Source organism: Camellia sinensis, chromosome 2 (assembly GCF_055761805.1).
Source record: "Camellia sinensis isolate YWXY chromosome 2, ASM5576180v1, whole genome shotgun sequence".
In the NCBI taxonomy this organism is placed as follows: Eukaryota; Viridiplantae; Streptophyta; class Magnoliopsida; order Ericales; family Theaceae; genus Camellia; species Camellia sinensis.
The window spans coordinates 24,129,479-24,201,567 of NC_138962.1; the positions used below are offsets into that span (position 1 = coordinate 24,129,479).

General features: G+C 37.0%; 1 protein-coding gene and 1 pseudogene across 1 annotated transcript in view; one reads left to right on the forward strand and one right to left on the reverse strand.

Annotated features, from left to right (window-relative positions):
• The window catches only part of LOC114265634 (chaperone protein dnaJ 10), a 15,246-nt gene extending 1,940 nt beyond the window's left edge, over positions 1 to 13,306 (reverse strand). The window contains exons 1-9 of the mRNA XM_028206452.2: positions 12,900 to 13,306; positions 6,270 to 6,370; positions 5,892 to 5,951; positions 5,413 to 5,495; positions 5,105 to 5,273; positions 4,713 to 4,842; positions 3,866 to 4,024; positions 3,564 to 3,736; positions 3,232 to 3,312 (exon numbers count right to left, since the gene is read on the reverse strand). Of these exons, the coding sequence (XP_028062253.1) occupies positions 3,232 to 3,312; positions 3,564 to 3,736; positions 3,866 to 4,024; positions 4,713 to 4,842; positions 5,105 to 5,273; positions 5,413 to 5,495; positions 5,892 to 5,951; positions 6,270 to 6,356 (942 nt within the window). The 5' untranslated portion in view covers positions 6,357 to 6,370; positions 12,900 to 13,306. The remainder of the gene's footprint in view (positions 1 to 3,231; positions 3,313 to 3,563; positions 3,737 to 3,865; positions 4,025 to 4,712; positions 4,843 to 5,104; positions 5,274 to 5,412; positions 5,496 to 5,891; positions 5,952 to 6,269; positions 6,371 to 12,899) is intronic.
• Positions 13,307 to 22,439: 9,133 nt separating this feature from the next.
• Positions 22,440 to 35,246, forward strand: LOC145812241 (uncharacterized; annotated as a pseudogene).
• Positions 35,247 to 72,089: the final 36,843 nt, after the last annotated feature.

The following is a 72,089-nucleotide window of genomic DNA, read 5'->3' on the forward strand; positions in this document are numbered from 1 at the left end:
GAACTCAAAACCATCATCAAGCTCCTCAGAACATACAAACGCTTCTTTTTCTTTTATTATTAAAAATTTAGTTGGTGAGCCCCTTTTCCCACTACCCACGTACCCACCACATTTTTTTTTTAATATTTCTCTCTCTCATTTTTCCACACTCAAGCCCACGGTTTTGCTCCCAACCACCATATAGTTTTCCAACCCACTCCCTCTCTCTCTGGTCTGTTTTTTAATCCACCCACTTCATCACACATCTCCCGCCCCTATCCCCCACTTTCTTTATACCCATCTTTTCTTTTCTTTTATTATATATATATATATATTAAAATACTCAATCCTACCATCACACCCCTCTGCTGGTTCCACCCATGTGGGCTTGTCCCCTCTTATTATTATTATTTCTTATTATTATTATTAAAAAAAAAAAAAAAAAAAAAAACTTGGCAGACGACGAACTTGCCCAATACACTCATTTTATTCATATCAGGATCAACTCCGATCACCATTTTACATAAAAAAAAAAAAAAAAAAAAACAACCTCATCCACAGGCGGAATTTTTCTCCTCTACTCTACTGCAGGTCTCTTCTTTTTGCCTCCGTCCTGGGCAGTCCTTGCCGGTGTTGCCTCCGTGTTTCCCACTCCACTAGGCATGATCACTCCCCCATACTCCTCCACTGCCGCATATGGCGGCCCTCCAAATCGGAACATCACGGTGGCCTTCCGCTTCAGCTCCTTGTTTTCTGCCCTTAGCACGCTTATCTCTGCTCGCGCATCCTTATACATGCGTTGGAGCAGAGCCAGCTGGGAGTTTACATGCTGCACCTCATTTGTCCTACTCTGCAGCCGGTTCGACAAATTTGTGACCGCCGTCATGCTTTCCACACATGCCTTCAGAGTATACTGATTGGCCTCCACATCTGACAGCACCGCCATTTTTTGCTCCACCGACCGCATCGGAAAGTTCAACGGCGTAAACTCCGGGGCACTTGGTTGAGGTTCCAGTGCCACCGCACCAGTTGTCTCTCTTGTTGACTCGTTGAGGTCGGGAAAGAGAGTGAGCAGCCTCCGGGAAGATGAAGCCATTTTTTGGGCCACAGAGTATTACAGAGTATCTCTCTCAGAAATCTCTCTCAGCCAACAGAGTGTTACAGACTATCTCTCTCAGCACTCTCTCTCAGAATATCTCTCGCAAGTTTTTTGCCTCAGCCTCAGCCTCCGTCTTATAGCCGAGGCAGCCATGCGTATCGCGCGCCACTTGACGCCAGACGACAAACGGGCACGCCAACCAAGACACTCACGTGCCTCGCCATCATGTCCGACACACCTTTTGATGGCACGCCTTTTTATGGATTGGGCACGCCTTTTGATGGCACGCCTTTTGAAAAATTGGGCGCACCTTTTGAGGGTGCGATTTTTTAAAGGGTCCGACAAGACTCTGTAAACTGTCCCGACATAGATTCCGGTTAGTTTCTACAAGGGTCCGACAAGACTCTGTAAACTGTCCCGACATTGATTCCGGTTAGTTTCTACAAGGGTCCGACAAGACTCTGTAAACTGTCCCGACATTGATTCCGGTTAGCTCCTTTATGGGTCCGACAAGACTCTGTAAACTGTCCCGACATTGATTCCGGTTAGCTCCTTTATGGGTCCGACAAGACTCTGTAAACTGTCCCGACATAGATTCCGGTTAGTTTCTACAAGGGTCCGACAAGACTCTGTAAACTGTCCCGACATTGATTCCGGTTAGTTTCTACAAGGGTCCAGCAAGACTCCGTAAACTGTCACAATATTGTCTTCTACAACGGTCCGACATGACCCCATAAACTGTCTTCTACAACGGTCCGACATGACCCCATAAACTGTCTTCTACATCGGTCTGACACCACCATACAGTGTCCTCTACAACGTTATGACACCCCATACAGTGTCTTCACCAACGGTCTGACACGACCATACAGTGTCTCCTATCCTTTTTTATTTTTATGTATTTTCTTGTTTTGTTACTCTCTCCAAACTCAAGTTGGTTAGTTTCTCTCCTCCTTGAGTTTGCGGGGGGCTGTTAGAATTTCCCATCTTTACCTTCACCTACTCCACTACACACTCCACTTCACCTACCTCCACTTCACCACACACTCCACTTCACCTAACCCACTATCACCTCCACTACACCTACTACCACATTTTCTTCTATATATAGATTGTATAGGAATTGTAATTAATCAATCTTGTAATACATCAATCATAAACTCATCAATCAATAATACATAAATTCTTACAGTACATATTTTTGTTTCTTTAAATTGATTGCCCCGTGGGCATTCCTTTTCATCTTCTTCACCTTCTCTTCCAAAATTGTACTCTAAAATTCAACTTCATGTTCATAGAAAAGTGTCCAAGAGTTTGAACTGTTTGGTTTCATATTTTGTGTTTTTGGAAATAAAAATAAATGGAACTTTGAAAACAAGGTCCGTTTGGTTTAGTTTTAAAATTATGATTTGAGTGTGGAGTTGTGTTTTGAGTTTTGAGTTTGAGTTTTTGAATCATGATTTGGAAAGAGAAAATTTGTTTGGTTATAAGATTTGAAAATAGTTTTGGAATGATTTGTAATTTTTTTTTTTTTTTTTTTTTTTTTGATTGATTGATATATAGAATGTGAGAAGAGAGAGGAGAGATGAGAGAGAAAGAGTGATTGATTGATTGAATAATAATATACAAAATAAAAAAAATAAAAAAGAGAAGAGAGAAGAGAGGAGTTTTGAAAGTAATTTTGAGTTGTATTTTAAAATTATGTTTGGTTAACATGTTTCATTCAAATCATGATTTAAAAACAGAGTTGAGTTTTGAAAAGTAAACCAAATGCTAACTTTCTTGCCTACCGCTTTCTTTTTCTTTTTCTTATTCTTTTTCCTTTTTTTTATTATGGAAAACAAGTTTTCAAATTTTGAAAAAAAAAATTAAAATTAAAACTTCTTCCTAAAGATGAGCTGTCACAGAAAATTTTCCTAAAAATAGTAGTAGGAAACTGTATCAGTAGCTTTAATTAAGTTTTCCTACAAATTTCCTAATCAAGCTTTTTGTATCAGTTTACATTTTTCTATTTTAGAGAACAGAAAACAGTTTTGAAAATGAAACCGACGCAAGGCAGTGTGTCGTTTAAAGACATGATGAAGTTTTAATGCAAGACTGTTCCAATTGCACTGCTAATTGTATGAAAAGAGGCCAAGCAAACCAGCACTTACTTGGAAAATGGTCCCAAGCTTTTTCATCCCTTTGGCCCGTAGCTTGAGAACATCCTTTGAAACACTAGGGTCTTTAAGCACCTGAAATGGAAGAGAAATCAACATCACTTCCACGAAACATAAATATTACTCATTCTTATTTTTCATGTTTAACTTTTTGAAGGAATATATTCTTTGCAGACGGAATTTAAATTAAATGGCAGATAACTGCATTAACTGATCATCAAGAGATGGTATGAATCTCCAAATATAATTATATGCTGTCATAAAAATCTGCATAACTCACTACTTCTTTGGCTTAAGCACAACGTAAATTCAAAGTTGGAACTTACTGCTTGACACACACGTGATAAAGTCGACTCAATATCAACCACATTGATTTGCCAAAGCGAATTAAGCATTATGTCTTTCTTATCTTCCATGGCTTTCATTAAGTTTTCTTCTTTGTTTTCTCCTTGGTTCACCTTCTTCAGCTCCTCCTGTATTTGAATTAAAGACACAGCACCTATGCATAGCGAAACATTTAATATAGTTGGGTTGATATGAAGAACAATAATGAAACTTCTTTTTTTTCTTTCTTTTTTTCTTTTTTTTTTTTTTCTTTTTTTTTTTTTTGTGGCAAAAATATTGTTACCTGAAGCTGCCATAACTTGCGATTTTATCTGGTGTCCTTTGTCTCGGACCCATTCTGCTAAAAATGGCACCTTCATATACCGTTTGTCCTTCCCAAGTTCTCTTGAAGCTTGCCTTGTGTAAATGTAACCAATAGTATGTAGCATAGCTTCACCAAATGCTGAATTTATATCAAATACAAGTTAATAGGAAGTGAAAAAGTAACATGGCATTCAAAATAACATCCCCCCCCTTCCTTTCATTAAAGCAATGACTTTGTTATTTCTGGAATTTTTTCATTTATTTGATATATCTTTGCAGATGCAATGACAAGGAATACACCCGTATATTAAAATTAAAGTCACTAAAATTAGAATTAGGTTGAAGAATATGTTGGTTACTCACCACCAGTGGGCCAGGTTATTCAACTAGTTTTAATTTTAAAACATTGACCCAAATATTATAACGTCATATACAGACTCTGTTAAGAATTTCACGACCATTGCTTGGACATGTACAAATATAAAACATTGACCCAAATATTATAACGTCATATACAGACTCTGTTAAGAATTTCCCAACCATTGCTTGGACATGTACAAATGCTTGTAGCAAATTTAAGAAGTTACCTAGATGTAGAAAATTGTCAATTAAAGGGGAACTCCTATCTTAAATTAGTTCAAACATCTTTCTTCCAATAATGAAAAAGAAAAACATTCAAAGGTCATGAAGTCTCTGAAGCAATAAAAGAACAGGACTAAACAAATTTAAGAACAAAAATTAGTTTGCAGAAAGTACCAACTGGAAGTCTCCAATGTTCTCAAGTTGCAATAGGATGAGATATACAAGGGAAAAGAGGAACAGCTTACCAGCTTGTGAAAGCTGATGAGCTTCTGATTTTGCCCAATCCACGAACTCCTTGGTTTGACCTTCAACAAATGGTTCAAGTCGATTTTTCAGAAATGTAATTAGCTTTTCTTCCCTTTCCTTCTGCAATGCCTGTACATTGAAAGCAGACAGAGGTTTTAACACAAGTGTATTGATTAATTTATAGATTAGGTAGTGTTTGGTTCACCAGAATGAAGGTGGATTGGAATGGAATGATCATTTCTTAGTCTTCTTATAGAATGACCATTCCCTGATGAATGACGACTCCATTTGTAACACATTTTTCAAAAAAAATTATTGAACCAAATTTAAAAAATTATCATTCCATTCCAACTTATTCCAATGAACCAAATGTAGCACAACAGAAATATACCTTCAACTTCTCCTGAACTTTTTGCTTCCGGACTTCAGGAGGAACCTGCGAGTCTTCCTCAATCTCAACAGTTGCCATGGAAGCTAGTGCAAGTTGCCCAACATAATCCTCAAAGAATTCACTCCCAAAAAGCATTCCAAATACAGCCGAAGGATCCACCATTGAGTCCCTAAAACATGGAAATAAAACAGTAAAATAAGCTATTCTTGCACAATACAAAAGCAAATGATCAAAAGAACGCCGTTTTTTCTATGTCTATCCACAAGCCCTGCGAAGCTCTATATCTTTTGTCTGTCATAAATACTTACTGTGGTATTCCATCCTTTCCATATTTGTCATATGCTTCACGCTTCCCGGGATCACCTAGAACTTGATAAGCCTCCCCAAGGACCTGAATACATGAAAGCATAACCAAAAAAATAATTGCAAATAAGGTACAAGTTTGCTACTAGAGAAGATTTTTCTTTTTCTCCTTCCATTTTATTTATTTACTTTCATGGTACCCCGCTGTAAAGCTAGATAAACATAAAGTAACTTAAAGGTTAGGAAGTTTAGTTGCAATGCATATGATTAACAACCAGCAGGAAATTAAATCAATACTTATTTTAAACTAGAGATGTGAGCAAGCCAAATAATTTTCAGGATTCCAGATTTAAATAGACAAATTAATTGATACTATGGTAAGAAGTAAAGAATTATACATTATAATATCTTAATTATCAAATTCATTATCACATAAGAAAAAGAAATTAAAAATGCTGAAGAAAATCAAGCCCAGATGCATTACCTGAAAATTGTGGGCAGCTTTTGGATCACCAGGATTTTTATCTGGATGAACTGACCTTGCCTAAAACAGGAGACACGAAATTATGTCATGCATGAAATGTAGTAGTGAATGTCATTAATATTATTCTCAAATTATTAAAATCAACAACAAAAAATATCCTCACAAGGAAACAAAAGAAATACTTGAAGGTTCAATACACTTCAAATTACAAAAATTGAATTCTAAAATCTTGTTCAAATATCTTTCTGAATTGAACCCGTCTTAGCTAGCAATCACAATTGAACTCAACCATCCAAACATAGCAAGGGTCGTCTCAAAATTTATGAAAACAAATTCATATCCAACCAACCATTCTAGATAATGAGGTACAGGGCTTACCTTGAGGTAGTAAGCCTTCTTAATCTCAGCTGGAGTTGCGTTCACAGTGACTCCTAATATGTCGTAATACTCAGTCTCCTTCACCATAGCTTTACAGGCAACTAGAGTGTGAAACAAAATTAAACCCTCAATCACTTAAATGAAAAGAGAGAGAGAGAGAGAATAATGATGTAACATATCAGACAATTCATAGAATAAAGGAAGAAAATCACATCACAAAATCAAACCATCAATTCATATGTTAATATATATGTAGATTTCTCTCGTCTCTCATCTTTGTCACCTCCAAATGCGATTGGACCGCAAATGTAGGAAGTGTCAGACACTAGTCCCATATTTTCTCCCTAAACCAACCAAGCAGCTTGGTCTACATAATTTAGAAATCATCCACTCAATGCCAATTGATTTTGAATTTGAATTGAATGTCTCCAATAATTCTAAAATGATATTGGAGATGGTTTAGGTTTAGGGTGATCTCTAGTGAACCAAGTCTGCGCCTGGGTCCATTTCTCTCCTACCCCCCTAAGCCGCCCAAGCATGGTTATTGATTTTGGGTTGGATGCCTCAAAACAATTCTAATACCATATCTATTGTATTATATAAAAGCATGTACCCCATTTGTTGTGAATACTGTCAAGGGTTTTTTTATTTTTTATTTTTTAAATGCCCTTCACATCTAATAACAGCTAAACTATTTTTTCTCATTCATCGAATCACCCAACCGAAATTTTAAATATAAAATTGCAAACGCATCGTATTTGTATCCACCGCATACACTACCAAATCCTTTTAAAAGGAATTTGTTGCCTTCCAGCTCATTTTTGCATGTGGGAGAGAAAGTGGAGCACTGAAAGGAAGAATGAGATGGCCATGTGCCAGGCCAGCTCCTCCCTATGTGTGTGTTGAATTTCTTCCACTGAAAGGAGAAATGAAATGATGTTGTCTCTCTCTCTCTCTTTCTCTCTCTCTTCAACCCCTCTGTGTATATAAAGGGGAGGGATATGAGAGGGTAGAGCAGAGAGTGGTGTGTGAGCACAAACATAGAGTGTATAATTTGTGTAAGAGAGTGAGTTCTATAGAGGGTTGTGAGCTGTGAGTCGTAATCTCCCCCCGGAAAATTCTATAGTGAGAAATCTCTCTCCGTGGACGTGTGCCTTTTTTTCAGAACCTGTCAAATTTCGAAGTTGTCGAAATCAAGTTTTGAGCACACCAGGAGGATCGCCTTGACAAGAGGAGTCCACAACTGCAAACCAGAGCACCAGAATCCACCACACACGCCACCTAAAATCGGCGAGTGAAGCCCAGTTGCAACCATGCGCTTCACGTGCTGGCTGGAGGAAAAAAGCGTGTCAACTATGTGTGCGAGTGATGTCAGGCTGACGTCAGCCGCGCCGAGTCGAGCTGCACCACCGCTAGTAACTTGCTACCACGTGTCTCCGCCACATCAGCAGCCAGCTGTCTGCCATATGTCACCAAGTCAACGCTATGTGTCAGTGCCAAGCAACTGCCACGTCAGCAACATAGGTCAACTGGGTTGACCAAACCCGACCATGATCCGACCTGACCCAGAAGGCAGAGGAGTTATCTATTGCTACGCGGCTAAGTTACAGGTATTGATCTTTCGCTAGATCTGAGCAATTTGAAGTCCGATTTTGGCGATCCAATAGTTGTTTCCAACTATTTGGAGTATTCTAGACACATTCGCACGGTCAAATTTTTGATTCAGAGTTTCTGTAAAAAGAAAAAAGATGATGGAGGAATCCACATCAACTCCAGGGTCCATGATCAGGTTGAATGCTTCCAATTATGCAATCTGGAAGCCGCAGATGGAAGACATCCTATACTGTAGAGACCTGTTGACCCTATTACTCTAAGAGGGAATAAATCAGAAGTAGAAAAGGATGTAGACTGGATAAAGATCAACTGAAAGACTGTCGGTCAGATCAAACAATGGATAGACCATAGTGTGTTCTACCATGTCGCCCAGGAGACAGATGCCTATGTCCTTTGGACAATGTTAGAAGACATGTACCAGTCAAAGACCTCTCGAAACAAAGTCTTGATAATGAGAATGCTTGTAAATCTAAAGTTGAAAAATGGTGTGTATGTCGCCGAACACACCAGTGAATTCAAAAGTTTGGTGAATCAGCTTGCAACCGTTAAGATGCACTTGGATGATGAAATGCAAGCCGCACTATTGCTTAGCTTCTTACCAGACAACTGGGAGACATTGGTGGTTTCTCTCAACAACTCTGCACCAGAAAGGAAGCTAAGCATGAGCATGGTCACGGTCACAGAAGCCCTATACAATGAAAAGACAAGAAAAAAAGACATGGAAGGTAATCAGATCCATGCTCTTGTCACATAAGGCAGAGGCAGAGACAGAGACAAAGGTAGAGGAAACAACAGAGGCAGAAGCAAGAGCAGAGGCAAATGGAACAATAGTAGTAAATCCAGCGACAACAAAAGCAAAGGTCAAGGAAACTCCAGCTTCACTTGCTTTCACTGTGGTCAGGAGGATCACATAAAGAGGAACTGCCCAAGCTGGAAAGATAAAGGCCAAAGCAATAAATCAAAGGGAGATGAGAACACGACAGCCACAACAACTGATGAAATACTTCTTGCAGTTAATGAAGAGGATGATTGCCTTCACGTGGCTGACCACAGCTACACAAAGTGGGTGATACACACAGTTGCATCCTATCACGCTACTTCCCACAGAGAACTCTTCAGCTCGTACAACGCTAGAGATTTTGGCAATATTCGAATGGGAAATTCTAGCTATTCGAAGATTATGGGTATTGGAGACATTAGCATTCGAACTAATGTTAGATACAAGCTGGTTCTCAAAGATATGAGGCATGTTTCAAATTTACACCTCAATCTTATCTCTGGAAGTGCCCTGGACTGACAGGGCTATACAAGTACGTTCAGTAATGGCCATTGGACGCTAACAGGAGGAGCTTTGACAATTACCAGAGGAGAAGTGTCTTCCATACTGTACAAGACTCAAACGAAGATCTGTCCAAAGAGTCTTAATGTAGTAGAAGACAAGGAGTCACCAGATTTATGGCACAAAAATCTAGCTCACATGAGTGAGAAGGGATTGCATCTGTTGGCGAAGTAATCCAAGATACCCTTGTCTAAGGGTAATGCCCATAAACCGTGTGATCATTGCCTATATGGTAAGCAACATTGAGTAGCCTTCAGTTCAACGAGCAAGAGGAAATCAGAAGTGCTCAGCATTGTCTACTCAGATGTTTGTGGCCCCATAGAAGTGGAGTCACTTCGCGGCCGCAAGTATTTTCTGACTTTCATTGATGATGCATCAAGGAAGTTATGGGTGTATTTCTTGAAGACAAAGGATGAGGTATTCTAATACTTTCAAGAGTTCCATGCTATGGTGGAAAGAGAGACCGGGAAGAAATTGAAGTGTCTTTGCACAAACAATGGTGGCGAGTATGCTTCCAATATTTTTGAAGCATACTGTGCCAGTAAAGCTATCCAGCACGAGACAACAGTTCCTGACACCCCACAACACAATGGTGTGGCAAAGAGGATGAACCGCACTATTGTAAAAAAAGTTAAATGCATACTCAAAATGGCAAAGTTGCCAAAGTCATTATGGGCTGAAGTCGCCCGTACAGCCTGTTATCTCATCAACAGGTCACCTTCAATCCCATTGAACTTCGAGATACCTGAGAAAGTCTGGTCTAGAAGAAAGGTATCATATTCTCACTTGAAAATTTTCGGGTGTAAGGCATTTGCACACATCTCAAAGGAAAATAGATAGGAGCTTTATGACAAGTCCACTCCATGTATATTTGTGGGCTATTAAGATGCAGCGTTTGGGTACAAGTTGTGAGACCCAATGAACAAGAAAATATTCAGGAGCAGAGATGTTGTGTTCAATGAAGACCAAACTATAGCAGATTTTAAAAAGTCTGCAAAGTCTAGAGTTGTCATCACTCCGGACTTGTTTCCATCTCCCGAACCATCACAACATGCTAGATCTGATGGGGTGCAACCAGAAGTGCTAGAGTTGTAGGATCTTACACCAAAAGATGAGGATTAGGAGGGAAAGAGATGAAAACCCAAATGAAGAGGGTGTTGAGCAGGGGGAGCAACCCCCTCCACCGAAAGCAACAGGACCTCAGTTGCAGAGATCAGAAAGAGCTGCCATGCCATCAACCAAATATCCTACTTCTCAGTATATTCTGATTACTGATGAGGAGGAGCCAGAGAGTTTTCAAAAGTAAAGAGTTATGCAGAGAAAGACTACTAGATGCAAGCCATGAAGGAGGAGATGAGTTCTTTGCAGCAGAACCACACTTATGAGTTTGTTCCACTTCTAAGAAGCAGGACAGCTTTGAAGAATAAATAGATGTACAAATTAAAGAAAGATGGCAGTGGAAAACTGCTTCAGCATAAAGCTCGCTTGGTGGTCAAAGGTTTTGAGCAAAAAAAGATAATTGATTTTGATGAGATCTTCTCCCCAATTGTGAAGATGACTTCTATTCGAGTAGCTTTGGGATTAGCAGCTCGCTTAAATCTGGAGCTAGAACAGATGGATGTCAAAATTGCCTTTCTCTATGGTGATTTAGAGGAAGAGATCTACATGGAGCAATCAAAAGGTTTTGAAGTTAAAGGAAAAGAGAACCTAATCTACAAATTGAAGAAGAGTCTCCATGGCCTGAAGCAAGCGCCAAGACAATGGTACAAAAAGTTTAATTCATTCATGATTGATCACGAGTACCACGAACAGTAGCAAACCAGTGTGTATACTTTCAAAGGTTTTCACATGGAAACTTCATCATCCTACTGTTATATATCAATGATATGCTGATCATCAGATAGGATATTGCTATGATCAACAAGCCGAAAAAGGACTTGTCGTAGTATTTTGACATGAAAATTTTAGGCTCAGTAAAGCAAATTTTGGGCATGAAGATTATTCGTGACTGGAAAGCCAAGAAGATATGGTTGTTACAGGAGAAATATGTTGAACATGTGATTGAAAAGTTCAATATAAAGGATGCCAAGCCAGTCAGCACACCACTAACCAACCATTTCAACGTGACAAAGCGTTCATATCCCACAACCAGCTCTGAAAGGAAATAAATGGAGGCAATCCCCTATTCCTTCGCAGTAGGAAGTTTGATGTATGCAATGATGTGTAACTGGCCAGATATAGCTCACGCAGTTGGCGTTGTGAGCAGATTCCTCACCAATCCAAGAAAGGAGCATTGGGAGGCGGTCAAATGGATTCTTTGATACTTGAAGGGAACTTCAAAGATGTGCCTATGTTTTGGGAAAGGTAAACCAATTTTGGAGGTTTTTACAGATGCCGATATGGCAGGTGATCTCGATGGTAGAAAATCTATATCAGGATTTCTGTTCACTTTTGCAGGGGGAACTGTTTCATGGCAGTCCAAACTGCAAAAGTATGTTGTTTTATCTACAACAGAGGCAGAGTACATTGCTGTTGCAGATGCCAAAAAGGAAATGTTATGGTTGAAGGGGTTTCTCCAAGAATTGGGTCTACAACATGAAGAGTACAAGGTACATTGTTCTAGTCAGGGTGCAATTGATCTGAGCAAGAATTCCATGTACCATTTTCGTACAAAGCACATTGGTGTCCAGTATCGTTGGATACGAGAAGTGATAGAAAAGCAATGAAGCTGGTGAAGATTCACACAAACAAGAATCTTTCAGACATGATGACCAAGGTTGTCACTAAAGACAAATTGGAAGTTTGCTAGAATTTGACCGGGATGGACTTCAAGTAAAAAGTTGGCCATGCAGATGAGCGTGGAGGAGGAGAATTGTTGACTTCTAGCTCATTTCTGCATGTGGGAGAGAAAGTGGAGCACTGAAAGGAAGAATAAGCTGGCCATGTGCTACGCCAGCTCATCCAGATGTGTGTGTTGAATTTCTTCCACCAAAAGGAGAAAACGAAATGATGTTGTCTCTCTCTTGTTCTTCCTTTCTCTTCAACTCCTCTGTGTATATAAAGGGGAGAGATAGGAGAGGGTAGAGCAGAGAGTGGTGTGTGAGGAACAAACACAGAGTGCATAATCTGTGTTTAAGAGAGTGAGTTATAGAGGGTTGTGAGGTGTGAGTTGTAATCTCCCACTGGGAAATTCTATAGTGAAAAATCTCTGTCCGTGAACGTAGCATATTACTGAACCACGTAAATCTCTTGTGTGATTGCTTGTTGGTGTGCCAAACCGGTTTCAGAACCTAACAGAATTAGGTTCTCAATCACTTAAAAGGGAAAAAGAAAGATCAATGAAGCAACATAACATATCAGATAAATTCATAGATTAAAAAGAAAACTCAAAATTAAACTACCTGTTCCCATATCTGTACATATAGACACAAATGCATAATACCCATTTTCATATATATAGAGATAGATAGGTGCCAAATTTCAGAACATGAAAGATAAAGAAATCAATGTGAAGACAAATTCAAGAATCTTACAAACGTTTCAGCTACTTAAAATAGTGAAAAAGAAACGACAATCATGAGAATTGTACAGTTGAACAACTACAGAACAATAACAAGAAGAAGAGCTAATAACCCATCAATTTTACAATGTTATATACCCAAATCTGTATGAAATACCTAGAAAATTGAGGTGATTGAAGCTGACGAAAGCGAGAGAACGAGAGCTATAGATAGATAGAGAGAGAGAGAGAGAGAGTCACTGGATTGCGAAGAGAGTCAGATGAATCAGAGATTCCCAAAAATCACAGAGCAAATCGAAAGACACTGGATTGCGAAGAGAGCCAGATCAATCAGATATTCCAAAATCGAATTTGAAATAGAAATGTAAATGAACTATTATTATTAATAATATATATATATATATAATGCGCGAGACACGTAGGATTGTTGAGCTACAGAAATTAGACACGTGTGGGTCCGAAACTTCATTGCTCCAAAACTTCACGGTTCACGTAGCTTAGCCGCGTGGATGAGGGAAAATTACGCGGTGATCTTAGGGCAAAATCTATTCGGTTTCCCAATATTTCCCTGGAGGGGCTTTTGTGTCAGTTTATCGAAAATAAAAATGTTATAATTATTATATTAATTTAATTTTTGCTATGAATAATATATACAATAAAAAAATTTATTCGAATTATTAAAATAGGATCTATAGTATTTCATGAACCTCTCAAGTTCTTAAACGAAATGAAAATAAACCCAACCCTTTTGGAAAAAATTATAAAATAAAAATTAAATATCTTAATTATTATTTTATATAATAATAAAATTACTATAATTATTAATTAAAACATATTTATCATTAATACTATTGTATTAAGTAAGGTCTAAATGGAATAATAATAATAAATAAAATTCCTACATCTATACACACATTCTTCACGGCAGTTTAACTGTCATAGCAATTTCAAATTTTCAAAATCAAATTTGTAGGTTTATTTTCATATTTGAATAATAATATGTTACACACGTGCATGCACCTTTCTAATAATTATTAATTAAAACATATTTATCATATTATTAAAAATTATTAATTGACTTAATTATTTATTAATAAAAAATTATTTATTATGTAATTAAAAATTAAAAAATATATATAATATAATTTTCATAATCACATAAAATATTTAATATTTTAAGAAAATCACAGTATCTGGAAGTTATTTAAAAAGATATTTACATAGAGACCCTACACTAGTGAAAGATACGGCGAGTCGGCGCTCATTATTGGGTTGAACAAATTACATAACGCTCGTAGGTAATATTGGGCTTACCCATCTTGGCCCAATAAAGATGGGTTCTAGGCGATTGTAGGAGCCCAAACTTTTCTTAAGCTTCAAAAGCAAAACAAGCAGTCCAACCCAAGTACAAATTGCACCCAAATGCCACAGCTACAGAACCCACTAACATTAAAAGGCATTTGGGGTATTTGTTTCAGCTTTTTAAAGCTAACTTATAGCTTTTAGCTTTAAAAAAGTTATTTTAGACTGTTTGGTTAAACTTATTTCAAACAGCTTCTGATTCTAACAACTTATTTTAACTCAAAAAAGCTGATTCTGAGAAGCTGCTCACCCCTTACTTCTGATTATCAGCTTCTGCTGTGGGCATGTTAATATATGATTATACTCTTAGATTTTTTTATTTTTTATTTTTTTAAAAATAGAAAAAGACTCAAATGAACTATAGATTATTATTATTGTTGTTTATGAGAAATGTAGACAAGTAGTAAATAATAAAAAATAAAAATTAATTGAAAAAACTATTTCCCAGTTTATTTAACAAACACTACTCAGTAACTTAAATCTATAATCCAACAGCTACACCAAACAGATTAACAACTTCTTATTAAAGTCATAATCTATAATCTGTTAAGTTATAATCTATAAGTTATTTTAACAGCTACATCAAACGAGACCATTGTGTGGCATATGTTGGGCTTGGAACTTTGGTTCAGAATCTGATAGGGGTGAGCTGAGCATTTTCCTGTATATGAATTTTAAGGGAAAAATTGGGGGAAAATCCAATAGTAATATTATTATTATTTTTTTTTTGGTTGGAGAGAGATTTACACTTTGTAAAATAATTTGGTAAAAAGTCCTAAAAATATATTTTGTTTTCAAATTTACTCATTAACTCTTTTTTTATCTGTTTGACTTTTCGTTGACCATTTGTTCAAATTTTTTTATCTATCTGTTTATTTTTCTGTGTAAATTTTCTATCTATTCAAATTTTTCTTTGCAAATTTTCTATTTTTCCAAATGTTACCTATCTAATTTTTTATCTATTCAATATTTTTATATGTACAAATTTTCTATCCAAATTTTATCTTTACAAATTTTCATCTGTACAATTTTTGATTTGCACAAATTTTGCAGAGCCATCAAACATCTTTTTTAGCTGTTGAATTTGTTTACCTATTTGTTCAATTTTTATATCTAATCTGCTAAATGTACTTTCTCTCTATGTGTGAAATCAAACATACGAATCTGTTGAACCTAACTATCTATTGAGCCTATATATTTGCAATCTGTTTCATCAGTATCAACATCAACACAACAACAATCAATAACTACAAACAAACCAAAAAAAAACAACAAATGTATCCAGACATGGATTCAACAATTTCAAATACAAAGCACCAAAATAAATAAATAAATAAACAAATCAAATCAAATGTATATCTATACAATATTATATATATATATATATATATATGAACTTCTTATTCTATAATGAAGAAATAGACTAATTAGAATAGTAAGGCCTCATTTGGGAACAGACTATTTTAGTAATTTTTTGAATTTTTTGTTAAAATATGAAGTAAAAAAAATTAGTATGTTTAGGGTAACTTTTTGACTTTTTATGAAAAGATGTGCAAAAAGTAGAGAGAAAATGAAATTTTTGACTTTTTTGTATAAGTTATAGACTTTTTGAAATTTTTAATAACTTTTTGACTTTTTAACTAAAATGTTAACTTGCCAAACGAGTCCTAAGTTATACTGTTACTTTTGTATTCTTGTATATAAATGAACCTAAGCCTCATATACCTCTACTGTAGACCCCTGTCTTAATAATGAACCAAATATATGCATATATATATATATATATATGAACTTCCTATTTTACAATGAAGAAGAGAGACTAATTAGAATAGTAAGCTCTAATGTTGTTTTTTTGTTTTTATATATAAATGGACCCAAGCCTCATCTACCTCTACTATAACTGTGACACTTGTTTTAACAGCGACCATCACCCCGTCTTTATCAAATGCTAATCACTATCTTTCACTGAAACTTACCAACTCAATCAACAACAACAACAATAGATCTGAGATTGAAAATGGAGGCAGCGACCAAATCGTAAATCTATTTCAGATTTGAGATTGTCGGCGGTTGAGACAACCATGGTGGTGTTGGGGGAAAGGACGGTGGTGGTAGTGTCGGAGATGAAAAGAAAGAGAAAAGAGAGCGGCGTTTAAGACAGTGATGGTGGTGTCGGGGTTGGTGTCGAAGACGGTGGCTTTAAGATAGTGGTAGTGATGTTGGAGATAAAGAGAGAAAGAAGAGTGAGAGTGAGAGAGAGAGAGAGTGAGAGAAAAAGAGGCTATGATTTTCTGAAGAAAGAGAAGAGCGAGAAGTAAGATTTGATTTTCTTTTTCCACTGTATAACCTAAATATATATACATGGGTAATTTGGTCATTTTATAAGAAATTGTCCTTATAGGCAAAGTATTTTAGTGTTTGAACCTTTAGGTAAAGAAAATTCAGAATTGGATTTATGAACCAAATGCCCAATTTTGAGTAATAATATACAAAATTTTCATACAAAATAATATGGCACCCTTTGATCTCATTTACAATGAAAACACTCACCATTATTGTCCTAATTTCACAAATGTTACTGTCATATCATTCTTATTATAAATTATGTAGAAAATTTCATTAAGTATATATCATTTTTGCTTTTGGATTATGTAAAGATTTTTGAAGAAAAAGGAAAAAGAGAAGGGCTTTCTGAATGAAATATAATGTAATTAAAAAAAAAAAGTGTAATTTTAAGATGATTGAAAAAATTACTAAAAATGCCAATTTTATAAAATAAAATAAAATAATTATAATTGTATTTAGTGAAATTTTTTCTTAAAAAAACCAAAACAAAATTTTAAAATTTTGTATGAAGGCCTAAAAAATAGCATAGACAAATTGGATTACCTTCACCCTCTTAGCAATCACTACCTTGTAACTGATAGAGGAACCACGACCCATCATACTACTGACCAATATATATGACACGGGTAGGCCCATAAAGGACATAGCCCACCGTTTAGGGCCCAATACATAACTCAAATATTAAAGCCCAACGTCGCTGGAGCTCAACATGGCATTAAGAACCAATAACATCTAAACACGTGGCAAGAGAAGGACAAGTCACATAAGCAGACAAAGATCCTGCAAAGTTATTGCACTGCACATCAGCCATTAATGAAGGCCCTTACAACATTTATTGGGATAAGCCCTCCCCGTTGAGACAGAACGGCCTCACCATGAACAAGGCAAGTTAGAGCATAGACTTTCGACCACGGCGATAGGTCGAAAAGGACAACGAAATGATTACCAGAGGATATAAGTAGACGTCAAAGACAAGAAGAATGTTAAGCTTTCTATCTCTAGTCTATCTCTATACTCCACCTCTCTTTCTAACTTTCTTGTCGAAGGGTTCACCGGGGGACTCTTCGTTCCCTGTTGAACTCTTATACAGGTTCCTCTGCGGGCTTGGCCGTTCAGATACTGGTTTGGAAAGCGTGGATCAGTCCGACCCGTTTCATTTGGAACACGTTGTATCATTAGTTGGCGCCGTCTGTGGGAAACCTCTTACTCCGCGTGCCAGTTGTGCTCATTGTCACCGGAGGCCCCTTCCCAATAACCCATTCCTACCACCTGCGAAGGTGGATGGTCACAACTAGATCCATGGCTTCCCACCACAATGTTGCCGGCTACGAAGCCGACCCTCCCAATCCAAATAACCCACCACGGTATTTCACCGAGCTCACCAACAGCATTAACCGTCTGGCCGAGCAAAACCAAGCCTTGATTAACGCTCTACTCCGAAGAAACCTTCTTATGCCTCCTTCACCACCTCCAGATATCCCACCTAACCAAGAACGAGCCTCGAGCCATACTATCCAACAGCCTAATCCACCCAACTTGGAAAGCTTGCGACCCCCTCCTCCAGATATAAACCCGCCACCCCGGGTCCCGCATCTATCAGTCCCGCCACCAACCCCCGAAGAAGAAGCCAGTAGCGTCCAGCCCTCGCTGCCTTCCGGTGATGACAACATACCTCTCTAGGATGCAGAACTCCGAGCCATGAAGCTCCAACTCCAAGGAGTCATGTAGAACATACAGCATAAACCATCTACCACAGCCAACTCCCCTTTCGTTGCCTCCATCAGGGACAAACCTCTATCTCCTAAGTTTAAAATGCGCTCGATTGATTCTTTCGATGGTACAATGGACCCAGTCGATCACTTAGAGACCTAAAGGACCCTCATGATCCTCCATACATTCCCTGATGAAATCATGTGTCGAGCTTTCCCTGTAACACTTAAATGGTCGGCCCGACTGTGGTTTAGTCAACTCCCGACGGACTCTATCTCTACCTTTCAGCACCTGAGTGACTCCTTCCTCAGCCATTTCATTGGTGCCCAGCACCAACGGCGTCTGGCAACTCAACTCTTCAACATCCGTCAGATGGAGGGAGAGTCATTGCGTAGCTTCGTCACTCGCTTCAACACTGAGGCCTTGCATGTGGCAGAAAATGATGACAAGGTCATCCTCACGGCTTTTATGGCCGGTCTACGATCATCCGATTTCCTTTTTTCCTTCTCCAAAAACCCCTCGACTTCTACGGCAACCTTACTTTCTAAAACCCAAAAATACATGGACGCCAAAGATTTCCTAGCCACCTGACAAGATCCTATAGCCAAAAACACGACCCCTAGAGAGAAGAGGAAGGACTCAGAAACAAAAAATACCCAGTACACTCACCAAACACCTCAGTATACAGACCGACCACCTTGAGCCGACCGGTTGGCGTCAACCCGACCGCCCAGCCTGTTCGAACGATACACCCTCCTCAACTCCCCTATGGAACACGTCTTGAACCAGATTCAACGAGATTATCCCCTAAAATGGCCCCAACCATCGCGGTCTCCTTCCAACCGGAGAGACCAGTCCAAATACTACCGTTTTCACCAGGACCACAGTCATTATACCGAGGAGTGTGTCAACCTCAAAGACCAGGTCGAGGGCTTGATACGTCAGGGACGTCTCAGTCGCTTCACGGAAACCGGCCCTCAGCAAAGGCAAAAGACTGAACCCATCAGAAATAACCGTCGGCGCACCCCTCCCCGACAACCAGCACAACCTAACCACAGTCATGATCGCCCTCCAGAGTAACCCTGAGCACAAGGTAACCCCGCCCCGCCTGTTGGAGATATCAGAGTTATTGCTGGCAGGCTTGCTTATAGAGAACCATACCGCTCGGCTCAGCGGGCAGAACTCAGAAAAATAAGGTAGGGCTCAGACAAAGAAGTTGCCACATTGGACTGACCCTCTAAACAGCCCAAGCAATGGACAGAGCCTATCACCTTTACGGACGCCGACTGCAGAGGCATCCGTTACCCCCATGACGACCCTCTCGTCATCTCTGCCCTCCTCTCCAATTACAAAGTCAGACGGGTTCTGGTCGACAACGGCAGTTAATTAAGGCCGAAATGTACATCATTGAGGCCGTTAATTAGAATCTCTTAACTTCACTTGCTGGTCAAACTGTACACTTTATGTGTGTTGAATGTCAATAAGGTTGTACATCGTCGGAGCATAAAATGGGCAAAAAGACAGAATTTGGACAGAGTTGACTTTTCCGCACGTGCGTTGACTTTTTCTGGGAAAGTCAAACCGACGTTTTAAACCTGTTTGGACGAGATTGGAAGTATAAAAAGGCAAGGAAAAGGCTTTTCTAGGGTTCTGAACTTGTTTTGACCTAAAGAAGGAGGCTAGGGTTTGGAAGAGGAGGAAAACAAAAAGCTTCAAGGATGTCTCCCATGGTGGTTCCTTCTCCATCTTCCTCCTTCCACTCCTCCATGAGTGGCTAGTCGTCTTTTCTAGGGTTTTGATGAAACCCTAGCCATGTAATTATTTTGTTTTCATTTTGATCTTTAATTATGTAAAGGTTTGAACATTTGTATGGTGATTTAGAAGTTTCTTTATTATATTTTTCATTATCTCTTCGAATAGTTGACTTTCTGTGATTGTTGAATATTATCCATACATGAGTTTTCTATTCCTTCACATTCCAGGTATGAGACGAACCATGCTACGAGGAACGAGCTGTATCACTACCTTAGTTTAGAGTGAACGATTCGTATTACTTGAGATGGTTCATGCTCGTACATTGAATGTGAAGATCTTCTTGTTAAATGCTTTGAGCTTGTAGTTGCGAAGCATTAATCCGTTCAAACCATAGCATAATTGATTTCAATTGGAAACCATAATTATGTGGTTAGTGGTGAATTCTCTACCCTAGGATTTTTCCCCCAATTCAGTAAACCCAATTTCATATATTATTGATAATTTAATTCCTTAGTTTAATTTATTCGTTATTAAATTAGGTTATAAACAACCAATCTTTTTATCAAAATTAATTTAGGAATTTGACAATTAAATTAGTTTAATTTCACAATAGTCCCTGTGGATCGATACCTGGACTTGCCATTATTCTAATAGAATTTGGTGTAGTTTAGTATTTAATTTTGGTGTGTTCAACGACCCATCAAATTTTGGCGCCGTTGCCGGGGACTTCTGGCGAAATTAGTTAATTTAAAGTTACATTCTTATTTTAATTTTTAGTTTAAGATTTTATGCTTTTGGTGTTGCTATGTGTGCAGAGCGTTTGAAATTGGAGCTATCATTGAAGTGCAAGCAGAGCGTAGCCAAGCTTAAAAAAAAAACCGCAGTACTAAAGTGAGTAAACAGAAGCAAACACTCACAAGCAAAGAACCAAAGTGCTAAAACGAAAGTCAAAGCTCAATTGGGGGTTGGAGACAACGTCTACACGCCAAGCACCCGCAAGACAAGTAAAGCGTTTTCGTTAAACCGCTGTGAGTATTTCCCTTTTAGCATTCCGCTTTCATAACTTAGTGCACCGAGTCGAACTTTTTGTGTATGTGTGGGTAGTGTATGCACAGGCGTCGTTCTTGTCGCCTTGAATTGTGGAGTTTGGACCTTGAACTAGAAAGGATCCTTAGGAGACTTAGGGCATCTGCCCGTGTTCCTAGGCTTGAATATTCATATTCATACAGTGAGCCATTAGAGATGGCTAATCCTGATGTCCCAAATGTGCCTAACCGGACCCTTGAGGATTATTTTATACCCACTGCATATACATCACCATCATGCATCCAATTACCCAACACCACTGCTGCTCATTATAAGATTAAATCCAGCACCATACAAATGCTTCCATCATTCCATGGATTAACTCATGATGATCCTTATAAGCATTTGAATGAATTTTTGGAAATTTTCTCGACAGTGAGGATTCAGAATTTTACAAATGAGGCTTTAATGTTGTGATTGTTTCCATTCTCATTAAAGGATAATGCCAAACACTGGCTAAATTCTTTACCTGCTAATTCAATCACAACTTGGGATCAATTACAGCAACGGTTTTTGGAGAAGTACTTTCCCATAGGTAAAACTAACCAACTTAGGCGAGCCATCACAAACTTTGCTCAAATAGAAGGTGAGCAATTTCATGAGACGTGGGAAAGACTTCGAGACCTTCTCCAACAGTGTCCCCACCACCAAGTGCCAATTGGTAACTTGTTCAAGCATTCTATTATGGCTTAACTGAGCCGCACCGCCAAATGGTGGATTCGTCCTGTGGTGGGACATTCATGTCTAAAAATGATGCCGAGGCATGGCAATTGTTTGAGAACTTAAGTGATAATTCCCTTCACCATGCCTCCGCAGCCCGGCAAGTCCGGCAAGCAGTAGTTTGAGCCCCGAAAAGACGGGGCATTTATGAGGTCGGCTAAAACCTAGAGTTAGCCCAACAAGTAGAGGCCCTGTCCCGCAAGATGGACCAATTATTAGCTACGGACATGCCCTTACCCAGCAAGATCAACCTCAATTTCACGAGGCATATGTTATTTTTGCGAGCCCTGCTCATGACTTGAGTGACTGCCCTTCGGCATCACAATTTCCTGAGTTAGTCCAAGAGCATGTGAATGCGACTCAAGGATTCTCCAACCCGGGTAATGATCCATACTCCAACACATACAATCTGGGATAGAGAAATCACCCTAATTTCTCATGGAGACCCCCTTCACAAGGCACTTCTTACAATCCTCCACCACCAAGACAGAATTTCAATAATTTTGCCAACCAATCATCCTACCGACCACCGCAACCTTATCGACCCCCACAACCATACCGGCAACCACAACCCCCGCCTGTTCCTTAGGGAAACTCTGCCTTTGAGACTCAGGTTTTGGAAGTTCTCTCAAAACTTAAGGGGTTAGCACCGGTAGTTCACTCCCACACTCACTCTATTGCCAAGCTAGGGGCCCAATTGGGTCAAATAGCTAACAACATGAATCGAAGAGATGAGGGAAAATTACCAAGTCAAACTGTGGCCAACCCTAAAGGACAATACGGGGCAAAGAGTTCGGGTGGGAATGGGAAGCAACATGAGCAATTGCAAGCGGTGGTTGCTTTGAGAAGTGGTAGGGGGTTAGAGCCTCAATCAGTTGCGTCTGATGCAACTAGAGTTAAGAAGGGTGACCACGATGGTTCACCTAATAAGAGCAAGGGTGAGAGGGAAACTCTTAAGAGGGATGACTTAGTCCCTAGCACTTCACTTGAGCCCAAGGCACCATATGTGCCTAAGGCACCCTTTCCCCAATGCCTTGATACACCGTCCCCTTTTAATAAGAAGGCGGCAATGATGGAGGTCTTTAAACAGGTAAAAATCAACCTCCCCCTGTTGGAGGCGATTAAGCAAGTACCATCATATGTCAAATTTCTGAAGGACCTATCTACGCAAAAGCGTAAATCTAGGACACATATGTCCCAAAAGGTCCTACTCACGGAGCAAGTAAGCTCCATCTTGTTGAATGACACACCTCCTAAGCTTAAGGACCCGAGTGCCCCAACCATTGCATGCATTATAGGGGACCATTTCATTGATAGGGCCTTATTAGATTTAGGGGTTAGTGTTAATTTGTTGTCGTACTCTGTGTACGAGGAATTTGGGCTTGGCAAGTAGAAGCCCACTACTGTTACTCTTCAGTTGGCTGACCGATCCCTCAAAGTGCCACATGTCATGATTGAGGATGTGCTAGTTAAGGTTGATAGGTTCTACTTCCCTGTTGACTTTTTGGTATTAGATATGGAACCAGTAGGCAGTTCTAGGAAACAAATCCCGGTGATCTTAGGTCGACCTTTCTTGGCTACGGCCAATGCATGCATTAATTGTCGGACTGGGGTTATGGAAGTTTCATTTGGTAACATGCAAGTGAAACTTAATGTTTTCCAAACATCCCAAGAACCTCATGAGAGAGAGGAGTACTTATTAGTGGATGTTGTGGATGAGATTGTGGAGGAAACTTTGCCATCCATTCTTGTAGAGGACCCTTTAGAGGCTTGTCTAGCTCATTTTGGGTTTGAAAATTTTGATATTGATGGGTCGGTTGAGGAGGTGAATGTCTTGCTTAATTCTTCTTCTACACCAGATTTTCCTCCATGGAAAGCCCGGTTTGAGTCACTTCCTCCTCTGTCGAGAGAGCCTGCCATGCCATCTTTGGTCACACCACCTACACTTGAGTTGAAGCCACTCCCGGCCACACTCAAGTATGCATTTTTAGGGCCCCAAGATATTTTACCGGTCATCATTGCATCTGACTTGACTGCAGCACAGGAGAGTCAGTTAATGAGTGTTCTCGTGGCACATCGGAGTGCTATAGGATGGTCAGTGGCTGATTTGAAAGGGATAGATCCCTCCGTGTGCATGCATTATATACACCTAGAGGAGGACTCCAAACCTTCTCGTGAAATACAACGGAGACTGAATCCTAATATGAAAGAGGTGGTGAAGAAGAAGGTTTTGAAATTGTTGGATGCGGGTATCATATACCCGGTCTCAGATAGCAAGTGGGTGAGTCCCACATAAGTGGTGCCCAAGAAATCGGGCATCACCGTTGTTGAGAATGAGGGGGGAGAGTTAGTCCCCACACGAACCACTACTGGGTGGCGAGTGTGCATTGATTATAAGAGACTAAATTCCTTGACTATGAAGGACCATTTTCCCCTACCTTTCATTGACTAAATTCTAGAGCGGTTAGCGGGGCTGGGTTTCTATTGTTTTCTTGATGGCTACTCGAGGTATAATCAAGTCTCGGTGTACCCCGCTGACCAGGAAAAGACCACATTCGCATGCCCTTTTGGCACTTTTGCTTACAAGCGCATGCCCTTCGAGCTATGTAATGCACCAGCAACCTTTCAACGGTGTATGATGGCCATTTTCTCCGATATGGTGGAGAAATTCTTAGAGGTCTTTATGGATGACTTTTTGATGTTTGGACCATCTTTTAAGGAATGCCTTAGGAACTTGACTAGAGTGTTAAAACGATGTATTGAGGCAAACCTAATCTTGAGTTGGGAAAAGAGCCATTTTATGGTTCGTGAGGGTATAGTGTTGGGACACATTGTGTCCCCTCGAGGTATAGAGGTTGACAAGGCTAAGGTTGACCTCATTGCAGGCCTTTCTCCACCCAATTCCATGCGTCAAATTAGGTCTTTCTTAGGGCATACAGGTTTTTACCTTAGGTTCATCAAAGACTTTAGTAAGATATCACGTCCTTTGTGTAGTTTACTGGTTAAGGACGCGCCTTTTGTCTTTGATGAGGCATGCTTAAAGGTATTTGAAACACTGAGAATGGCCTTGACCACTGCCCCAATCATGAAATCACCAGATTGGTCACTTCCCTTTGAAATCATATGTGATGCCTCCGATTATGCTGTCGGGGCTGTGTTGGGCCAAAGGGTCAATAAGGCACCATTTGCCATATATTATGCTAGTCGCACTCTCTCGGATGCTCAATTGAACTACACTACTACCAAGAAAGAGTTACTAGCTGTAGTTTTTGCCTTAGACAAATTCTGGTCTTATCTCCTAGGTTCCAAGGTCATAGTCTTTACTGATCATGCTGCTTTGCGGTATTTACTATCTAAGAAAGAGACCAAACCTAGGTTGATTAGATGGATTTTGTTGCTTCAGGAATTTGATTTAGAGATTCGTGATAAGAAAGGATCTGAGAATGTGGTGGCGGATCATCTCTCCCGAATCCTGGTTAAGTATAATAGTGACCCTCTTATTTTGCATGATTCGTTTCCGGATGAACAACTTTTCGAGCTGTCACAAGCGAGCCCCCCGTGGTTTGCACATATTGTGAATTACTTGGCCATTGGGCAAATTTCGCAGAATTGGTCTAAGCAAGACAAAAACCGATTCTTTTCACATGTCAGGTATTACTTTTGGAAGGATCCAGAGTTGTTTAAATATTGCTCCGACCAAGTGATCTGACGGTGTGTGCCGGAGAGTGGGGTGCATAGCATTCTTATACTTTGTCATTCTTCTGCATGTGGCGGTCACTTTAGTAGGCATAAAACGGCCGCCAAGATTTCACAAAGCGGGTTTTATTGGCCCACAATTTTTAAAGATGCCCATCAATTTTGTAGAACTTGTTTGCGCTGTCAGCAAATGGGTTCGATGTCTCGGCGTGACATGATGCCAATGTCCCCTATTCTTGTGGTAGAAATATTTGATGTTTGGGGGATTGATTTTATGGGCCCTTTCCCGTCGTCATTCGAGTTTGAGTACATTCTCTTGGCAGTAGATTATGTGTCTAAGTGGGTGAAGGCAATAGCTACCCGAACAAACGATCATAGAGTGGTAATCAAATTTTTGCATGAAAATATCTTTAATCGTTTTGGGTTTCCTAGAGCCATAATAAATGATCAGGGTACACATTTTTGTAACCGGTTCTTTGAGTCGGTAGTTAAGAAATACTCTATCACCCATAAAGTTGGCACTCCATACCATCCTCAAACTAGTGGCCAAGTGGAAGTCTCAAATAGGGAGGTAAAGCACATAATTGAGAAAACGGTGAGACCGGATAGGAAAGATTGGTCACAACGGTTAATTAATGCATTATGGGCTTACCGCACTACTTTTAAGACACCCATTGGAATGTCACCATATAGGGCGGTGTTTGGCAAAGCTTGTCATCTCCCGGTTGAACTTGAGCATCGAGCATTGTAGGCCATAAAGAAGTTTAACTTCGATATGGTCGCGGCTGAGCTCAACTGGAACTTGCAACTCAATGAGCTGGAGGAAATCCGGAATGATACATATGAGAGTTCGAGAGTTTTTAAAGCTCGGACTAAAGAATTCCATGACAAGCACATTAATAGAAAATCCTTTGAACCCGACCAAAAAGTGTGGCTTTTTAATTCAAAATTGAGACTCTTTCCGAGTAAGCTAAGATCAAGATGGGATGGCCCCTTTGAGGTTGTTGAGGCATTTAGTCATGGCGCTGTTGAGGTGCGAGATCCAAAAACTGGCCACACTTTCAAAGTGAATGGCCAAAGATTGAAACCATATATAGAGGGGATTGGGAATGGGGATATAATTGAGTCCATTGCTTTGATGGACCCATTTTACTATGATTGATAAATTGATTTCTTGCTCTCTTTTCTTTCCCTTCTATGCTATTATGTTTTTCTTTGTTCTCGTTATGCTTTACTTGCGTCTAGGAGACTTTAAATCCTCTAAAGGTGTAATTCCTTTGGTGTTTGCCGTGCCCGAACGGCATCTGATGGTCTGGTATAGCCACCTAACCGTGTTTGTAGTGAGTTCCTAGGAGACCAACTGAGAAGGTGGAAACAAGAGTTCGAATGGCATAGCCTAGAACACAAAGGTTTGGGATTTCCGATACTAGAGTCTGGTTTAAATACCCAGGGGTGTAGAGATTGCTTCAAAACTACCTCGACTTGAACTCTGTGTGGCAGCCCCATAGGTTGAGGTAGCTTTATGCACCTCAACTCTGGATACCGAATCAACCTAGTCTATCACCCTGTTGGAGAATAGGAAAAGTTACAAACACAGTTAGGGAGAAAAGTAGTACCCGTGATTTTTGCGTGAAGATTATACCTTTAGTGGGCATTTCGTTATGTTCTTATGTACTATATTTATTTCGGACGTCAATTGAAGGTAGAAATGGTTAAGTATATTTGGGTTGTACTAGCCCGAAGGCTATAAACTACGCTGGGTTTTATTACCTGGGGGATTCTAAAGTGGCAACTTTATGCCATAACACTGGTGCCTTTTGTTAGGTGCTGAGAGTTAGTTAAAAATAAAAAATAAAAAAAAATAAAAAAAACATACTTTCATGTTTATTTTCTGTGTTTTAAAAAAAATAGTTGTTATACTTGTTCAATTTAAAAATAAAAAAATTATTTTATTTTATTTTATTTTTTTTGTTATACATGTTCAATTGTAAACCAATACAAATTTTTTTTTTTTTAAAAAAAAATTCTTGCATGTGCGGCACTGTGCATGCACATGGGACAAAAAAAAATCTCACAAAACAAGTTGGCCCTGCTTAATAAGCAGGTGCGGTGGGAAGAATGTTGACCCAAGCCGCACTCTGCACGTGCGGGACGAAGATTAATTTATAAAAAAAATAAAAAATAAAAAATTCGCGCCATATTGTGAAATCGCGACAGGTGCGTGTTGGTGCATGAGTTGGTGCGGTTGTTTTGCTTTATTTTATTATTATTATTATTTTACTTTCATTTTTAATTTATTTAAGTAAATAAATTTTTACTAAATACATAAATAAATTTTAAAAATAAATAAATAAATATACAATTATTTTATTTATAATTTTTTATTTGTATATTAAAAAAATCAAATTTTATTTACTTATTTATTTTATTTTTATTTTTCTATTTTCTATTTTCGTTACCAAAAAAAAAAAAAAAAAAAAAACACCTCAGATATCATGGTGCTAACAATAATCCTAATTTAGTTTTTTTTTATTTACTATATTTGTTTAGTTTAAATTGTTTCGTTACTGATTCTCATTAGTTTGTGAATTGTTTTATTTTTATTTTTAAATTTAATTTGTTTAGTTAGTGATGTTATTTTTATTTTTATTTTTTTATTCTATGATGTAATTTTTCATTTAATTATTAAGTAGTTTAGTTTTTATTTTATTTTATTTTCTTCTCTTCTATTAATTAAAAAGAAAAAAGAAAAAAGTTTAGTTTAGTTTAGGTTATTTTATTCTATACTTTAGTCTTTTTTGTAGCTTAGTTATTTTATAGTTTAGTTTAGTTTAGTTTATTTTATAGTTTAGTTAATTTAATTTAATATTATTTTTATTCATTTATTTAATTATTTCTTTTCTTCAAAAAAAAAAGAAAAGAAAAGTGTGAAGTGTGTATATGTTACTCTCTGCCTACCTGGATGTGCACCTACAATTCTGGTAATATTCTCTCATTTCTCTGTACTTTTCCATTGAGGACAATGTCATATTCAAGTTGGGGGATGAGGGTTATATCTTCTTTTATGCATTTCTATTTGGCTCATACTTCATGCTTATACCTGTTTCACGTGATTGCATTACTTTACTTGATGTGACTTTTTGTTAGTAGGGTGATGATATTTGCATATGTTTATTGGAGAGCATAGTAGACTTGTATGAAAAGGGTTTATTGGGTAGATACTTGCATGCGATGTTTGCACGAAGAAAGTTGTCTGTGTTTGTGGTTTTAGTACACTTGTCATGAGTATGCCTTAATTCACATGAACACACTATCATAGCGGTGATCTTTTTATTATAATCCCTGGTGTACATCATTGATAATAGCTAGAATTACAGAAAAGAATAAATGAGGAGCCAAGATTCTTTAAATAAATAAATAAATAACTTGATTTGTTTGGGTTCGGAGCCTTTTTAACTCGAGTTATTAAGTCCGTAGGGGTGTCTTTACACCTAATGCCCTAAAACCGTCTGGTTTGGGAGTCATTGGCCCAAAACTTGCTACATGGGTTAATTAGAAAGCTTAAGGGACTTGGACATTGCACAGTTAAGGAAAAATAAGAAGAATGACTTGTTCGGATTCGTAGCCTTTTCAACTCGAGTTATTAAGCCCGTAGGGGTGTCTTTACACCTAGTGCCCTAAAATCGTCTGGTTTGGGAGTCATTGGCCCAATGTTTGTTACATGGGTTGATTAGAAAGCTTAATGGATCAGGACATTGCACAGTCATTTAAAAAAACAAAACAAAACAACTTTTGAGAATCTTGGCTGCAACAGGTTAGTTTTTCTGTATATGTTGGGTGTTATTATGAGTTACACTGGGCTATTATAGTGGATAGTTAATTAATATGGAGATTGCACTTTACACCGAGGATACTCATGACTTGTCTACTAGCATGCACAAGTATAGGGAACTTTACTTTTGTATTTACAGAATTGTGGTTTCGACTCAATAGGTTCCTTCATGCTTGTCCACTGTGCCTTTAATGACTCATGATGTCTCAATATCACACGATACTGGCACATAAGTTGATTGTTAGGTGGAGTAATGTGGTCATTTGTTGTTGAGTATATATGAATATGTTAATGTTTGTGGGTATCATTTATGGAAACCCTCACGAGACTTTACTCGTCCACTTGGGATAACCTTGTGGTTTAAAGGCTTGTTGCATATGCTAAATGCAACTGTTTTCCCACGAAAGAGGAAATAGATAGATTTTATTTTATTTTATTTTACTTGCTTGAGGACTAGCAAGTAGTAAGTTGGGGGATGTAATTAAGGCCGAAATATACATCATTGAGGCCGTTAATTAGAATCTCTTAACTTCACTTACTGGTCAAACTGTATACTTTATGTATGTTGAATGTCAATCAGGTTGTATATCATCGGAGCATAAAATGGTCAAAAAGACAGAATTTGGACAGAGTTGACTTTCTCGCACGTACGTTGACTTTTTCTGGGAAAGTCAAACCGACGTTTTAAACCTGTTTGGACGAGATTTGAAGTATAAAAAGGCAAGGAAAAGGCTTTCTAGGGTTCTGAACTTGTTTTGACCTAAAGAGGGAGGCTAGGGTTTGGAAGAGGAGGAAAACAAAAAGCTTCAAGGATGTCTCCCATGGTGGTTCCTTCTCCATCTTCCTCCTTCCACTCCTTTATGAGTGGCTAGTCGTCTTTTCTAGGGTTTTGATGAAACCCTAGCCATGTAATTATTTTGTTTTCTTTTTGATCTTTAATTATGTAAAGGTTTGAACATTTGTATGGTGATTTAGAAGTTTCTTTATTATATTTTTCATTATCTCTTCGAATAGTTGACTTTCTGTGATTGTTGAATATTATCCATACATGAGTTTTCTATTCCTTTACATTCCAGGTATGAGACGAACCATGCTACGAGGAACGAGTCGTATCACTACCTTAGTTTAGAGTGAACGATTCGTATTACTTAAGATGGTTCGTGCTCGTACATTGAATGTGAAGATCTTCTTGTTAAATACTTTGAGCTTGTAGTTGCGAAGCATTAATCCGTTCAAACCATAGCATAATTGATATCAATTGGAAACCCTAATTATGGGGTTAGTGGTGAATTCTCTACCCTAGGATTTTTTCCCCAATTCAGTAAACCCAATTTCATATATTATTGATAATTTAATTCCTTAGTTTAATTTATTCGTTATTAAATTAGGTTATAAACAACCAATCTTTTTATCAAAATTAATTTAGGAATTTGACCATTAAATTAGTTTAATTTCACAATAGTCCCTGTGGATCAATACCTGGACTTGCCATTATTCTAATAGAACTTGGTATAGTTTAGTATTTAATTTTGGTGTGTTCAACGACCCATCAGCAGTTCTTCAGACATCATCTTCCTAAATGCCTTCTACCAGCTCAAGATCGGGGAAAAAAGTCTGTCCCCTCTCCAAACCCCATTGGTCAGTTTTACTGGAGATCGGGTGACCTCCATCGGCTCCATCGATCTTCCCGTCACAATCGGAGAATACCCACGGCAGACCACAAAGTTGCTCACCTTCCTCGTCGTAGACTGTCCCTCTCCTTACAACATCATCCTTAACCGCACCGTCCTAAATGCTTTCCAAGCTATCACATCCACTTTTTCTCTTGCCGTCAAATTTCCCACCGACCTTGGGTTTGGCACAGTGAGGAGCAAGCAGACCGTGGCCAGGGAATGTTACATCACTTCACTTAAAGAGATCAAGCTAAAGGAGGCTATGATCATTGAAAGGCTCAACGTTAGGGACGAGGGTGAGCTGGTCAGAGGGGAACCAATGGAAGAGCTTGTCGAGGTCCCCATCAATCCCACCAACCCGGCAAAAACTGCCAAAATCAGCAGCCAACTATCCTCCCAGGCCAAGGCTGACCTTACTGCCCTCCTGATTGAGCACAACGACGTATTTTCCTGGACCCACTACGACATGCCGGGTATTGACCCCCCTTCATCACCCATTGTCTCAGCATTGAGCCCCATTTCCGTCCCTTCCACCAGAAGCAGCGCATCTTTCACCCGGAGCGCAATACTCTTATCGCTTCTGAAGTAGATAAGTTCCTTGAGGCACAGTTTATCAAAAATGTGGACTACCCCAGGTGGCTATCAAATGTGGTCCTAGTCCGTAAAAATAACCGCAAATGGTGACTCTGTGTTGACTACTCCAACCTTAACCGAGCTTGCCCCAAAGACAGTTATCCCCTTTCTCGCATAGATCTGCTTGTTGACGCCATGGCCGGCCATCAAATGCTCTGCTTCATTGATGCTTTCTCTGAGTACAACCAAATTCTAATGCACCCGTCTGATCGGGAGCGCACCTCCTTCATCACCAACCAGGGAACCTACCATTATTGTGTCATTCCATTTGGGTTGAAAAATGCCGGGGCCACTTACCAACGGTTGGTCAACGCCATCTTTCATCATCAGATAGGCCGGAACATGGAAATATATGTCGATGACATGCCAGTTAAGAGCAAACTCTCCACTGATCATCTGGCCGACCTGCAAGAGACCTTCAGCACCCTACGAAAGTATCAAATGAAGCTCAATCCGGAGAAATGCCCCTTGGGCGTAGGATCTGGGAAGTTCTTGGGTTTCATGGTCAATCAACGGGACATCGAAGCTAACCCCGAAAAGATCAAGGCCTTGATAGAAATGTAGTCACCTAGAACAGGTAAGGAGGTTCAGAGGCTTACTGGCAGAGTCGTCGCCCTCAACCGCTTCATTTCCCCCACAACAGACCAGTGCCTCCCCTTTTTCAAAGTTCTTCGGCAAACTTTTAAGTGGACGACCGAGTCTGAAGAGGCTTTCCAACAATTGAAACAGTGCATGGCCAACCCTCCCTTACTCTCCCAAGCGCTCACGGGTGAGCCCCTTTTTCTCTATTTAGCCGTATCAAGCACCGCAGTTAGTGCGGCCCTCATCAGGGAGGACGGTTCTGTTCAGCGCTCGGTTTATTAGATCAACCGGGCTCTCAAAGGCGCGGAACAGAATTATCCATTATTAGAAAAAATTTCCTTGGCCTTGGTCACCACCTCAAGACGACTCCGTTCTTATTTCCAAGCCCACTCCATAATGGTCCTCACTGATCAACCTTTGAAGAAGATAATGCAACAACTAGAGCTGTTCAGCATACTTATGCAATGGTCAGTCGAGCTCAGCCAATTTGACATCTCCTACCACCTTGAACGGCGAGCAAAGGGCAGGCTGTTGTCGATTTTATCCTGGAATTCACTAATCCCACTCCAACCACGGCTCCTCCGCCCCCGCAATCCCACACTGAGGCAGAAGACCCCCACTCTTGGACCCTCAACGTTGACAGATTATCATGTAAAGAAGGCAGTGGGGCTGATCTCATCGTCACCGCCCCCGAGGGTGGTTATTTCAAATGTGCTCTCCGTTTCTTGTTCGACGCAAGCAATAATGAGGCTAAATATGAGGCATGGATTGCAGGTCTTCGGCTCGCCAGAGACATTGGTGTCAGCCACATCCAAGTGTTCAACGATTCCCAACTCCTCGTCGGACAAATCACTGGGGAATTCGATGCCAAGGAAGACACAATGCGGGCTTACAGGGATATTGCACTCCCCTTTGCTCGCCTTTTCAATAATTTTCGCATCAAGAACATCCCTCGGACGGAAAATTCCAAGGCCGATGAAATGGCCCAGTTAGTTTCTGCCGACCAGTCAGACCTCAGTCATGGCATTTGCCTTGAATACCTGGCCCACCTGGCCATTTCCCTACAACAGCAGCAAGTTCATTTCCTCTAGAATAAACCTATCCCATGGGCGGTAGATATCCTGCTATTTTTGAAAAATAGGGAATTGCCCGCCGACAAACACTAGGCCGCCAAGGTCAGGGCCCGGTCGTCCAACTACATTCTTATCAGCGGTTTTTTGTACAAACGTGGTTTTTCACGCGCCATACCTCAAATGCCTCAATCTTACTCAAGCGACCTACGTGATGAGGGAAGTCCATGAGGGTGTATGTGGTAATCACTCGGGTGCCAGGTCACTAGCCCACAAAATACTTCGCACCGGGTACTTCTGGCCTACTCTCAATCAAGATGCCACTGAATTCGTGCTTAAATGTGATAAGTGCGAACGCTATGCCAACATTTCTCATGCTCCCCCTATTGAACTGATCACACTCTGCAGCCCTTACCCATTTGCCAAATGGGGAACCGACTTAGTTGGTCCCTTGCCCACTGGCCGAGGCCAAACCAAATTCACAATCGTTACCATTGACTACTTCACTAAATGGGTGGAAGCGGAACCCCTTGCCACAATTACTAAGCGAAACACGACCAGATTCATCTGGCAGTCGATCGTGTGCTGTTTTGGCATCCCTCAAGCCATCGTCTCCGACAACGACAAACAATTCGTCAATGCCAAGTTCAGGAAATTCTGTGCAGAACTTCAAATCCAACCATGTTTCTCTTCCCCAGGTCATCCCCAAGCCAATGGCCAAGTTGAGGTTACCAACCGTTCTCTTCTGAAGATCATCAAAACTAAGCTGGAAGCTGCTAAGGGACTTTAGGCTAAGGAACTACCAAACGTACTCTGGGCCTACCGCACTACCGCCCGAACTGCCACTAGGGTGACCCCTTTCCGCTTAACATACGGCGCTGAGGCGGTCATCCCATTGGAAATCGGTCTACCCACCCCAAGGGTTCTGCACCCGAATCCGGAACTAACTGAAGAGCTGCGTCGGGCAAACCTAGACCTGATTGAAGAGCTTCGAGAGACCACTGCTGTCAGCCGGGCCTCATACCAACAGAAAATAAGAACACACTACAACCGCAAAGTCCAACCGAGGGAGTTCGCCGTGAGGGACCTTGTTTTGCGAGAAGCAACTCTTGCCACCAAAAATACGGCTGAGGGCAAGCTGGCAGCCAAATGGAAGGGACCTTACGTTGTTAAGGCCAAACCTCGTCCGGGCACTTACCGACTTCAAGACATGGAAGGTCGAGATCTCCCCCATCCGTGGAACGCCGAGAACTTAAAGCGTTATTTCCAATAAAGCCCTATTTCCGTATTGATCAGTTGTTGTATTTTCTTTTTGACAATATACACACTTGAATGTTCTTGTTCTTCTCTCACATGATGTAAATTTCTGATCAAATGGACTACACTTTAAATGACAACAATTTTATATCTCAGTTATCTGTGTGGTAGTTCAATAACATCTTGATTACAGCACTCAGCCAGGTTAAGTTACTCAAAGCCTCATCTAGACTGAGCACGAAAAGCCTCAGCCAGCCTGAGCATGAAAAGCTTAGCCAGACTGAGTTACTTAAAGCCTCAGCCAAACTGAGCATGAAAATCCTCAGCCAGACTGAGCGTGAAAAGCCTCAGCCAATCTGAGCACGAAGAACTCAGCCACACTGAGTTACTTAAAGCCTCAGCGAGACTGAGCATGAAGAGCTCAGCCAAACTGAGTTACTTAAAGCCTCAGCCAGACTGAGCATGAGGAGCTTAGCCAAACTGAGTCACGTGAAGAGTCAGCCAAACCGAGTTAATCATGGCTCAACTCAAACTGAGCACGAATAAAGAGCTCGGCCAAGGCCATTCTTGCAACTTCATGATTGTGGCATAGTTGCCATACTTAGTCAAATTCAAGGTCCATGTTTTTACGTCTCTTAACACTCTTTACATTTTTTAACTTTCATTTCCCAACCCAACCTTTCATATATCAACACTCTTACAACATGATTTAAAACTTCACCTTTTAGGACCTTTACAGTTCAACATTTTACAAGTCAGAGTGGCTCCCTACTGGGTCGTGATTCGAAACTTCACGTTTTTAACATTCTCACATTTTAAACTTCACTTTGCGTTGTGGTTTTCTTACAAATCCACAAAACATGAAGACAATAGTATGAAAAACACAACTCATAATTTTATTTATTCACACAAAGGTACACATATTTCACTACAGAAATTACAAACAAAAAACAACAACAACAACAACAAAACAGCAACAACCAAAATTTTCTTTACAAATTTTATTCAAACCAGTCATTCATCCTCACTTGACGCAAGGTTTTCTTCTTCAACACCCTCGTCTAGGGGGGTCTGGGCCACGTCGGCTTCGTACATCCTCACATTGCTGAAGTCCAAGTCTGGGAACAACTCTTCTGCTTTACGCTTGAAATTCTTCCAGTCGCTGTCCCAGAACTCAACCATCTCATGCTTGTAAAAGTCCGACCACTTGAAGCTCTGGATCACTTCTTCTTCACTCCTGCTCCCAGCGGTCACTCCCAACGGGCCAGCCCCCCTAGACTCCTCTTTCGCAAAGCTGCTGGCGATCGCGACATCAATGGCCATCTGGAAGTCGGCAGACCCCTTGAACTACTCAACCGCTACAACACAGAGGTCCGAGGTACACCGCCCTCTCAGATGCCAGCTTAGCTCTTTCTTCCTCCAAGGCCTTCTCCAGCCCCGCCTTCTTTGCCGTTGACTTAGCGCGCTCATCTGCCAGCTCCCTCTCTAACCCAGCGATCTTAAGATCTGCTTCTTTTTTTGCTTTGATCGACTGGGCACGCAAATCTTCGTTGCAAGTCATGGCCTCACCCCACCGTTCATTGGAGACGGCGTAGGCTTTCTGGGCCTCTTCTAGCTTCTTTTGCTCGCCAACCAGCTAGAACTCGAGCGACACCACCTTGCGACGTTCTGTCTCCAGCTCCAACTTGGTCGCGAGCAGCTCAACATGGGCACGGTCGGCTGAATTTCCATGCACCACCGCCAACACCTCCATCTTTTTGGCCTTCTGGGCCTCTTCAAGCCCCCTGACACACGCACTCCGCACGGTCTTCCTCCAGCATGCGCTCTCCCTCCTTAAACTTTCAATTTGGGTCTCCACCTCCTCCAACTTTGCCTTTAGTGGCCTCACTTCACCTTTTGCAGCCGCCTACTTGTTTAGAAGGGCCCCTGCTCAAGCGATCGCCTTCATTTGGGCAGAGCACAACCCCCTTAGTAGCTTAGCCTCAGTAAAACTGGCCATCGAGGGTACGGCTACGTCTTCCACTACTCTCAAGAGGCGATCTGCAGCAGTCCTGGCTTCTCTTCCTTCCCCTTCTAGTCGCCCGGACACTGTTAAGACATGGTAAAAGGCGGTCTTCAACCAGGCCCTCTCTTCTTCTCCTTGGGGCGCAGGACCCCTCTTGGGTTGCTACTCTGCCCCCTCCAAAGGGCAAGTCGCCCCACCCTCCACTCGCTTTTCAAGGGCAGTCGCCCCACTCTCCACCCCCTTCGCCACCTCCTCTAGTCCCACTTCGGGGGTCTCCTCTGCCATCCACCCTTTCGTTCTCTTCAGGGTTGGCCCCTCCTCCCTCTCCCTTACTCTTTTCTTCTTCTTCAATACGGCCTCCACCTTCTTTTTGCCCTTCTCCTTCAGAGGATCAGCTAGAGGTGGTCGTGGCTCAAAACCACTCAGATCCTTCTCCTCCAGCGACTTGGGCGCGGTCGGACTCGCTCCCTTGCGATCGATTTCAGAGCAGGCCTCAACTTTGCCTCTTTATATTTGTCCGCTCTGGCGAACAATCTTCTTTCCTTCTCCTCATGCGCCTTCCACTGTACCTCAAACTCCTCCTTTGCTGGATCATCCCCCAACGGTTGCGGTCCCAAGTTCTAGACAAACAACATCAAAGGAAGGACTAACTTGTCGCACCTCACCCCCTTCTCTCCCTTCATTCCCTCACCTTCTTCACTCGGTCTTTGGCCGCCCCGTCCAATTTGGGCTCGACTGATTTGGTGTGGACCTTCCACGTTGTGCAAACCCCAGCCCCACTGTTCGCCGTCACAAAGAACCATCTCGACCTCCACCCCTTTACCGAAGATGGAAGACCCGCCACCAACCCTCACCCCGCCACTGCTTGTAGAGTCACCCAAATCTCCTACTGACCGGAGGCCTTGTAGCAGAAGAAAAACTCCTCAACTATCATCCCCGTCCCCCCGGTCGCCAGCAGCCAGGCACTCGCGCAAACCACTATTATCTTCCAAGCGTTCGGCATCAGCTGCCTTGGCGCCGCTTCTAACTTGTTTAATACATCCACCACTACTTGAGGGAGAGGTAGACTCAAATCCCCTCGCAATGCTTCCTCATACAAGCTGAATTCGCCCGGCCGCACATCCGACTCCCTTTTATTGGCTGAGGGCAATCTTAACCCCATCTCCAAGGGAATTTGGTACTTCCTCCTTATTCCCTCCAACTCCTCCACCGTAAGTATGGACCTGTCCAGTTTGGTGTGCTAGTGGTCCGGCTCCACTTGGCTAATGGGTTTTGCCGCTGCAATCATTGTCCTTGGGCAAGCCCGCACCGCCTGACTCACTACCTCTCCCTCCCTTCGCTCCGTACGATACTGTTCCGCCAAATCCACCGCATCGTCATCGCCTAACAGAGGAACCCTTGCGGTTGTTGCTTCCTCTTGGGCCATCTCTCTTGTGTGTCTGCAAATGGCTTCGGATGCGGGCACAAGAAAGTTCACAAAGTGTTGCAGGGACGTATCACTGGCAACGAACGAGTTTACTTCTGGGATGTTTTGATTTTTTGCAAAGAGATAGGTAAAACGGATAATACCAAAAGCCCAAGGCTTGCCTATATTCCAAGGGTCACAATTAGATTTTGCCAATTTAAAAAATTTTAAAAATCCGCCAAAATTGTCTTTTCAACACCCTATATTAAACTATCGCTTCATTTCTTGCTCAACGCCTAACCTTTCTCGTTACGGGGTGCCGCCACGTGTACGACCACGATCCATTGCCCCCTTCCCCTACCCTGTCTTTTTTACTTCAAATCACCACGTGCCTTGCCACTCTTCGAGCCCCGCGCACCGCCACTTGCCCCCCTACTCGGTCACCTTTCGCGGTCGGCCCTTCTCATGGTCGGACCCTCCACTTGGTCACCCTTCACAGTCGACCCTCCTCATGGTTAGTTCCTCCACTTGGTCACCCTTCGCGCTCGGCCCTTCTCATGGTCGGACCCTCCACTCAGTCACCCTTCACGCTCGGCCCTCCTCATGGTCAGACCCCCCCACTCGGTCACCCTTTGCGGTCGACCCACCTCATGGTCGGTTCTTTTACTCGATTACCCTTCGCGCTCGGCCCTTCTCATGGTCGGACCTCCCACTCGGTCACCCTTCGCGATCAGCTCTCCTCATGGTCAGACCCTCCACTCGGTTACCCTTCGTGGTCGGCCCTCCTCATGGTCGGACCCCCCACTCGGTCACCCTTCGCGGTCGACCCTCCTCATGGTCGGTTCCTCCGCTCGGTCACCCTTCCCGCTCGGCCCACCTATCGGTCGGTCTTCGCCCACCGATCTTTCACAACCATCGTCTTCTTCATTATTCCCTTCGTTGAACTAAAGCTGCACTCGGAAATGAGGGACTACTGACACGAGTAGGCCCATAAAGGACATAGCCCACCGTTTGGGGCTTAATACATAACTCAAATATTAAAGCCTAACGTCGCTGGAGCTCAACATGGCATTAAGAACCAATAACATCTAAACACGTGGCAAGAGAAGGACAAGCCACATAAGCAGACAAAGATCCTACAAAGTTATTGCACTGCACATCAGCCATTAATGAAGGCCTTTACAGCATTTATTGCGATAAGCCCTCCCCGTTGAGACAGAACGGCCTCACCATGAACAAGGTAAGGTAGAGCATAGACTTTCGAAGACAAGAAGACGTCAAAGACAAGAAAAAAGTTAAGTTTTCTATCTTTAATCTATCTCTATACTCCACCTCTCTTTCTAACTTGAACGTCGGAGGGTTCGCTGGGGGACTCCCCGTTCCCCGTTGAACTCTTGTGCAGGTTCCTCTGCGGGCTTGGTCATTCGGATACTAGTTTGGGAAGCGTGGATCAGTCCGACTCGTTCCATCTAGAACATGCTATATCATCAATATATATTTCAAATTAGTGGAAAATATAGAAAATAATTTAAAAAAATACAGAGATATAAATGGGGTCTATATTACGATGGAAGTAAGGTCACAATTTCACATGCATCAAAACTCACTTATATTTCCATAGTGATTCCAGAAGAAAAGGAAAAATAAAGTAAAATAAAAATCTATGACATAAGATTTGTTTGGTGCAATATATTGTATGCTACAAGTTAATAATAATAATTATAAAAAAAAAAATTAGAAGTGAAAAACAACTCCTCTCGTTGTTTCTAGATAATAAGAATTTTTTTTTCAACTTATTTAAGTTATATTTGCTTAATAAGTTGTAAGCAAAATCTATACTAAACAATTTGACGCTAATTTTCAATATAAAAAATGGGTAAATTACATTTTACACCGTTACATTTTGTATCAAGTCTCACTTTAGCCCCTACACATGAAATCATGACAGTCAATCCCCTGCACTTCTGATCAAATCTCACTTTGGTCCTTACACATGAAATTGTGACAGTCAACCCCCCTGTACTTTTAATAAAATCTCACTTTAGTCTCTACACAAGTGTCAATGTCCCATTTCTGTTACTCAATTGTTTAAATTTTTAACAAAATCTAGCCATATAATAATAATGTAAATACGACATGAGAGTAAGAAAAGAAAATCATCAGTATTTTCTACCAGTACACACTTTATACCAAAATTTACATCAAAATATGACTGTATTAGGCTAAAATAAAACGCAAATTATGAACAATTAAGAAGATGAATTAAGGTTTTGCATAAATTGAAATTATAAAATTCTATTTTTCACGGTAAGACAGTCTTCTAGCTATTAATCTTTCTTTCTCTTTTATTTCTTTGTCGCATTTTTTATTTATTTCAAAATTTCTACTTTCTTACCTTTTAGTCGCAATTTATACCATATATATATATATATATATATATATATATATTGTGTTATATAACTTTTATGTACTTATCACGTAAAACAAAATGTATTAATAGAAATTATAGATGATTTGCCTCTCTTACTCTTATTTCGTAGTCACATTTTTATCACATGACTGAATTTTGTTAAAGATTTAAAAATGACATAACGTAAGAGGAATATTGATACTTGTGTAGGGAGCAAAGTAGGATTTGAATAAATATACAATGGTTAACTGTCACTATTTCTTATATAAGAATCAAAATAAGATTTAATAAAAATATAAAGAATTAACTATTATAATTTTGTGTAAACGTCAAAATAAGATTCGATGAAAAATATAAAACATCTTAAACAAACTATACCCCACACACCATAAGTTTTCCTGAATCATTGTATGTAGCGTCATGGTTCTAGAGAGTTAGTTGTACTAGAACACCTTTTTTGACTATCCTTTACACCAACAGCATTTAGGATTCCTCAAACAACGATCCATTTTTTTGGCAAAAAAAATCTCTTTTTTTTGAATTTTTGTTTTTAATGATTTTTTTTAATTATGTCAAGATTTTTTAATTTTTTTTTATCCGTCTTGTTAAGACAAATCTAAAAAATATATTTTTTAAAAAATTTTAAAAATATATTAAAGATGAAAATAAGCTTAAAAATTATTTATTTTGACTTATGTTTGTTTTTTCTAAATTTTTTAAAAATATATTTTTAAAAAAATTATAATTTTTCAATTCGTCCCATCAAGCTAAATCTAAACCTAAATTCTTTAAAAGATACTCATTAAAAAAAAAAAAATACACTTTCCAAAACACCCAACATCTCAGTAAATCGTTAACCCTTCCCCCTCCTACTAATAAGGCATCAAAATCGAAGATGGTAAAAGCTCAGTTGGGTATACCTCTTTATTGGAGTGTGGGACCCAATTGATTTATTAAAAGAGTTTTAATTTGACTTGATTTAGTATAATATATTTTTATATATTATATTTGAGGAGACCCAATCCAATTTGAAAACAACTAAGGTTTGATAATAAACCTTAGATTCACAATATAACTTTCGGGTGTATTATTTTTCCAAGTGACACACTACGGCAGCCACATAGATTCAGGAGCCAAACATTGATTCTTGGGGGCATAAGTTCAATTGATGGTTCATTGTTGCTGTGCATCATTGGTTAGTAGGTGTTGATTTGGTTCGTTATTTTGGGTCTTCTTCAACTTTGGTTCTGAAGATTTTGGTTCATCTATTTGGTGAGGTCTTTCCTCTTTGTTTATTTGTGATTATTTGGAATTCACCTAAGGGTGGTTTTGTGAGACCATTAGTGTCTCGTTTGTAATCGTTTGGAACTTATTTGGTTGATAGTGGAATCGAATTTCGATCCCGTGGACGTACCTCACATTGAGGGAACCACGTAAAAATTCTTGTGTTGCCTTTGATTTAATTTTTCCGCATTAATTTTTATTCCCATTGATTGATTTACTTGTGGGGAATCACATCGATTTTCCCTAACAACTGGTATCAGAGCTTACGGTTTATTTGGATTTATTTATTTGTGTAAATCAATGGAGGGGAATGTGGGTCGCATGTCTAGCTTCAATGGAAGTAATTGGGTAACTTGGAAAACTAAAATGGAGGACCTATTATTTTGTAAAGATTTATATGGACCCATTGAGGGTGATTCTGGCAAACCCGAGGGTATGAAAGATGATGAATGGAATAGGCTTAATCGAAAAGCCGTTGGTGTTATCCGTCAATGGATTGATGACAGTGTGTTTCATCATGTTGCTACTGAAACTTCAGCACATGATTTATGGAAAAAATTAGAGGGCCTTTATGATAGGAAATCAGCCACAAATAAAGCTTTTCTGTTTCGTAAGTTGGTTAATTTAAAATATAAAGAGGGCAGTCCTATTCCTGAACATTTGAATGAAATAAAGAGTATTGTTAACCAACTTGCTTCTATGAAAATTATTTTTGATGATGAGTTGCAGGCTTTGATGCTACTTAGTTCTTTGCCCGAAAGTTGGGAGACTTTGGTTGTGACCGTCAGTAATTCGGCGCCCGATGGAGTTGTCACAATGGGCCAAGTCACTAGTAGCCTGTTGAATGAAGAAACTAGAAGAAAATCAGCCGGTTCTTCTCATTCGGAAGCATTTGTTGTGAGAGGCCGAAGCAAAACAAGGGGGAGGAGTAAGACTCCTCATGGTCGTGATCAAAGCCGTGACAAGTCAAGAGATGGCTCTTTTTCAAAGAAAGACGTTGAGTGTTATTATTGCCATGAGAAAGGGCACATGAAGCGAGAATGCCGAAAGCTTAAGAATAAGGAGAAAAGGCGTGACAAAAGTGTGGACAAGAAGCAAGAAGACACAACGGCAGTTACTACCAATGCTGATCTCATGGTTGTTTGTGAAGATGATTGTATCAATTTTGTGGGCCAAGAGAGCAATTGGGTGATTGATTCCGGTGCTTCTTTTCATATGACTTCTCGAGTTGATTTCTTCACTACCTATACCGAAGGAGATTATGGTTCTGTTCGAATGGGTAATGAAGGTTTGTCCAAGATTATTGGCATGGGTGATGTTTGCTTGGAAACAAATCTGGGCTGCAAGTTGTTGCTTAAAGATGTGAGGCATGTTCCCGACATTCGCCTCAATTTGATCTCTACCGGGAAGCTAGATGATGAAGGCTACAACAACAAATTTGGTGATGGAATATGGAAGCTCACAAAGGGTTCCTTGGTGGTGGCTAAGTGTAAGAAGACTCATACACTTTATTCGATGCAAGGAAAAATTTGTAAAGGTGTTGTCAATGCACTTGAAGAAGATACTTCTACTGAATTATGGCACAAGCGGCTTGGCCATATGAGTGAAAAGGGGCTGCAAGTATTGTTCAAGAAAGAGCTTCTACCCGGTTTGAAAGGTACACATCTTAAAACTTGTGTTCATTGTTTGGCCGGTAAACAACATAGAGTTTCTTTTCATAAAAATGTTGCTTCTAGAAAAGAAAATGTTTTGGAGTTGATTCATTCGGATGTTTGTGGTCCTTTAAAAGTTAGAACACATAGTGGTGCACTTTATTTTGTTACTTTCATTGATGATTATTCAAGGAAAGTTTGGGCTTTTCTACTAAAAGCTAAAGATCAAGTTCTAGAAGTATTTAAGCATTTTCAGGCCATGGTTGAAAGAGAAACAGGGCAGAAATTGAAGTGCATCCGATCAGACAATGGTGGTGAATACATTGGGCCATTTGATGAGTATTGTCGCAGCCAAGGTATTCGGCACCAAAAGACAGTTAAGAAGACTCCTCAACAAAATGGAGTTGCCGAGAGGATGAACCGCACAATTGTGGAAAGAACAAGGTGTTTGCTTTCACAAGCTAAATTGCCAAGATCCTTTTGGGGTGAGGCATTGAAGACAGCGGTTGACGTGATCAATTTGTCTCCTTCCTATCCTTTGAATGGTGATGCTCCAGAAAGAGTTTGGACCGGTAAAGATGTGTCTTATGAGCACTTGAGAGTGTTTGGTTGCCGAGCTTTTGTTCACATTCCAAAAGATGAGAGGTCCAAGCTTGATAGCAAGTCAAGACAATGTATTTTTCTTGGCTATGGGCGTGATGAATTTGGGTATAGATTGTGGGATCCGGTCAACAAGAAAGTCATTCGAAGCCGTGATGTTGTGTTTCTTGAAGACCAAACAATTGAAGACTTTGGCAAAGGTGATCAACCGGAACCAAAAACTAGTGATCTCATTGACATGGATCCATCTCCTTCATCTTCAGTCGATGATGAAAACGGGAGAGATGTGCAGCCACCTATTGAAGATATAGAGGATGATGCTAATTCTAATGAAGCTGAGCCAGAAATTGAGGAAGAGTATCCAACTCAAGAACCACCACCACAACTTGAGTTGAGGAAATCTACAAGGGACCGACAACCTTCAAGAAAGTATCCTCCTAATGAATTTGTGTTGATTTCTGATCAAGGGGAGCCGGAGAGCTACCAAGAAGCAATTGAGCATGCAAAGAAAGGTGATTGGAAAAAGGCCATGGAAGAGGAGATGAATTCCTTAGTTGAAAATCACACTTATGATTTAGTGAAGTTGCCTAAGGGGAGAAAAATTCTGAAAAATAAGTGGGTCTTCAAATTGAAGAATGATGGCAAGAATCTGAGGTACAAGGCATGTCTTGTCGTGAAAGGCTTTGGGCAAAAGAAAGGTATTGATTTTGATGAAATTTTCTCGCCAGTTGTAAAGATGTCTTCTATTCGGGTTGTACTTGGCATGGCTGCAAGTATGAACCTTGAAGTTGAGCAACTTGATGTGAAGACCGCATTTTTGCATGGTGATCTTGAAGAAGAAATTTACATGGAGCAACCGGAAGGATTTGTGGAAAAAGGGAAAGAGAAATTTGTTTGCAAATTGAAGAAAAGTTTGTATGGCCTCAAGCAAGCCCCGCGGCAATGGCACAAAAAATTTGACTTTTTCATGATGAATAATGGTTTTTCTAAAACCACTTCGGACCATTGTGTGTTTGTGAAAAATTTTCCAGATGGTAAATTTATTATTCTTTTGCTTTATGTTGATGACATGTTAATTGTGGGTCAAGATTCTACCATGATAAACAGGTTGAAATTGGAGTTGAGCAAGTCTTTTGCTATGAAAGATTTGGGACCGGCAAAGCAAATACTTGGTATGAAAATTATTCGTGATCGCAAAGAGGGGCTGATTTGGTTGTCTCAAGAAAGCTACATCGAGAAAGTTCTTGAGAGGTTTAATATGGATAAAGCAAAACCGGTTGGTTGTCCACTTGCGGGTCACTTCAAGCTTAGTTCGAATCAATGTCCTACAAGTGAGAAAGACAAAGAAGAGATGTTGAAAGTTCCTTATGCTTCAGCAGTTGGTTCTTTGATGTACGCCATGGTTTGTACAAGGCCGGATATTGCTCACGCCGTTGGTGTGGTGAGTCGTTTTCTCTCTAATCCGGGTAAAGAACATTGGGCAGCGGTAAAATGGATTCTAAGGTATCTTCGAGGGACTTCGAAGGTGTATTTGTGTTTTGGGGATGGTAAGCCGATGCTTGATGGGTTCACAGATTCTGACATGGCTGGTGATGTTGATTCTCGAAAATCTACTTCGGGGTATTTGATGACCTTTGCAGGGGGAGCTGTGGCATGGCAGTCTAAATTACAAAAATGTGTTGCTCTCTCAACTACCGAAGCTGAATTTATTGCCATTACGGAAGCTTGCAAAGAAGAGTTATGGTTAAAGAAATTTTTGCAAGAATTGGGTTTGAAGCAAGAAAAGTATGTGCTTTATTGTGATAGTCAAAGTGCTATTCACTTGAGTAAAAATTCTACTTTTCATTCGAGATCGAAACACATTGATGTGAGATACCATTGGATTCGTGATGTGTTAGATTCGAAATTGTTGCAACTCGAAAAGGTTCACACAGATGATAATATTTCAGATATGTTGACAAAGACTTTGTCGAGGGACAAACATTTGAAGTGTCGAACTTTGGCGGGTATGGTTGATCTCTCCACCTAAGTCGGTAGGGGGAGAATTGTTGGGTATACCTCCTTATTGGAGTGTGGGACCCAATTGATTTATTAAAAGAGTTTTAATTTGACTTGGTTTAGTATAATATATTTTTATATATTATATTTGAGGAGACCCAATCCAATTTGAAAACAACTAAGGTTTGATAATAAACCTTAGATTCACAATATAACTTTCGGGTGTATTATTTTTCCAAGTGACACACTACGGCAGCCACATAGATTCAGGAGCCAAACATTGATTCTTGGGGGCATAAGTTCAATTGATGGTTCATTGTTGCTGTGCATCATTGGTTAGTAGGTGTTGATTTGGTTCGTTATTTTGGGTCTTCTTCAACTTTGGTTCTGAAGATTTTGGTTCATCTATTTGGTGAGGTCTTTCCTCTTTGTTTATTTGTGATTATTTGGAATTCACCTAAGGGTGGTTTTGTGAGACCATTAGTGTCTCGTTTGTAATCGTTTGGAACTTATTTGGTTGATAGTGGAATCGAATTTCGATCCCGTGGACGTACCTCACATTGAGGGAACCACGTAAAAATTCTTGTGTTGCCTTTGATTTAATTTTTCCGCATTAATTTTTATTCCCATTGATTGATTTACTTGTGGAGAATCACATCGATTTTCCCTAACAACATGATGATTGTTTGAAAACCAAGATGGCCTATCTGGAATGTTATGTCCCCATTTGTGCTTTAAATCTTCATATGATACGCTCTCTGGGTTGTGCTGGTTCAAAATTGAACCAATGCTTGGCAATTGGTGCTTTTGTTTGACAAAAATGTTAAAAACTTTAAAAATTTTCACATAGGTACGAGACTTATATAGGATTTATTTTTTTTTATAAATTTTACACTCATATAAAATATTTTATAAAAATTTTAGTAAGTGTTTTAGTGTCTCTAATATTACTTTTTATTTGAGATTGCCTGTATCACCACACATTTAAAGCCATGTTTGTGTGTCTTGTTAACAACACGTGTCTCACTAGGATAAAAGAATTCAGAGCTCTAAAAAAAGAGCACTAAACCAGCTCTAATAAGCTGGAAATGCTAAAAACAAAAAACAAACAAATACAACCATCACATCATTGAGGGGCTAGCTCATTAGAGCTCCCCCTAGAGCGAGCCATATTTAGTGCGCATTTTTTAAAAGAATTTTGGTTGTGTTTCACAATTATTTTTTAACAATTAACAGTTGTATTGTTTGTTTTTTTTTTTTTTTTTCTTTTAATTTTTTTTTTGAATTTTCTACAAACATAATAATTAAAAAAAAACTATCACTTTTAGGATCTATTAAACTAAGGAAAATTTATTTATAAATCTCATTTTAATAAATGATAATTTGAGTAGTCCCAATAATTTTTTATAGACCAATTAGTCCTATTAATTTTAGAAATGTAAATTTAATATGTTATTTAAAATTTCAATTTACGGTTATACTCATATTTCTATTAAGTTTTCTTCTTTTTTTTTTTTGGTGCTAGAAATGTAATATACACAACTTATGAGATTTAAATTTGAAATGAATTTTTATATGAGAATCTTTTTAATTTGGAATGACTTGAAAAGATTTTTCAAACATTTCAAAAGGAGTACAAAAATGATTTCAAATATAAGGGTGTGTTTGTTTTGAAGGATTAGAGGGTGGGATTGGACTATTAGTCCCACCGGACTAATAGTCCATTGTTTGTTTCATTTTTTTTGTTCCGGATTAATAGTCCCCCGGACTATTAGTCCCATAAATATGGGACTATCCTATCCCGTGGGGGGAGGTGGGATAGAAACTATGGGATTGGTATCCCATGGGATTATTTTGTGAAATGTCTATTTTACCCTCCATGCTATTACTTAGCAAACAATTAGAAAATGATAAAATAGTCTTTTGAATATTTATAAATTATTTTTTTAGCGTTGTTAATTTAAAATTATATATTAAATAAAAAATTTAAATTATAAATTAAATTTAATTAAAAATAATAAATTATAAATTATGGCCTTATAAATTAAATTTGTTTAGTGTTGTTAAAAAATTAAATTTACATATTAAATTAAATTATTTTTTTAGTGCTGTTAATTTAAAATTATATATTAAATAAAAAATATAAATTATAAATTAAATTTATTTAAAAATAATAAATTATAAATTAAATTTATTTAAAAATAATAAATTATAAATTATGGCCTTATATATTAAATTTTTTTTGTGTTGTTGAAAATTTAATTTATATATTAAATAAAATTAATTTTTATTGTCGTTAATTTAAAATTATATATTAAATAAAAAATATAAATTATAAATTTAATTTAATTGAAAATAATAAATTAAAATAAATAAAATATTGTGCAAAAAATAAAATAAAATAAATTTTTATTTAATCTAGCTAAAAATAATTAAAATATTAAAGTTATGTTTAATATTGCTATTACTTAGTAAACAATTGAAAAGGATAAAATAGTCATTTGAACATTTATCTTTCTCCACAATATCCCAAACAAACATTGGATAACTAAAAATAGTCAAATCCATACATCTAATCTCATGACTAAACAAACATCGGATACAAATTTAGTCCAACCAAATAGTCCTGGGATAATATATCCCAGGACTAATAGTCCGATGGATTACAATCCCCCTTTATCCAGTCCGTCCAAACAAACGCACCCTAAGATTCTTCAAACATTCTAAAATGATGTGAGATTATTCAAATATTTCAAAAGGAGTATAAAAACTCTTTAGTAAATTTTGAGCAAATGTATAATTTCAATCTGTAACATTCTAATGTAAAAAAAAAAAAAAAAAAAAAACTCTTTATTATACTTTTTCCAAACATAACATTCCAATATAACACTCCAAAAAAACTTCTTAGTATAATACTCTAATATAACATACAAAAATTCTTTAAAATACTTTTTCCAAACATAATATTTTAATGTAACACTAAAAAAAAAAGATGTGAGATTCTTCAAACCATTATAAAGGGCGTGATATTCTTCAAACCTTTATAAATGGCGTGATATTCTTCAAACCTTTCTAATAGGAGTACACAAATTTCTTAATAAGTTTTGGGTAAATGTATAATTTCAAATTGTGAATGTTACGTTTGAAAAAAGTACACTAAGTGATTTTTTAGTGTTTTTAAAAAGTTTGGAGTGTTACATTGTTACGTTTGAAAAAAAATATACTAAGATGTTTTTTAATGTGTTACATTTGAGTGTTACATTGGAGTGTTACGTTCTTATTCACAATGTGAGATATGTTCCAAACGGAGAAAAAATCTAAAATGTCTATAATACAAATTGTCCAAATGTGTAATTTCACATTTAGAGAAACTCACTTTTATCTCTAAAAAATTAAACCTAAATGTGTAAGTGGCTACTCTTTTGTATAATTTATACTTTAATGAAACTTTTAGATGCATAAGAGAAAAAGATAATTAAATAATTTATATAATCACATTTTAAGATTTATTAGTACTTTGTCCTTAAACTAAATTGATTTGAATCAAAGAAAATAAAAAATCCACCAAAGACCCAAAATATATATATATATATATATATTGGCCTTGTTTTTTGGGTCTTAAGTGAAGTTTTTTGAATTTTTCGAAAGAAAATTACTTTTTGGATCATTCTAGATTAAACAAAATTATAACAAGTAAAAAGATAAAATATATATATATATATATATATATGAAAAAAATCACGAAAAACAAAAATATGAGCTTTTTAGCTATTCTTGAATAGAGCTTTCAATAACATTTGAGTGACTCTAGGCCTTTTAGATCCTAAATGGTCTTCTAATGTTCTACAATTATTGCTAATTTTGAAATAATGATATACAAGGATAAATCATTTCGAATTTGTATATAGAATTCGATACTATTCTCTTTTATTTTAAAACACAGTATTTAAGAACATAATTTATATTTACAAAATAATATAGTTACATAATTTTTGTAGTGTTTTGTATGTTTATGTATATATATATATATATATAGGAGCCAGGTTTCTCTTCAGTCAGAGATTGAATTTGAGCGTACTGTTGGGTCCGTGAGGACCTATCACGGGTCCTGTTTCGATAACCCAAACCGTTTTATATGTAGAACTCGTTGAGTACCTTATCCTTGCAAAAAATCACGTTGATTGGATATCGATAGTTACTTGATTGGATCAGATTTCTGTCAACGGTAAATATAATTTTCAAAATAAATTATCGACAAAAATCTAATTTTATCAAGTAGTTATCGATATCCGATCAATATGATTTTTTACAAGAATAAAATACTCGACAAGATCTACATATTAACGGCAAAATCCGTGATAGGTCTCATGGGTCCAGCAGTACTGTCCAGTTTACAAAATCCGTAATAGATTGTCTATTTTTTGTTGTAGAAAATTCAATATTGAAACTCCCTCCGCGATGTAAAGAGGTGTCACTACTTTCTTCAGATTGATTGGAAAATTATTCTTTGAGATTTTGATTTTCGTATCTTGATATGTAAAGAATTTCTTTAAACTACTATTTGTCCGGTTATACTTTGCATTTGGCCTAATTCATATTATATGTTTTATGTTATTTCAATAAGATATTTGTAGTTTGGGATACTGTGATACTCACCAATGTATCAGGTGTTAGCCACAAATTAATGGTAAGAGTGCAGACTTGATCCTTTATTTTGAATCAGTTTATTACAATTGAGTTCTCCACGTGGTACCAAAAAAAATTGCCTTTCTTTTGAATTGAATTAATTTATTACTTTGGACATGTAAGTTGATTTATTACTTTGGACAGATAAGTCACTATTTTGGACATGTCAGTTGTCTTTTTTATTTTTTTCCTTTTTAAATACACTTTTTTCCTTTCTAATTGTCTTCTAATAAAATTATGTTATCTTTTATTTTCATAGGACGATGGAAATTCGCACGAAACTATAATATGGGCTCTCTTTACTCATCTTCTTATTTCATTGGGAAAATTACAAATCAGAGAGTTTTTAAATTTTTTGTGAAGTTATCACCTATTTATAATTTTTCTTATTTAATTTACTCTTCGTACTATACCTTTTCTTTCAAGTATTGATATTAACAATACTTTATGGCAATTGGATGACTTTAAAATCATTTTAATTCGGTTATTTTGTAAAGCAATAATTTCTATTATATAATTGTCTATAATTGATATAATTGATGATTTTCACATTAATTTAACAAACCAGATGAGTTGCAGGAATTATTTTTTTTACAAAATTAAATTTCACCATTTAAGCGGTTTTTCATAAGTAGTTTTATGAAAAATGTATTACTATATTGTTGGGATGCTATGGCATAGAGTTGATTTCTTCTTTATGATATGATGTATTTAGTTTTTCAATTTACAATTGATTGAAAAATTCACTATTTCAGGATGACGATTCGTGTTTTTGTTATATAGATTGTCTATTCTTTGTTTCAGAAAATTCAATATTAGAGTTCCCTCCGTGATGTAAAGAGGTGTCAATGCTTTCTTCTAATTGATTGAAAAAAATTTCAAAATATTTGATTTCCGTATCTTAATATGTAAACAATTTCTAAAGATTACTATTTGTCAGGTTATGGTATTTATGTTGTATGTATTATGTTATTTCAATCAGATATTTGTGGTTCGGGGTACTATGGCACTCATCATTGTATCTAGTGTTAGCCGCAAACTACTAGTAACAGTGTTGACTTGATCTTTTATCAAGTGTTACAGCCTCTATAAATTTTAACATGATACGTACAAATTACAACTACATTTTGATCCCAATATTATTTACACCGTATCTTTAGAAACAGGCATACACTGGTCTATATATATGTTTGGGAAGTGGATTTTTAGTTTTTTTTTTTAATGTGAAAATTCACAAAAAGATAAAATAAGTTAAAATAGTTAATAAGATAAAATGTCACATCAAATCCATAATCATTCATTTTTTCTCTTACAAAAATCACATTCAATTATAAAAAAATTTAACTATCTTTCTAAATATAAAAATTTTAATCTATTAAAATAACTAAAAATTAAAATAACGTATAAAAATAATCAAATTTTCAAACAAGACATGAAGATAGAGTTTTTCACACGCTAAGGTTGGCTCCTCTCTATTTTTGGCGTGAAGTGGAGATTTTAAGTTCAATGTATAAAGTTGCAAAGCATCATGAAAATGTAAAACCAAGTTGTACGGCATTGTTAATTTACTTATTTTTAGCATCTTAGGCATGGTTTGGGGAGTAAATTAATTTTTTAGTTTCTTGATTTTTTAATTATTTTAGGTTTTATTTGGGAATTAAATATTTTAGTTAAAAAATTAAAAAATTATTATAAATTGTTACATCACTATCTTTACTTCTTTACACATCTTTTTCTGCACATATTTTCGTAAAAAATTAAAAAATTATTAAAATAGTCTGTTTCCAAAGTCTTGGGCTAAAAACTTCATCTGGGTTAGACTTTTTAATTTTTTTAACTTTTATGAGAGAAAAAGTAAAAAAATTATGATTTAGATAGGATCTGTCTTACTGACTTCTTGATTTTTTTTTTTTATCTTTTTGTAACTAAATTAACCCTCAAGCTCTAAAAGTCTCATGGCAAACGAGGTTTCTGTCTTGAGAAAAAAAACGTAAAAATTATGTCAATTTTTTTTTTTACTTTTTTAGGGCTGTCTTGACAAGATGATCCTAAAATAAAATTAAAAAATCCAAAAATTTTAAAAATAAGTCAAATTTTCAAAGCTTTTCTGATAAAATTTATTTTATTTTATTCTTTTGTGAATTTTTTTAAAAAAAATTGACTCAATTTTTTTTTTATTTTCAGAAAACCTATTTTTTTATTAAAAAAAACTCAAAATTAAAATGTTTAGAAACACATAAATAAGTAAAAATAAGTTAATTTTTTAATTTTAGCCAAATAAAACGTTTTGGATTTAATTTAAAAATTTGATGATATATATGATCTCAACAACAGTAGCAACCAAAAATCTCAACACTAATCTCTCACTCAAAAGAAAACATTAATTTCTTTCTAGAAGATGGTTAATAGATATGTAATTACTTATCAAGGATTCGTTAAAAAAAACGTTATTTTAATAATTTTATTAACTTTTTATAAAAAGATATAAAAGTAAGGAAAGTAATGTGATAATTTATAATAATTTTTTGATTAAAATATGTGCTTGATAAACGAGATATTAAATTAATCACTTCCAATCTTAAAAATATATTTTCTTATTTACTTGTTGTGAGAGTTCTCATATCGCGACCATTAGGTCCCGTTTGTTTTCAGAGATAGAATGGAGGGGATTCATAGTGAGGGGATTCATAGTGAGGAATTGTTAAATTATTTTTATATAACATAATAAAATAAATAAATAAATATAAAAAATTAAACATTATATTTTAAAAAAATTCTCAATATATAAAAAATAAAAAAAATTCTAATCTCCTCACTATTTTTCTAATACCATCTCTACCTCCTCCTTACCAATCCCCCTTCTAAGAAGACTACTAATACCAAGAGACTAAGGGTTGGTTTAGAGTGTCCTAAAAAATGCACTTTTTGTCTTTTTACGAAAAGATGTACAGAAAAATAGAGAGGTGATGTGATGAAAAAAAATATAAAAAGATAGATTATATAGTAGATGCCAAATCAAACCTAATAGTCCACTCATCATCTCTCAAAATAAACATCCCATTAATAATACCAATAAATTGATAATTCCAATTGCCTTTCAATAACCCAAATAAACCGGGCCTTAAAGTTCAACCACTAGGCAACCCCCTCAATCTATTACTGCCCCAACTTTTTAAATTTTTTTATTATTAATTTTCATTACCATAATGGAGAGGCAACAAAGTCCAAAACCTTCCCTAGCTAACGTCATAGCTTTACTTCAATCAATGTTTTTTATAATATTACCAATCACTCATTAAACAAAACCAACATTTTTTTTTTATTTTTTTTATTTTTTTTGAACTCATGTGAACCGTTCAATAGCATGGGCTGGCCACATTCTCTCACCAAAATAATAATAATAATAATTTGATTGTGTTTTCTCATTTTTGTTTGTTTATGTTTTCAAAAATAAAAATAATAAAAAAATTTAAATATCCAGTGCCCATCGTATTCATTCTTGTGCTAAAATAATTTTTGAAGATTCAACTATTATATTTTAGTATTTTTTAAAATAATAATATTTAAGAGCTCTAATTTGATAGTTTTAATAATATTGAGAGTGCTCATGTGATAGAAGGGCCTACACTCCTCTCTCTATCTCTCTTTACTCTCTCTCTCTCTCTCTTTCACCTCATTAGAGTTCTCATTAAAACTGTTATTTTCACCTCATTAGAACTCCCATTAAAATTGTTATTTTAAAGTTATATATAACTATTTTTTTTCAAAATTCAAAAACACGACAAAACATGCCTAATGTGTCCAAGATCTTTTCTTCCTAATATGCAATCAAATATCAACAGGGAAAAGTCTTTGAGGAGATCTCACCATCTTGCTCCATCTCTCAACATGATGGGTCTATTCATATATTGGAAGAGCGCCACCATACTTAAATTCACCAATTTCTTTTTGTTTTTTTATTTGGTATTTCTCTGTTTTTCTTTAATGAAGAGAAACTTTTTTAAGGCAGATTTGTCTGATTATACAGTTTGTCACAAAGTTCACCTCCCTTAGAGAGGTTGAGCTACCTGTACGAGTTAAATACTAGCATATTTCTACTGACTTGTGATTGTAGATAATTATCAGGCTGAGTTTGACGATTGCTTATTAGTAACTTTTTGTTGAAAATTTTCTTTTACTTGTCTTTTTTTAAATACTTTCTACTCTGAAAATGTTTTTTAGGGTTCCGGGTATTAAGATTTTTTAGTATAAAGAATATTTAATATTTTCATAATATCTAAGGTCCCTCAACATCGATTCAGAGAAATTTCAATCCCAGAGAAATTCTTGAAATTCTGGACTTCTCAAAGAATTTCTCTGGGTTTAAACAAGAAAAAATTGAAATTTATCTGAGTACCAAAGAAATCTAGAGGAAATTGTGTAGAGAAAAATTTGAGTGGCTCTGTGTCGCTCTATCCAGAGAAAATTGTGTTAGAGAAATTTGTGTGGCTTTGTGTGGCTCTATCTAGATAAAATTGTGTAGAGAAAATTTGTGTCTTTGATCAAACCAGAGAAAATTGAACAAGAACAAAAAAAAAACAGATAAGAGAATTTCTCTGGTTTAGGCATTAAAATACACCAATCAAGTTCATGAACACAAAGTCAGATTTTACTCACTATTGAATCTTCAGCAACAATTTTCTCTGTGTTTTGAAATTTATCTAATTTGCTCACAACTTTATCTATATTTTAACAGAATGATCTACTACAATTCCAATTTGCACAAACAATAAACATAGACCCAACCACATACATACATACAGATAAATCCAGTTGGAGCTGATTGCAACTAACATCGTCGTGATGCTTTGACCAAAATCCATGGGTAGAAACTGATCCATTCGAACAACATAATGAGTACAACGACGACATATCATTACTAAGTTGATCAAACCCAAATCCAAGTTCAATGCAAGCCTTGAGCTTATCGAGGTCCTCATTGGTGACGCTCTTGCCTCGCCTTCTGCATTGGTCTTTACGAGGCGATGGTGGGACGGTAATGTTGTGGCGGTGGTGATGTTGTCGGAGATGAAGACCAAGAGAGGAGAAAAGAGCAGAGAGAGAGGGGGTTTGGTTTGGAGAGAGAGAGAGAGAGATGAACTCGTCTTAGAATGAAGATCGTTGAGAGAGAGAGTTAAATTTTTTTGTGATATATGGTTGTGGGGTTGAGAGACTTTAGACATCATAAAATAATATCGTTAATCTCTTATATTACTAAAAATGAGAGAAGGATCTTAGACTAATTTGCTCTTTTACTTTTAAGTTTTACTAAACTAAATAGATTTAGGAAGTTAAAAAAAAAAATTGAAAAAATTAACTAAAAACGTCTTCTTCTTTTTTCAGTCTTTAATAAATAAATAAAAAATGAATTTATTTTGCCCAAAAAAAAAGGGGATATTTTTCCAAAAGAAATTTACTTTTAAATCCCTTTAGATTAGATAGGCTTGAAAATAAAAATAAAAAAACGCAAATTTAAAAAAAAAATTACTAAAAACAAAAAAATAACATCTTTAACTGTTGCCATACAAAACATTCAGAATTTACTCTGTGAATGTAGACGAAAAAACAGGTATTAATAAGGTACTTTATTGTATTTTATTTTTTTTTTAAAAAAAAAAAACAATAATTGATGGGTTAAAGAAAGTAAGTGGGGACATCCAAAATCAATTTCTTCCACCCCCAAATAAAGTAAATAAATAAATGGCATCCTATTAGTTTTTAAAATGTTGTTAATGGTTGATTTGTATCTATTAAAATAGATTTTGTAAAGGAATGATAGAGCATGTAGCACCATGATAATGGTTAATATATCTGTTATTATGTCTTTAAAAAAGTTGTTTGACATGACAAAATTGAACCCTTAACCAACTCGACTATTTTTTTCCTCCAAAGCAACCCCCAAAAGACAAAAACAGTTCATTGGATTTTGAAGGAGTAGGATTTTTTTTTTAATTTTTGCGTAAATTATTCTTTTCATTCTTTTAACTTTAGTTTAATTTTCATCTGAATTTATTTTAGTACTTTACATTTTAATTGCAACACTATCCACTTTGAAAAATTTAGAAATCTCCTAAATATTGATTTGTGATTATATATCAATTTTAATGAGTTATAGCAATCCCAATTAAACAATTAAATACAAATCAACACAATGATTTTAACATGAAAAAATCACAATTGGAGCGCCTCCAATTGTGATAAAAAATCACAGACAAAAGTCACAAAACAATCCACTAAGAAGATATAAAGGAATTACACAAGTGTACTCTCAATTACTTAGCAAATCCACACTCGAATCGAACCGACCCTTATGTGCCTCTTCTAACCCCGTCTTCACCTCGAAATTGTCTTGCCCAACGTTCAATCCACAACGCTGATGTCGAATCACGACGATGAGCCACTCCGGAATCCACCAATGCTTCATGCTCGAATTCCACGGAATCCACCAAAAAACAACACTCTCTTTTGTATTGAACGAAACAAACAATCCTTTGATGTATACTTTTCAAAACAAATTTAAACTCAAACAAACATCAAAGAAACTAGTAAAGAAACTTCAGATATAATCCTAATATCCAAGAAGGAGATCTGGAAGCTGTAACCCTAAAAACGGATAAAACCACATATTTATAGAAAACTAATCCGCGATCTGCACTCAAGCACAAAAATGGCCGCTCAAGTAGACTGATGCTTGACTGCAGGAAGTCCTATTCGAGCGCAAAAACACAACTTCCAGTACTTTTGCAGACAGTTTAAACTTTTGGAAATAAGATTCTCCGCTTGAGTAGACAAGCAACTTTGACTGCAATTTTGTTTCTAGCTTCAGGGGCGCTTCCCCTCGACCCTGCTTGGGCGCTACCCCGAACCCTCCAAGGGGCGCTGCCCTCTCAACCCCCGCGAGCTGACCGGGCAGCTCGATCTCCGACATAATCAGCAAAGTGGCAAACATGAAAGAATAGACATCACAAACTTCTCTGTAAGGCACAATTCGGGTTGGATTCGCATTTAAAACTCATAACCTCACTGAAAATAAAAGAACGAATAAAGCTACAACTGAAATGAGTTTTGTCAAATGGGATTTCCAAGAATAAAAACCTAACAATCTCCCCCTTTAGCAATGCTGTGACAAAACACACTTAACAAATAAAATCCTAATCACCCCAACCCATCATAGCCAACAAAAACAAACTTCTTTCTCAAGATCATGATTTGTAAAACAGCTATTAGTGCCACAATCTCCAAAACAATTATTAGTGCCACAAGAGTATATGAAAAAGCAATAGACATATGACAAGAATATCTTGAAGCATGAGATGGAAATATGAATAGATATTAATTGAAGATTTTAAGAACATGTAGCATGAATAGATGAAAATCCTAAGATTTTAAGAACACGTAACATAAATAGATAAAAATCCTAAGACTTTTAGAACATGTGGCATGAATAGATGAAAACTAAGACACATGCACCCGACACATGGCATGAATACATGAAATCCTAAAACATATGCACTCGACAACATTTCTCCCCCCTTTTGACATGAATTGACAAAAGAAGCTCAAACAACGAAAACAAGATCAAAAACCACACAAGCAGGAACAAGATGATGGAAAAATTAATAACCTGTGAGAAGTAAGCAATAAACCAGTAGTGGATAGCAACACACAAACCAACTAATGTCAAACTCATTTACCAAACCAATCCAAGATGAACCAAACTGCCTCTCACTAAAAGCAACCTGTAGACTCGACTTTCTTCGCGTGCCTCTTTTTCAGAGAGGCTCGAATTGGTCTCCTACAGTTCAGACTCCTATCACGGTTCTGAATCTAATCTCACAAAGTGCAATGCGAGACTGATAAACACCAAAGAGTCCAATCCAGAAAATCATTTTGGAAAATCGATTTTGAATCAAATAATGCCAAAACTGGACTGCTTTGCCAGATTACAGAGTCGCCACTTAAATATTTTGTTTTGAAAAATTTAGGAAACCCTAACTCATGCCTAAGGCCACGTGTCCGTCATCACCAAAGTTTTTTGGGCTCGGGAACTTGGGTACGAGAAGGGAAGGTCCTGAAATGAGCACCCCCGCTCGCCCGATCAAAGGATCGGCCTCTACTACCATGATATGTTGTTTTATAAATCTCATGTGTTCTTCTCCCGGTTATTAATCTAACTTTACTATGTGACGCACACAAACAAGTATAGACTAAGTCACGAAAATTGGAACATTTCTATTCATGTTTGTTTTTTAAAATGGTTTAAAAGTGCTACTCACAAGTAGGGCTAAAGCACGGATTTGCCACCCTCAAATGGGTTTAAAACAAGATTTTGCCACTTCGCAAAGTGGGCTTGAAACTCACAATCATCGGTTTGTTCCAATTCAGGCAACAAAGCCTTCATCCATAGGCATTCATGCAATTTAGCAAATAAACATATAGCCACATGGCAAGCATACTATCATGGCAACACTCGCACTCATGCAAGTATGCTAAAGCATAACGCTTACAGTGTACTCCGAGCCAAAACAAAAGTTAGTTAAAAATATGCATGATCCTAACTATATAAGATGCCTAATGCAACACATGTAATAATGCAACTAAATAGGCTCGACTATCTAAGATGGCATATGAATGCAACAATTTGATACATGTATTCAAAAAAGTATTGAAATACGATGCAGTTTGAATGATGAGCCGAGTCTTGGTGCATACAAGACAAATGAATGATGCAAACATGCAAAGCATAAAGTATGCTAATCAAAACGTGCCCTAAACTAACCATTGAAAGCGGTTAAATAAAAGGGAGAAAGACATGAGGTTGGAAGACATGTACACACATACGCACGCTTATTACAACATTACGCTCTCGCGAAGAAGGGTCCGAATAATTAAGCTAAGCTACTCTATGCTAAGCTAATTATTACAAAACAACTAATTAACTATGCTAAGCTAATTAATTATTACAATACTTGAATAACTAGCTACGCAAGCTAATTAAGAATATTACAAAACAGATTAAACTAATTAATTACAACACATGTATTAATTGACTACAACTAGCTAGTGAAACGATAAAGTGGCCTTGCGAACGAGGGAGACATGCATGCTCAGTTGTGTCCTCCCAAAAATCCATCGCCTTGCCACTGGTTGCCTCTATTTTTTACTCGCTTTGATCTTTGAACACTGAACCAATATTCCAGACTGCCTCTGCCCCAAAACAGGAACACTTTGCACAAAAATGGACTGGTGGCCGGTCGGCTACTTTATGTGGTCGGTTGGCCACTGCTTTTTCCAGACTCTTGCTTTCGCTGCAACAGAGAGCAACAGAGACAGAGCAATGTATTTGCAAGGAAATGTGTGTATTGCCACTCTCCTCATCATGTCTCAAGCTCAAAGGAATGTGGCACTTGGCTCTCAAGCCACCAACCAAGCATTTCCATGTATGATGGCTAAAGAATCAAGTTTGTACAAGCTTAATGAATGTACAAATAGACTCAAAGGGTCACCACCCTATCATACATGATCAAGGGTGGCAACGACCAAGAAATGTGACACGTTTTATCAATTTGATTATGAAACGTCCCACATTTCTTGTGTTTGGATTAACGTCCAATCCAAACACATGCAATATAACACACATGTTTATCTTGTTCAAGTTTTACTTGATTCAATTTTGTTTACACATTTTAGCATTACCGATTAATCCTTTAACTGACTAAGTCCAATGTGATTTTCCTCTAACGAGAGAGGGGTCAACCAAAGGATGGTTTAAGACATGAGAGAGATCATGCCTTTGGTTAGTAAAAACCCTCAAAAGATGATTAAAACCATTGAGCACAAACTCTATCTCACGTTTAAACATAATCATAAGGTTACCCAATCCTCAAAACAAATGGAAAAATTAAGAAATGAAGGAGGTTGCAGATTTTCCAGCGCTGAAATGGCATGAAAAATAAAGTTACAACATGCGAGCAACACATGCACAACATGTTAAAAGCCAAAAGCATTAAAGTTAGTGAAGAGCACTACACTAGAGGCATGCAATATCAAACTCAAATGATCAAACCAGCTCTGAATAGAGCTTAAACATGCCAAATCAGTGGCTAAATCATGCTGGAATTGAAGCACAAAAAGCTATAAAAACATGCTCATGTGTTGGCTCGCAAGCTAGGCTCAAAACACAACTTTCAAAAGTAATGCAAGAGTGAAGTATGTGAGGGTGTGACAAGGCTATACACACTAAAATCATATATAAAATGATGTTATATCATGCGATCAACACATGCACAACATGTTAGAGGCCTTAAAATACAAAGCTAGTATAGGCCTTTTACACTACAACCATACATAACAAGTCTCATATGACCAAGGAGGCTCAAAACAGAGCTAAAGCATGATAAATCAGTAGCAAAAACAAGCTGAGACCAAGTCACAAAAGAGTAGAAAATCATGCTCACATGCTAGGCCATCTACACATGTAAACAAGTCACAAGGATAGGAGGCCACCCCCTCCTATTTTGGACCTCAAAACATACTTTTTGCCACTGAAATTCCCATGGAATTCAATAGTTAAAAGGCCAAAAAAAGTTGCTTTAGAAGGCTTTGAAAGATAGCACAACACTTAGCAAACAAGCTACAAAAGAGGGTTGACCACCCCTAACTCCAAAAAGGCCTTAAACCACAATTTTTAAACCTTAAAAAATAAAGGTTTTTGTAGTTGAAAACTAGGCCAAAAACAACATGCAAAGGTGGCCAAACAAGTGTGCAAAAAGAAGCTAAAATGGGGGTTAAGCCTATACCTTTGAAGCACAGCAACAAACAGCCACTTTCTGAGCCAAAATCAGCTTTGAGAGCTCAAATAAGACCTCCAAGAACCTCAGCTACAAGGTAGTCTAATTTGGTTAAGGGATTGTATGCAAATATGTAAAGAAAACTCACTTTCAAACACTAAATAGAAGGAGATAGAGAAGTCTAAAGAGAGAGAGAGTGAAATTTTGCTCACAAATTTTTTGAACCCCCAAAATGGGGGAGAGACCTCCCCTTATATAGAAATACAAGCAAAAAGCTTGCTTTATGGAGGAGGCTTTCAATGATCAACAGCTAGCACATGAAATATCTGAAAAATGAGAAAAATTGGCAGTCAGCCACCTCCCCTAGCCGACCGACCCCTTCAAGTGGCCAACAATAGCCAAAAGTGGCCGACAAGGCCTTTCCCCTCTCCAGGCAAGAGGCATCAAAGTTTGGCCCAAAAACAAGGCCAAAACACAGAGGGTTTAGAGGCTCAAAGACAAGACACTCAGCCGAGAACTTCGGGCACCCAAAACAAACACAAACATGCACAATCATCGAGTGCGCAAACGATGACGTCTGAGTCTTAAGGTCGGTCAAAAATGGGATGTCTACACAACCACAAACATTGAAAACAGTGAACAAGAATAAAAGGACAAAAACAAAATATTTTGAAGCAAGCAAGGAATATCTGATTTGTATATTAAAACACACAAGATTATTCAAAAAACACAATTACATGAAAACACAATGTGCACAGTCTCTAGAAGATTCCTCGTAAAAGAAAGTGATGCATTATATGAAAAGCTAGATCCCATGATAAAAGTGTGTGTGACTCTTGAAGTTCGACAAACACAAGATTCAAATCCTAGTAGTGATCTGATAGCTGGACTTCCGACAAGAGAATCTAAGCATAGCTAAGGAAAGTCAAACCACTAGGAATTAAGGGGTATTTGGTGAGTAAACGGGGAGGCTCCTCCTTAATCAATGAATATTTTTTTTCTTTCTTTTTTTTGCACATTTTTTCTTTTCTTTCTTTTGCACATTTTTTTTCTTTCTTTTGCACACTCATTGGCAGCTGACATGCTCAAGAGTATAGAAATCGAACCTGAGAAGTATGGAGACAATAATGATAGCCTGATTGGTGACTCTGAGGTAACATTTTCCTCATGCCTTAACTGCAAAGAATTGAGGAGAAAGTAGTGAAGATACAAAAAGATGTAAGGTGGTTAAGAGACTCAACATTACCCATGATATGCTAGGATAGGTCAATTCCTTTAGAAAAGCAAAAGATTCGATGCTAGAAGTCCATAGAGAAAAAAGAACACTAAGGCAGAAGACTCCAATATTTGTTAATCCAAGAGTGTGTACACAATGAGATATACTAATCAACTTCAAATGCAATTTTGCTTCTGGCTTCTGGAGCGCTGCCCCTCGACCTCACATAGGCGTTGCCCCAAACCCGCCAAGGGGTACTGCCCCCTGGACCCCAGCGAGTTGACCAGGTAGCTCGATTCTCGACATAGTCAGCAAAGTGACAAACATGAAAGAATAGACATCACAAACTTCTTTACAAGGCACAATTCGGATTGAATTCACAATTAAAACTCATGGTCTCACTAAAAATAAAACAACGAATAAAATTACAACTGAAAAGAATTTTGTCAAACGGAATTGCTAAGAATAAAAACCAAACATACTTCAATCCAGTTTTGTTATAATCTTTTCATCATCCAACTGTTTAAAATTTAAGTGAAAGTTAAAATATAAAATACAAAAATAAAATAAAAGTAAAAATTGGAGAATGAAAAGTATATATATATATATATATTTTTAATGGCTCGAGAGCATGCTTTCGTGGCAATCGCATGAGCACTTTTTATTCATATTTTTAACAGCAAGTAATGAGAGTATTACATTAAAATAAGAATCAAAATCTGATAACTTAATTATTATATTTAGAATATAAGGGACTAAATTGAAATTCGAATAAACTTGTAGACTGAAAAATATAATTTACCCAATTCTTATACTTGTAACCAATCGCAAAGCAATCACTACTTAAACCCGAGCAACACTTGGTAAGATTCGAACTTAAAATTTCTAAAGTGGCATGGAAGTTCTTTAAAACCATCTCTTCAATTTTACTCCTTCACATAAAGTCCAACTATTTTGTAGAATATGTTTTGTAGAATAAGATGGCAATGACAAACTTGGATCAATCTCATGATTCTCATTTTAGATATTCTAATCCCCAAAAAAAGAGAGAGGATAAGCATCACTTTTTTTTCCTTCTAATATTTATTTTTCTTTTCTACCTTTTTATAATTAAAAAAATAAAATAAATGTAAGAATATAAGATGCCCGTAACAAAAGGTGATGGAGGTCTGTTTGTGGTTGCATGACACATATATCTCTTCTCTTTTTTTCTTTTCTTTTTTTCTTTTTTTTCTTTTTTCTCCCTTTTTGATGTTTAATATGAATAAGTGACCTCACATAAATAGTAAAATGTTCTTTTTCTTTATTTTTTAAGCCACTACTTGATCAAAGAATCTATAAAGTTTAATTTTGGTTTGCTTTATATGAGATAAAGAGATCCATAGCAAAGTTATTCCTCAAGTTAAAAGTATTCCCAAAAAAAAAAAAAAAAATGCAAAGCCATAGATTGTAGTATACTCTTTATATATATAATTAAATTTTATATGTAAAGAATTTATTAGCCTTCTCAAAGTTTCATCCCCAATTTTTTAGTTTATTTTCTTGTGCATTTAAATTTTATAGCTAAGTGTTGGTGAAAATACTAGAAAATTTATATTTTATTGATAAAAAAATGCAAAAAAAAATGAAATATAAATAGATCAAGTTGAGGTACGGATATTTCGTTTTCTTTAAGGAGATCAAGTCCATTGTGGTAGGAAGAACCCAAATACCGGTTTAGAGGTCCATCTCCCATCTTCCAATAAACCGTGGAGTACATCCCCATCTCCTCCCACACAATACAATGTATAGAAACAATTATCATATACAAATTCAATCAATCAATACACATTTTAGTGCTGTATTGTACCAACCACCATATTCAATGGCTTACTCAATTGATTAGTTTTAGCTTGCCTAATCATCATGCATTGTTTACAACAATCAAGACTATCCTCCACCGATAGCCCAAAACAATTATTTCTAAACAGAAAGTAAATGCACCAAATGGATACAATATCAACATTTCAACTAGGTGAGTGATAAATGATCCAACTACACCCTTTAATCTCATATATTCCCAGTCTCAACATTTTCAATTCAATTTCTCAAAATTAATTTCACAAATTAATTTATCCACAATTAGGGCTTTTTTCCATAATTACAACACCAACCCTAAGGTTCCATTTTCCAATGTATTACATACTTAAAGGTTTTAAACTTTGAGAACCCCTCTTTTGAAAATTACCCAATGACCCCAAACTTTTTCGTAATCACCCAACAACCCCCAACATATCGAAATACCAAAATTTAAAAACAAAGCTCATACGATGGAGTAGGATATCCCTACCTCGAAGTTAGAGCTCAATCGGAGAAGGAGAAGAAAACGAAAATGCTCCAAACACCAAGATTCTCGGATCAAAACGAAGCCCTCGGCGATCAACACACTTTTTACAAAGGCCGAAGGATAGGGGGACCCTCTAACTAGATCAAACCCTAGAGAGAAGGGAGATCCTAGAGAGAAAAGCTCTCAAAGAGTGTTTTTAGAAAGTAAGAGAGAGAGAGAGAGAATGTAAAAAGTGATTTTAAAACGCCCTGCTGCCAACTGATATACGACATACCCACTCGAGCGGAGAGTAGAACGCTCGAGCGTCAAGAACAAAAATTTGGAGACGCTCGAGCGCAAGAAGGCCCGCTCGAGCGCAAGAAGGCCCGCTCGAGCGCAAGAAGGCCCGCTCGAGCGTCAAGACACAAGAATAAAGTACATCCGCTCGAGCGCGAAAACCAGTCCGCTTGAGCGTAGATTTCCCTTACCAGAACTTTCACAGACAGAGCACTACCCGCTCGAGCGTAAATAAACCCGCTCGAGCGTGAAAAACACACCTGTAGAAGTTTTGCAGAGGCACGAAATACTGGGAGTGTGTAAACCCCGCTCGAGTGCAACAAGGTCCGCTCGAGCGTACAACCAAAAACCAAACTCCGCTCGAGCTCAGAATGATCCGATCGAGCGTAACACCAAAAACTTGGGCAACTATACTTGAGACCAAAACTCAACTTACCTGTTTAGAACACACCCAACACATCCTATAACTCAAATACAAAGTACGAAAGGATGTAAACAAGATATACACAACTGCTAACATCCACAGAACCAAGCCCGGATCACTGTACAACAAGGGGTCAAACTACCAATCATGCTAGCATATTCCTTTGATTAATCACTTCTTTTTCATTTGTTATAACAGATAAGTGTATGCTTGTATCAAAAGAAGTAACAATATGTCTGTAGTTTAGAAAATTATATTTCTTTAAAATTTTCTTAACATGATACGGTTGATTAAGAAAAATGCCATCATTAGTCTTCATAATTTTACTTCAAAAAATAAAATTGGTTTCATCAAGATCTTTCATATCAAAGTGACTATTAAGTATATTTTTAGTCTAATTTATAATATGCAAATTAGAGCCAAAGATAAGTAAATCATTCACATATAGGCTAATAATCACATGTACATTCTCACAAGCTTTATAATATATGCACTTATTACATTCATTAGTCTTATAGCCATTCTCAAACATGCAGGAATCAAATTTCTTATGCCACTATTTAGGAGCTTGTTTTAAACCATAAAGGGATTTAGTTAGTTTACACACTTTGCTTTCTTGGCCAGGCTCCACAAAGCCCTCGGGTTGGTCCATGTAAATCTCCTCATCTGGATCTTCATTTAAAAATGTTATTTTTCACAGCCATTTGATGAATTTTTAAATCATGAATTGCAGCCACTGCTATCAACAGTCTAATGGATGTAACTCTAATAACCGAAGAAAAAGTATCAAATAAATCAAGATCAACTTGTTACTTAAAATCTTTAGCGACAAGCCTTGCTTTATATTTATCTATAATTCCATGTTTGATCTCCTTAAAATTATTGGTGAAAATACCAAAAAAAATATATTTTATTGATAAAAAATGCAAAGAAAATGAGATATAAATAGATCAGACTGAGACATGGATATCTCGTTTTCTTTAAGGAGATCAAGCCCATTGCGGTAGGAAGAACCCAAGTAGGGGTGGGCGCGGGTCGGTTGCGGCCATAGAACCTCCAATCCGCCATCCGTCCGCCAGATTCGCGGATTTGAGAAAATCAATCCGCATCTGTCCGCCAATCCGGCGGATGTGGATTGAGCGGATTGGCGGTTTGGCGGATGGATGCAAATCGGTTTGGTAGTTTGAAATTTTATAAATTTTCTACATAGTTCAACTTGTACACTTCCTCAAAAAAAAAAAAAGTATTACAGTCAATGACTTAAAAAAGTATTGCAATTACTGCATACCTTATCCAAAGAAAGAAAGTTTGAAACTTTAGAATATCAAAATCACTACATGCCTCATCCACATATTACAATCACAGCATACTTTATCCACATAAAGTATTACAATATGTGGTTCTTAAAATATAAAAACAATTCAAACCACCAAAACCATGAACATAGCAGTAGTAGAGATTGTATGTCTCTGTATTGTTACATTTATATATGTTTTTGAAAACAAAAACCAACCAGCATATATCATATTTTCTATTTATTACTTTTAGAGTTAGATTTAAAAACCAAAAAATATAAATAAATAATACGTTTATTTTTTTCAATTCAAAAAATATATTCAAGTTGAAAACTTTTTTTCAACTGAATATTTAAATTTTTTTTCAATTGAAAACACAATCAAAATATTTAAATAAATTGAAAACACAAAGTCTTACAAATTATTAAGGATGCTCGCGGTTTGGCGGTTCGGTTGCGGCCAAAAGGACCTCAAATCTGCCATCCGTCGACCAAATTGGCGGATTGGAGAAAATCAATCCGCAACCATCCGCTCGTCATCACGCATCCGTCCAAAATGCGGTAGATCGGTTCGGTTCGGTTCGGTCGGTTTTGGCGGATCGGTATATCCGCTGCTCACCCCTAAACCCAAGTACCGATACAACAATCACGAAATTATGACTTGTCCCCTCTAGAATACAACAGCTCGACCACTTGTCGTATGGTTCAGGCCAACTCTGCACAAGATGGTGAACTCAAAGCTCCACCAAGAAAAAACACGATTCTTTGACTAGTAATCTCTCAAGTATAAAAAATAGTTGGTATAGAAAAAGTAGATGAGAGGAACAATTTATACGCCACTAGGACTTACAAATTACACCAAAAAATAATGACCATTAAACTAGAGAAAATGGAGAGTCTCTAAGTATTAACTCGCCACCAAGTCTATGAACTTCCAATTAATCTCCATTCATGAACAAAACAAAAGGTCCCCAAAAACAAATGAATCTCTATTCACCAAACAAAAGGAGATTCATGAACAAAACAAAAGGACATATTAAAAAATATAAATAAATAAATAAATAAAAGACATTAAAATGGTCCAACACCAAGCCATATGCCATTCACAGGAGTGATATTATATATTATTTAATGAAATTTATAATTTTTTATACCTGATAAATTTTTCATAATAGTTGCGTGCTCTTCTTCATTTCCTTTACAAGATGAACCTCATAGGATGAAATAGGGGTGTGCGCAGTGCAGTTTGCACGGTTTAAGAGTAAAATTACAAATCGAATAGCGGGTTAGCGGATTGACAAATTGCGGTTTGAGCGATTTTTGGCGGATTGGCCAATTGAAGAATATTCTAACTAATTATCATACATTTACATAATATATAACACTAATTTGTATAATATTTTTTAGATATATAACACAAAGTAATTTTACATAATATGTTTCATATATATAACTACTAATTTGTAATAAATTTTATATCTTAAATCTCTCTTACACTTATTTTTACATTGATATTTCATTAAAAATTAAAAAATATATATGCATTAACTATAGCGGAGCGGTTCAGTTGACGGATTATAAATTTTAAAGTTTAAGCCGCGATTAGCTATTAGAACGGTGTGAATTAATACGGATCGGTGTGATTTTAATAGATTGAAAGGTATTTTACACAACCCTCAGGTGAAGTATGCCGCCTTACATGCACCATAACAGTATTCAATACGTATAAATACTATAATTATCATGCAAACAATAAGATTTGAACACATGATTACTCTAAAACCATATTAAATCATTGAGCAACAAGTAATCTAAAAACATAAATTATTAAAAAGAGTGATGACTTTATTCGCTATATACACTTATTACTTATTATATTTGGCTATGTACAAATCCATCCAAGGACATTTTGGAGATTTCAAATGGGGGACACTTGGCTTGTATGTGGGAGCTTGTATTTGCATACCATTTTTTTTAAAATCCACACCATTTTATTTGTTCAGGTAGTAATTATTAAACAAAATTAATTATTTAAATATCAACTATTACACTAAATTTTCGTGTGATCGTTGATATTCAAAATTTTTTGTGATTTGCAAATAGAAACACCCTTTGTATGTTTGTGATCAATGAATAGGATACATAGCATTCTTGGGTGAAAACCAAAAAAAGGTTTATGGAAAGTAAGTCACATATGCTTACCAAACTATGATTTCAAGCATTTAGATTGTGACCAAAACATGACAACCTTTGTCTCATTGCAATCTTTGTGTTTTTTTTAATGAAAGAAATATATATATATGTATGAGGGCATCACATTCACAAGAACAAGTGGGTGGATTGAGTTTCACAAACAATTCTTTAAATTATTTTTGTGTGGTGTTTGTTTCCTTTACCTGAGATACAACTCCAAAAAGTCTATTGGAATCTAAAGAAAACAGAAAGGCTGTATTTCTCTACAATATCAAGTTGCAGAGAGCCCCATTTTGCTATGTCTTCTTGGCCCTTTCTTCACATGAAAAGGTGTTAAAAAGAGTGCACTTTATTTTTTACCCATTGTTTGGGCTCTACTTTGTATTTTTTGTCCATTACTATGTACTTCAGGTATTTTTTAAAAAATGAAATTATTTCATCAGATTTTCAATGTCTCTTGTGAGATCCAAACATTATGAAAAAAACAAATAATGTCAGACGTACTAAAAGAAACATTTGGTTTATTTTTGCTATGTCTTCCATTAATGAGGATAACCTTGAGCAATGGACCTATCTGATACAATTTCTAACAAATTAAAAATATTTTTTCCATTACTACTCAATAATTAATTTTTTCTTCTTCAATTTAAACTATTTTTATCTCATAAGTTAAGCAAAAGTTCCACTAAGTAATTTGACCCATACTTTTAAATGAAAAATAAATTATAAACAACTCTATAAATTGTATCAAGCAGTCTCAATGACCTTCTCATGTTGGAATTATTTTATTTTTCATACCTTAAAATGATTTTTGTGAAGTTGTGTTAAAAATGTAGCTTAAAGCACGAAGTCATGTTTTCAAGTCAAGGTTTTGTATTTGAATAAATGATTTTAATTAATTTGTTTAACTCGTTCACTTTTTCCAAATACGATTTGGTGAAACAACTTGACTTTAACAAATAAGTTCACGAGTATATTTACAATTAAAATAGTTCAAAAGTTGCACGGAGCACAAAGTAGACGGGTCCCATTCGTCGAAGTACAAGTTGTGCCATTAACATTAACTCGGATTTATTTTTATTTTTTTTTAAAAAAAGACGGATCTTGGGTAAAATATTACAAATTCATGACGGAATCAATTTTAATAACCGTAAAGTGGAAAAAGAAGAAAATAAAATTACAAAGAAGTGAAATTTATTCTTGAATTTACTAAAATACCATCTATGCAACCATTATTTCTTTTTAGCATCCCATTAGTAGGGGTGGGCATGGTTCGGATTGAATCGGATTGGGATAAAATCAGAACCAATTCGTTATTTACGGTTTTTGAAAAATTGGAACCAATCCAATCCGTTTAAATCATGGAACCAATCCGAACCAATCCATTTAAATACGGATTGGATCAGTTTAGGACCACAGATTCACATAATTAAATAACAAAAATATATATATATATATATATAACATATATATATATAACACTTTAATTTTATAAAAATATAAACATAGCGCTATATCAATTCCATAATAGCAACATGTTTTTCTATAATAGTGACATATTGATTTTGAATTTAAATAACTATAAGAAAATACAAACAAAAGTAATAAAATAATATATTATACGGTTTTAGGTTTGAGTTTAGATTTTATATAGAATAAGAGAAGATACTATGGGGGAGGATGTATAATAAAAATATAGACTATTTATATACGGTCCGGATCGGTTCCAATCCGGAACCTTGGGGTTCAATCCGGAACCAATCCGTGGACTACGGATTTTTAATTCTTCAATCCGGAACCGAACCGCGGATTCAAAAGACCAATCCAAACCTATCGGATTGGACTGGACTGGATCGAATTACGGATTTCACGGATTCCTTACTCAGCCCTACCCATTAGTCTCCCGTTTGAGAGCAAGACTGGATAGCTTAGTCCATGCCGTAGGCAATGGCGAAGGGAGGTAAGGCTCAAGGAAGTCATGTGCCTCTCTTAGATTTTAAAAAAAAAAAATTAAAAAAAAATTGTAAACATAAAAAAATTATTTTAAATAAAAAAATTATAAAATATCGTTAGAGTAAAATGTCAATAACATTTTAAAAATTATGAGAATAATAATGGTTGTTTTAATTGAAAATGAAGAGACTATTATAAACTATATTATCTATGAAAATTTTTGAACGTAACGGTGATGTTATTATTATTGACATGCAAGTATAAGTAATCTCACTATAAATATATGAAATTTATTGAATTATTAGTTACATTTAACATGTGAGGTTTATTCTCTATGTGTTTATGTACTATTAGTTGGTGATATCATATGTTAATGATGACGTGGTATTATCATTATATAATTTATTTTAAGACTTATATCTATATTTTTTGTATTGTCCATGATACACTAGTTATAAATAGCATTATTTTTCTAATATTTCTCGAAATCAATCGTAAAAACTTTCGTGAAATATTTTTGTAAAAATTTTCGATATTATAATTAATAAATGCTCCTCTAATTTAATTTTCTGGCTCCGCCACTGGCCATGGGTCCACTTTTGGGCTCTGTTCCGATAATTTAAACCATTCATATTTTAGGGTTCGTCGAATACATCATCCATGCAAAAAATTAACTTAATCAAATAACAGAAATCACGTGTTCGAATCAATTTGTATAAAAAAAATAGACAATAAGAAAATAAATGATCCATATCAAACTAATTCAAACTCATAATTATCGTTATCCGATTAACTTGATTATTTACATGAATAACATATTCAATAAATTTTAAAATATAAATAGTTCTGATCATTAAAACAGAATTCAAAAATAAATCTAAAATATAAATTAAGAATAAAGCTTCGTCGCTCGAATCTCTCTCCCCCCAAATCCCTCGGTTTTTTATTTTTTTATTTATTTTTTCCTTATGTCTGAAAACAGAGAGAGAGCAGAGAAAAGAGAGAAGAAGAGGGGAAGAGAGAAAGAGAAACAAAGAGTGAAAGAGAAGAGAGGTTCGCCGATCGCCGATCGTC